The 64,281-nt window shown below is 55.8% G+C and overlaps 2 protein-coding genes across 3 annotated transcripts; one reads left to right on the top strand and one right to left on the bottom strand.

Annotated features, from left to right (window-relative positions):
- Positions 1-31,898: 31,898 nt before the first annotated feature.
- On the bottom strand, positions 31,899-36,685 carry LOC113882590 (the record flags this gene model as incomplete). The annotated part of the gene is made up of 1 exon (XM_027525507.1): positions 31,899-36,685. A coding segment is annotated over one exon (852 nt), but the record flags the coding sequence as incomplete, so codon positions are not given.
- On the top strand, positions 36,660-62,534 carry CTDP1 (CTD phosphatase subunit 1). Of its 2 annotated transcripts, XM_027525760.1 has the most exons (14): positions 37,022-37,096; positions 39,194-39,282; positions 42,011-42,094; positions 42,599-42,692; positions 43,890-44,018; positions 45,428-45,578; positions 46,457-46,547; positions 48,086-48,252; positions 49,018-49,995; positions 50,233-50,374; positions 50,953-51,153; positions 55,891-56,053; positions 57,247-57,398; positions 61,734-62,534. In XM_027525760.1, exons 2-14 carry the CDS (start codon positions 39,248-39,250, stop codon positions 61,873-61,875), a joined length of 2,529 nt encoding a protein of 842 aa, XP_027381561.1. In that variant the 5' UTR covers positions 37,022-37,096; positions 39,194-39,247; the 3' UTR covers positions 61,876-62,534. The 2 variants fall into 2 exon arrangements, with proteins under 2 accessions (XP_027381560.1, XP_027381561.1); XM_027525759.1 differs by lacking the exon at positions 39,194-39,282 and having other exon boundaries at positions 36,660-37,096.
- The last annotated feature ends 1,747 nt before the right edge of the window (positions 62,535-64,281 follow it).

Genomic DNA, 64,281 nt, shown 5'->3' with positions numbered 1-64,281 from the left:
GAACCGGCTTCACCCTTCCCGCCTCCTATGTGATGCCCGTGTCCATCCCATCCTGGTGAATCAGGACTAAAGCCTATCTCCACACTCACTTGTTAAAGGCCCTGGACTAAAGCAACTTTGAAATTTGTTTGCTGAAGGTCAGGACAGAGGAAGACGGTCCGACTTTATGACGTCACAGCCTGGGGCGGGGTCACAGCCTGGGGGCGGGGCCACAGCCTGGGGGCGGGCTTGCTGCCCAAAGCAGTTGGGGTGCTGTCCTGAGCAGACCCTTGCTGACAAGTGCAAGGGCCACTCCAGGCGGCCAGGCTCCGAGGCAGGTCCTCGTTCAGCCATCACCTTCCCTGGGCTCGGGGGTGGGAGCCCTGCAACACCTCCCCTGGCGGGTGCCCGTGCCCCACGTCCACAGGGCCCCACCTGCCTGTCCTCATCCTTGGCCGAACTGAGGGCTCAGGCTCCACGACAGAGCTGGGCATCTGTTGAGCGACCCAGGTTCTCATCTCAAACCATTTCATGAGAAACCGGCCTGGGTCGGGGAGGATGTACAGCAGGAGAAGCCAGTGCGGCTGACCACCCCACCCCCAGGGCCCTCCCTCATCCCTGTGCCCCTCGGGCGGGCACGAGGTCAGCTCCAGGCAAGCCACCAACAGCCCCCGAGGCCCCGCCCCGCAGCCACACAAAGGCAGCTCTGTGGGCCCCGCTGGCATGGTGGGGTTAGCCTGGCAGCTGGGCTCCAGGAGGCTGCCCCCTGCCCCGCAGACACCCTCTGAGAGGTCTGGGGTGGAGCGAGCCTGGGTGGGGCCTGCCTTGCCTTGGAAGCCCTGCCTGCCCGGCACCTCTGCAGGGCCCGGCTGGGTGGCTTCCCTCGAGTCCGTGGTTCCGGCGGGCCTGGCCGCCCCCAGAGCATGAGACCCTGCCTGCTTGCCTGCATTCATGCCCCCTCAGGTACCTCTGCCAGGAGAAGCGAGGAGCCCCTACCCTGTCGCCTCTGAAAGGGAGCACTGAGGGGCTCGGGCCCCTCAAGACCAGGGTGGGCAGGTGGGAACCAGCCCGGGATGGGACGCAGCCCTCAGATGTGTAACCAGGGCCCAGAAATGCCGGGGAGCCCGCACCTGGCGGGGAACAAGGGAGGTGGGAGGCACATCTGAGCGGTACCGGCGGGGCCTCCGGCGAGCTGTCCAATTACTGTCCGTGTGGGAGGCAGGTGTCGTAATGGAACACCGCAGGCGCACTCAGCCGCTAATTAGCTGTGACCTTGGGCAACTTCCCCAGGCCTCAGTTCCCCACTAAGGGGGTGGGTGACGGGGTGGCCGGCTCAGAGCAGCCAGGTGTAGGGGTCGGGGGCTAGCCCCCAGGACCCTGGGCCCAGGAGGATGGGGACATGCTGACGGACACCAGACACATCTCACAGAGCTGCTCATGCAAATGGTGGCCCCAAGCCAGCCACTGGGGGCCAGTGAGGCCTGCAGACCCCTGGCCAGACTCAGACCTGAGGCCCCAGAAGCTGTGTTCAGATAGGACCCACTGCTCCCAGCTCCAGACTCACCTGCCTGTCCCGCCCACAGACCCCGATACACCTTCGTGGGGACCTTGACACCGCTTCTTTGCCTCAAGTTGGTCCTCGAAGAAGTGGTGCCTCTGCCCTGGCCTCAGGCTGCCAAAATCAGTGCCCCAGACCCTCAGCGGACAGCAGGCTGGGGATGGGGGTGGGGGGTCACGTCGCCTGCCGTCCTGGCCCCAGTGCCCCAGTGCCACACGTGTGGAGTCCACCCTGCTCCCAAGATGTCCTTCGGAATTGATGTTTGGGGTCTGGCACAGCCCGTGGACGTGGCATCCCGGGGCATCAAGGTCAGCGTGGACAAGGGCTGAGGGCCTTGTGTGCAGTGTGTCCACCACATCCAGAGCCTGGGCAGGCAGCCCTCAGGGATGCACCCCACGCCCACCAGGTCCTTTCACGGAGCACAGAGCAGGGGGCCTCCTTGTTCACAGGTGGGAACTTTTCAGAAGCATATTGGCCAGGTCAGTGATCCCGGGTTCTCCCAGGAAGAGTCCTGCTCCATCATCAGTGAGTGGACTGTGCACCTGGCCCTCCCTGCCTCCCCGCCCCACCTCGGGCCAGTGTCCAGGGTCCAGTGAGGACCAGCGAGGCCTGGCTTCCTAAGATGGAAAAACTTGTATGGACAACATGTCCACAGCGTGATGGACTAAACACTAGTAACCACACTTCTCACCCGTGAACTTGACATTCTTCCTATGGAACATCAGATAACTCATGGGGTGGACACGGCCATTGCTCCAACCCCAGAACCTGCCTCGGATGCCACCATTACCTCTTGCAGAGCCAGGACTGCCCAGGTGGGCCCTGTCCACAGGCTTCCAGCTGCCCAGGGACAGATGGAGGGTCATGAATTGAGCTACGAGGATGAGGGTGGCCAGGGGACACGTGGTCCACACCCATCAGCAGGAGCAGGGCAGGGATCTCCAGAGGAGGGCGGTCCATTCATCTGCCAACCATTAGAGTCAGATTTTTAGAACTGGGACCCCAGCAAAGGTAATCAACTGCTCAGACCGGCAGTGGCCAAGGCCGACAGACACACAGGGCAGCATGTTGTGGCCCCTTTTTACAGATGGGGAGACTGAGTCCCAGAGGAACCCAGTGCCTGCTTGAAGCGGAGAAGAAAAGAGGGCTTTGTCAGGGGTGAAAGGTCTGTGCTGTAACCGCACCCAGCTGTTTTATCCACTTATTTCTTTGCCCTAAAGGCCATGCTGATGAGAGAGGTGGCTGCTCTCCAGCCCTAACGTCCACAACGCCCGCAGCTGCAAGCGGGGAGGAGAGCGTCCGGCTTCTTTAGGCCGGGGGTCAGGGCGCAGCCGGCCCTGGGAACTTGCGGTTCAGAGGCCTCCCTTCTCCACCCTGACCCCCAGGAGAGCCCCTGCCTACCAAGGATGCCAGAGAGCGGGTAGGGTTTGCATAGTTTTGCAGATTTTTTGTGTTTTTTTTTGTGTTTTTTTTTGTGTTTTTTTTTTAAACCACTGGGCAGATTCTATGGTCAGACTGAAGGGTTCAAACCAGCAGAGTGAGCCCAGCACAGTTCCTGGAATGTTCCCTCTGTGAATTCACCAGGAGGAACACCTAGAGATTCCATAGTCATGTCTATAATTGGCCAGGAAAATCAACCCCTATAAAGCCAATGTTTTGTTTGAACTGTGCCTTATTCCATAAGAATTTCATTAAAGCAATTACACGTTAATCAGTGTGGCCAGGGTTATGGATGGCACCTCACCTCACAACAGACCCTGTGTACCACAGCAATTAGCAGGCAGCAAACGAGCAGGACACGGCCAACTGCAAGACCTGCGTAATGTTTTCATTACAGGAGTCGCTAATAATCTATTAATCTCCCTCTAAACACCCAGCAACATGCACACATTCCTCACCTCCAAGTCGGTTCTGTGAAATGGCTTTAGGTAAACAAAACGGGATGCAGGAGGTGGCATGTCAGTGGATGATTTATGGCGTGAATTGAACACCTTTGTGAGAATAAAGCCATAACTAACCCCCAGGAGCAAATTGTCATATCATCAAACAGCTTCCCGCGAAGCGGGCCCTGCAGCGCCTGTCCATGGCCAACGCTGCCTGCCCAGATCCGTCCCTGTGTCAGGAAGGTCCACGCTCCCAGGGACGTCCACCCATCCAGGCCTGTCTTTCTTGAGAAGCCTTAGCCCTTAGTCCCAGCGGACAGGAACTTGTCTCCTCAGCGCCTAGATGACCCCCAACTGCAAGTGAATCCCCAGCTGGGTGCCCACAGAGCTCAGGAAGACACACACGAGGGGTTCATTGTCCAACATCCTTGAGGGTGGGAAGTCCTATGGTCAAACCTGTCAACATCTCTGCAATGAAGCAGTTTTGTTACAAGCAGGACATGAATAAAGACTCAACAGGCCACACTCATCTCTGGATGCTTGTTCCACCTGGACCAGTCACGGCCACTGACTTCTAGGCAAGCTCCCTGCGCCTCTGTGGCAGGTGGGCTTTTGGGCCAGGAGCTGCCCCATCGGATGACAGCAAATTAATATCATCTGTGGGACGGCCCTCTTCCTCTGTGAGGTCTGAGGCCTTCTGGTCCTTGTTCTGCAACAGCCTGTACTGTCCACATCCCAGCCTGGCCCTGGGTCTGTACGGAAACCAGGACCCCAAGAGCATGGGCAGCCTAGCTCTAAAAGGTCCTGGCCACTCCAGATGCTTCAGGGAAGCCAAGGTGGCCCATGAACAGTGAGAACCCCCCGCCCCTTCCCCTATGACCCCTCATGTCCTCGCTCAGTCCCAGGTCCTGACCAGCTCACTGCAGGACGCTAAGCCCTCACATGTCCTCGGCTCATCTGGGCCGAGACGATTTCTGAGACGTCCTGTGTTCGATGACCCATTGACCTCAGGGAGAGTCGGCCAGCTGTCTGGCACAATGTCCCTCTCTTGGGACCTCACTGTTGTTTTCCTTGCAATGATGCTGGGCTGATGGGTTTGGCGACGAGTTCTGGTCAGACTGTATCAAAGGTGAGGATCCCTGGGTCACCTGACTGCGGCGTTTGTCAGGCATCTCCAGGAGCAGTGACCAGGTGGGAGTAACACTCTCCCTCCTGAGAGGGGGTGGGGAGAATCCACGGAAATTCTTTGGCATTCTTCTGCACAGGAGATGTGTCTGTTCTCTCCCTAAATTTACTTTTTGGCTTAATAATAAGTTTTTAAGAAAGTCATTGTGTAGTCTTCATTAGAAACATAAAGGTAATTTATTTTTTTCTACCAGAAAATGCAGAAAAAGGAGTTCTCCTTAGGTGTCCTGCTTGCTGAAGTGGGGTCACCGGTCACCGCATGCTCCGCCCCAGGCACCCTCGCCAGGACTCCCAGGACTCAGAGCCTCGGAGTGAGGAGCCTGTCCTACAAGGGACGTGGGTGACCGCAGGGAGCCATGCCTTCACTCCCCACGGGGACAGGAGCTACAACCTGTGATGGGGCCACCCGCTGAGTACACCCTGAGGGAAGGGGGCCCCACCAGGACCCAGATGTCGGAGGGCGGGGCCTCCCCGGGCTCTGCCCGCTCCCTCAGGGCCTCTCCCCAGAAGCCCTGATGGGAGAACCGCTGGAGGCCCCAGCAGGTCCAGAGTGGAGGCTGGGGGCCTGCTCACCCCAGGGCCTCAGCCCAGGGACACCCCTCATGCCCGCCTACAAGGGAGTTCCCACTCAGATAAGCAGGCCCCAGGGCTGACACAGGGAAGGCAAGCAAGCCTCCCCCATCCCTGCCCAGACTCAGGCTTCCCAGCCGGGAGGCCCAGCTCCCAGCAACCCTCCAAGTGAGATGGGCTCAGGCAGAGGGAGGGAGCCTACCCAGTGGTGCCCGGTGGACACTGGCCTCGGGACCTCTGGCGCACAGAGCCCAGAAAGGGGTCACTCGGGGTCGATGCTCGGCCTCACGGGGTCCAGGAGCAGCTGTGGGCGGGAGCGAGCGGACACCGTAATCTAATATTTCCCTTCTGGCTGCAACCATCGCACGCTAAGAGCCGCTCTCTCTTAATTAAGCTCAGCTCCCAAATCCTTTTAACCACGCAACTTTAAAAGAAGAATGCATCTTTCCAAATTAGCCTTGTATCTACGAATAATAAGACAGCAAGAGTGTGTTAACGAACTTAGACGAGCTCCAAGGGCCCATCTGCAGGGGGTTTATTTGCTTCAAAGGAAACCAGCATCCATTACACAGAGAGGAGCTCCGGGGCCGCTGGCCACGCCTCCCACATCCTCACCGACTCTGCAGCTCAGACAGAGGTTCAGAGAGCTGGCCGCAGGCTATGGCAGCCTGGGGTCTAGGTTGCCTGTCGGTGTTCAGTTGCTCAGTCACGTCCAACTCTTTGTGAGCCCATGGACTGCAGCACACCAGGCTTCCCTGTCCTTCACTATCTCTCGGAGCTTGCTCAAACTCATGTATATCGAGTCGGTGATGTCATCCAACCATCTCATCCTCTGTCGTCCCCTTCTCTTCCTGTCTTCAGTCTTTCCCAGCATCAGGGTCTTTTCCAAAGAGTTGGCTTTTCACATCAGGTGGCCTGAGTCTGCCCTAAATAGCCTCCAGTATATTCCAAATGACATGAAGGTTTTTCTCCCAACATGTGCTAAGGTCACATGCAGACTCTGTCTAAAATAAGTGCCTTTAATTGAAAAAGTCAGGAGAGAATCTTGTTCCAAGAGTGGGATTTTCAAGGTACAGGAACTGGACTCTGGGCCTTTCAAGGGCCACTCCTGGCTCCCGCCTCGGACCTGAGACCCAAAGCCTGTGTCTTGCCTGTGCCGGGGGCAGGCCTGGGACCAGCAGGTTTCCTGAAACAGGTGGCAGGTTGTGTCCCAGACCACCGGGCACAGGGGTGTTTGGAGCGCCCGCTCCCCACCCCGCCCCCGCAGTGAGCACCACCACCCAGCTCCTCCTCTTTCTGTCCATAGAGCTGAGCGGGTCAGCCACCTCATTCTGAGAATCTGAGCGCCGTGAACGGACTAGAATCAAAGTGGGAAACTTGGAAGAGGAAGAGGCCATGAGCCGAGCACAGTCAGAAGTCACCACCCGTCTCCCCAGCGACGCCAAGTAACCATGACACTGGTCTCAGTCTCGAGAGAAAACTCTAGATTCTCCTTACAATCCACCAGTGGAGGAAACACACAGACACCCCCTCCCCCCACCTCCTGGAGGCCAGGGCTGTCTTAGGTCCTCAGTCGTGCCCAGGTCGGGGGGAGCCAGGCAGCCCTCTGGAGGAGCACCAGGCTGCCAGGCGGGCGCACGAAGGACCAGGCTTGCAGGCCACTGGTGCCGACCACCAGGGCAACCTGACAGACAGACTGAGAAAGTGAGAAGAGCAGCCTCAACCCTGCGTCTGGACACCGTGGGCTCTGGGTGTTTGCACCCTGGGCTGCAGGTTCCACCGCTCAGCTCCTGAGCGGGCAGTGCCCCCAGGAGGGGCTGTGTGTCCTGCGGCCTCCAGGCCCAGCAGACGGGCCCCTCCTCAGGCACAGGAGACGGACGCGGCCGCCGGAATGAAAGGAAAGAGAGGATGCTGAAGGGAGGAAGATGCAAGATCAGCCAGGAGATGGGCCGGCCGGGGTGGTGGGGTGCGGGGGGCACAGCTGGGCCAGGAGGAGCAGGCAGACAGTGAGCTGACCGGAGCCGGGAGGCAGATGACAGGAGAACAGCCCCTGAGCAGGGAGCGGCCTTGGACTGACATGGATAAACACAGCGGCCCGGGGAGCAGACGGGACCCTCTCCTGAAGATCTCAACCTCTTGAGAGCGAAGGGCGTTTGCAGCGCTTCACACCCAGCTCTGACAATGCCCCTGGTTCTCAGTGCCTGCTGTCCCAGAAAGGTGGGGGTGTGGGGCCTGGGCCATCGACAGAAAGGGGGTCAACCCTGAGACAGCCCAGGGTTTCTACACAGCATGGGGTTTTGGGGCTCCCCCCGCACTGACCTGGGGTGTCGTGTTTCATGAACAAGGAACGAGGGTCCAGGGATGCTAAGCCACTTGCCCAAATGGCCACAGGGGTCGCTACCAGGGCCAGGCCCTGTGACCCTTGACCCCTGACCCCAGGGCCCTGGCCTGTCCTCCGTTCCGCTCTGATTTTTTTAGACCACCGACAGCAGAGCAGCAGGGGCTGGGCACGGTCAGGGGTCTGGGGGCAGGGCCGTCTGCACAGAGCAGCACTGCTTGCACCAGCTCCAGGGGTCGCCGTCCTTCCTGAGAGGGCGAGGAAGCCACACCCGCAAAGCGGCGGGGCCAGGGTCCCAACCAGGGTCTCAGATGCCAGGGGAAAGGCCGGCCGGGGCGTTTGCACTTGGCTTTGATGGAGGAGAGGCTGCGGGGTGTGGCTGGTCTTCCTGAGAGAGGAGTTATTCATATTTCCCAAATGGGTCAAAGTAAATAATCTATTGTTGCTCCCTCTGTGAACAAAGACGAGTCTGCTCACCACCCAGGCCTTCCCTTTGGGGCCACGTGTCAGCGGGGACGTTACATGCTGGCACCTCGGGGACCAGGGTGCGAGCATCAGGGCTCGAGGCCATGGAGCAGGCCCATCTGGGGGACCCGGAGCCCTTGCGGCCCAGCATCCAGCCTCCAGCCGCACTGTCACCGCATGGGGTCAAGCGTGCCCTTTAAAAGGGGGCCTGCAGTCAGCGAGGGGGGCACAGGGGGCAAGCCGGCGAGAGCCTTGTCCCCTGTTACCTCCACGACGGGACTTGGCTGTGGCGTCACCGGCGTTGGAGGAGGACCCGCGTAATGTGGAAAATCTTATGTGGATCAATGCGAGTGCGGCCCTCTCCACTCCGGCTGCCAGCGACTTTCTGATGACACCGCAGCTGACGGGACTCGTCTGGAACATGAATCCTCTGGCTGTACGGCAGAGTGCTTTCCATAACCTGGAAAAAAATTTTAAGTTGACAAGTAGATGGGACCCCATCTTGCAGCAGAATGCAATGCCAACGAGAATCCGAAAGCTGCACCGTTATCAGAACTTCAGCAGGGTGGATGCCGACAGGAGCCCCACTGCTGGTCTTAAACACTCTCGTAACTGGAAGGGCTGCTTTCATAACCAGAAGACAGACTCCCACCTGGTGACACCAGTTAAATTTAACATCAGTTGAATTTGGCTTTCGTTGCCTGATGAGACTTCATTTTAAGGAAATCTCATATTCAAACATCTCGGTGAACAGAACATAGAAATTAGAGAATTTCATTGTTTTCCTAACACGTCCATCCTTCCTCCCAGAGTCTCTGGTGTAATTAGACTGTAACTAAACGAGACAATCTAGCAACCTTATACTTCCGAACTGCTTTTAAAAGACACTGCTACAGTGTAAATTCAGGAACATTTTTATTTATTTTAAGCAAAGGTTGATAACCACAATTGTTATTGCAATGACAGATATGCTTGATTTCATGATTTTTTAGCAGCGGGAGGGGAGGGGAGGCAGGGCTGACAGGGGTGCTGGTCCAGGAGCCCCGTCTCTCCTCGTGGGGGCTTCTCAGTGACCTTCAGGCAGCACCAAGTGCCCCCAACACATCCACGTGCAGATGAACCCAGCCCTGGGGGTGGGCAGACGCTGGCTTCTGGAATTTTCCAGAATCACCTGTGTGCAGAGGATAAAGGTGTCCTGTTCCTGGCCTGTGTCCCTGTCAGCCTATTGGCTCTGAGGGCAGACCCCTGCCTGGGGCTGAGAATGAGAACTGGGCGTGAAGGACCCCGAGGGAGCAGTGAGTCCAGCAGCATCACCTTCCACAGTAGGAGATGAGGAGGAATCGGTCCAGACTCTGTGCCCACGGGATAGGTTGGCCTGGCCTGGCCCAGCCCCTGGGCAGGGAGGCAGCCCGGTGCACAAGCTCCCCTTCCATCAGTGAGGCTGAACATGGAACCTCTTCCAGAAGAGTGCCTACTAGATCTCTGCACTACCGGGAGACCCGCACTCTCAAGGCCAGGTGCTGTCAGAAACCCCCTCATGATTGCAAGTGAAATCAGCCTCAGAATGAAGTAGAATCCGGAGGCTTGAAAAAAGCAAATGTTTGCTGTCATCATTGAGCTGCTGGATCAAGCCATCCCTGAAGTCTGATCCCCTGGACCTGTCAGCTGTAGGGGCTGATCAAACTCCTTAACGATATCATTATAAAAATGAACTTGAATTGACAGCAACCTAACTGACGCAGTGGGTATACATTGGAAGGTAGAGCTCAGTTTCACAGAGCGTTGAAGAGCCTGCCCAGCCAAGTGACGCCTAGGTGAAGTCGAGTCAGGGAAGCCCTCCCCCAGAGCCCCGCAAAGATGTGCAGCTCCACAGCCATGGGAGGATGGCTTTTACGGGGCGGCTGCGGCAGCACCACCTTCCTTCTCCACGGTAGAGATTATGGACTTCAGGACAACAGATCCGCCATGGGAAACCCCGTTTTTATGAGATTCCTATCAACAGCCTCAGTCTTAGTATTACAGAGAATATTTAGGATATTAAAAGCAACAACATCATGCTTTGGGGAGCAAATAGCTGCCAGAGGCCAACAGCGTGTTTGGTAAATGTTGAATCTGCACACTTGTGAAGGAGCTTTTAATTAAAATGTGGAACTCCAGGAGGCCTGGGGTCCCAGGGGACTTTCCAGGGTGAGTATCTACGCTGCTAACATGTCTCATCAGCGGAGAGCTGCTTCTGGGGAAAGAACAAACAATAAACCAACCAAAAGTACTCATGATTGATCCAAGCTTCCCCTTTCAGAGAAAAACCGGAAGTCCCCCTTCCGCATTCCTGTGGAAACCCTGGCAGGTGGGGGGCATGGGGTCGGGATCTGGGGAGCAGATGCCCCGCGGAGGCCCTGCTGCCCTTGACTCACAGCCGGGCCCCCACGAGGAACCTGCACATGCACCCTGGGGAGGTGGTGATTAAACCCTGACTCAGCCCATCCCTCTGTGCTGGAACTTGAGAACGTTCGTTTTTCCTCTTGGAAAAGTACAAGAAAGGCAAAGCGAGATCAAGAAAAAACCCGTGTTTATAGGCATGCTTGGTTCTGCCAACACATTTGGAGATTTACACAGATGCAGCCCTTGAAGGGGACTTCCCAGGTGGTGCTAGTTGTAAAGAACCTGCCTGCCGATGCAGGAGACACAGGAAACATAGGTTTGATCCCTGGGTCAGGAAGATCCCCTGGAGGAGGGCATGGCAACCCACTTCAGTGTTCTTGCCTGGAGAATCCCGTGGACAGAGGAGCCTGGTGGGCTACAGTCCATGGGGTCTCACAGAGTCGGACATGACCGAGCCCGCACGCAGCCCACGATGGAGTGAGGGCCCAGCCCAGGCCTGGACTGGGATTAGGCAGGATTTAAATCAGTCAACAAGCCTCTTTAAAATCTGGTCCCTTTCACCTTCTGAAAGGCCTCTTCAGGTGGACGGAGCTCCCGGCCACAGAGGCCTGGGGACAGACTCCAGAGAGTTCTCGGAGCTCTTTCATCTCATGACACAGCCTCTGAGGCACACCAGCCCCCCAGGGGCTCCGCTGTGGCAGCTGGTCCACATTAGCACTCACACGACCCCCGGGGAGGGAGCTGTCAGCCCTCAGCTAAGTATAACTGCCCCGCGGCCTGGGGCCACAGGCATCAGAAAATCACTGTAGTTTTCCACCCACTTTCGGGATCTGCATTTGAGAGAAGCCTGTGTTTAAAGGCCCCTAACAGACAGCTGGCAGCGTGGACGTCCCCGGGCCGGCCTGATGTGAAGCCAGCTTGACAGGCTCGTTGGGTCCAGCACTGGCCATTTGGCCGTGCAGACCGGCTCCACCACTCGGGGTGACAGCCGATTTGTGAGGAGCCAGTGCAGTGACCAGTCAGTGAAGCTGCTGTTTCTAACACCCAAATAAGCAGGTGTCAGGCATCCACTGGAATTCTAAACCGGAGATTTGACCTACTCTCTTATAAAGAAGTCTGAGTAATGAAGAATTGATGCTTTCAAACCGTGGTGCTGGCGAAGACTCTTGAGAGTCCCTTGGACAGCAGGAAAATCAAACCAGTCAATCCTAAAGGAAATCAACCCTGAATATTCATTGGAAGGACTGATGCTAAAGCTGAAGCTCCAATACTTTGGCCACCTGATACGAAGAGCCAACTCATTGGAAAAGACCCTGATACTGGGAAAGATTGAGGGCAGGAGGAGAAGGGGATGACAGAGCATGAGAAGTTTGGATGGCATCACCAACTCAATGGACGTGAGTTTGAGTAAACTCCAGAAGATGGTGAAGGACGGGGAAGCCTGGCGTGCTGCAGTCCCTGGATTCGCAAAGAGTCGGACACTACTGAGCGACTGAACAACAACAACTTCTGCATGCAATCAGCTCCCAGGGATGCAGAGCCAGGCTGGGGTTCAGAGGAGGTCAGGTGACTGGGACCTCAGAGGGTGAAAGCCCAGCAGTGACGGGAGAGGCCGAGCCAGCAGAACACCCTCCAGGGAAACTGGTGAGTCCATCCAGCAGGAGGCATCCAGACGGGAGAAGCAGGTGGCGGCCGGGGCCTCTGCGCTGGGACGGTGCTCACAGGGGACGCTCCGATGGCCCTGGGCCTTGAGAACGGCTCCCTGGACAGACAGACAGTGGCTACCCCTGCGGACCTTGGGGGTTCCAGCAGAGCCTGTCCACATAGTCCTGGCCTCATCCTCACTGTATCACTGGGCTTCAGACAAAGTGAGGCAAAGGGGAGCATTCTTTCCTGCCGGGGCCCCTCAATGTGGTGAGGGCCCTGGTAACTGCCCCATCACTTCCCACTGGATGGTGCTGTCCTGCGGGTCTTGTGTCCATCCACCCAGTGCTCCGGCCTGCACTCTGGACCGAGGTCAGAGAGGTGGAGCCAGAGGAGCCACTTGGTCCTCCCTGACCCTGATTCCCCACCTTATCCTGGCACCTCTACTCAGGAGCACTTGGCAGTCAGTCTGGAAATCTCGGCTTAACAAGTGGGACACAAGACACCCATGAGGGACCCGTGTCTCAAGGCCCGGCCACCCTGACTTTCACCAACAAGGAAGTTCACAGCACGCACACCCCCCATCACGCCTCCAGATTCCTCCTCTTCAACAGAATCAGACAAACATCAGAGCAAACGCTGTAATATGAGAAACAAACTTCCAGCAACAGCTTGTGCAGATAAATGGACACCGTGCAGAAAGGAAAGCTTAACATCATTTCCTCAAAAGGCAGGAAATGTAACCAAAACAGTGTTTACAACAGAAGACACACAGCAAAGACAAGGAGGCCTTGAAATGAGAAATATGGTGACGAATGTCAAGAAAGTCTACTAGAAATTACAGCTGAAAGAAGACAAGATCAAAACTGGGAAAGGGAGGATCAGAAAGCCACAGCGCTCGTCCGGAGGGCCGACACTGGTCACCCGGAGCCCGGAACGAGGAGCAGTTCAGATGGAAAGAAATCAGCGAATAGTGGAGAAAGCTTCCCAGACCTGACGGCACGAGTTTCCAGGCAGAGACCTTGAGGGTCCTGCATAGACCGTCCCTGCAGATCCCCCATGAACTCTGCACTCAGCCAGAAGGAACGGACCCGGGGACCAGGAGGAAGCAGGGGGCTCTCGGGACCCAGAGCAACCACAGGGCTGGAAGTCAATGCAGCACCCCAGGATTGGGCCTCAGGGGGTCCAGCAATAAGCATCGATTCTCAAGGTATGGACACTGAGGGCAAGCGGTCAGTTTGCTCAGGCTGAGGTGTCGTGATGCTGTTCACGTGACCAGTAGGGAGCATGCCACGCGGTGAGGGCCCAGGGCTGAACAGAGGGGCCAACAATTAGTACCTAAAAGACAGTGATAGTAGCCAGTGGCTGAGAGGCCAGGGGGCCACTGAAGGTCAGCTCAGAGATCAGGGAGCAAGTGCCCCGGAGAGGAGGAGGGTGGGGGGCGCGTTCAGGGGCTGCTGCTCCAGAACACACTTAATAAAACTAGGCAAACGCTGACCTGGGGGCGTTGCCTCGGACAGAGTCTTCCCTTGAAGTTCACGGAGCTGGAACGGTGGTGCCGTCACGTAACTCAATAAACGCGCCCTTTGTTATCATTACTGTTATCATCAGGGAGCCTTCGCCACAAATTAGTATATTAATAATTAATATCAAATTGTCTTTCTGTGCGTCTCCCAGGGACGAGAAGATGCTGGTGAGGATGTGGAAAGTTCATCTGTCACTGCAAGTCTAATCGCCTCCCACATCTTGGTCCAGGAAAACACCATCCATCTGCTGCATCTCTGAGCTCTGTGTCCCGGGAACCCGGGGACTGTAGGGTGTGCAGACGTCCAGGGCACGCAGGCTGCCCACCGTCGGCTGGGTCTGTGGGCAGAGCAGCTCGGGTCCCACGGGAGACACGCGGCAGAGGGGTGTTGACACCTGTGCACAGTCAGCATGCCCCGCGCACACCGGCTGGGGCCTGTCCAGGCCGGCCCAGGTCCCGGTGCCACGGCAGCCCCTCAGTGAGCCGCAGGACCCCTGATCCCTTGTCCTCCTGAGGACAGGCAGCTAAGGTGATGGAATAAAAAGTGCCCAGAAGAGGGGAGTGTGGCCTGTGAGCCCACCCCGAGAGGTCAGTCCTGTGACTACACGGGCTCCCGACACACGGCTGGGAGTCACACAACTGCTACCCGTGTGTGTGCGTGTGCACGTGTGTGTCGCGTCATGGTGACACACAGACAGCTAGAGTGAAAGCTGACTAGCTCGGGCCATAGTCTGAGGCCGGGCCTGGACTGCTGTGGACACCAGAGGCGCTCGGGGGTCTCCCCTGCACGGTCATCACCGTGGGGCTGGACCGAGGCAGAACTGCCAAGTGGGGTGGGACCTGGAGGGGCCTCAGGTGGAGGGCCAGCTCCTCCTGCTCACCTCCCTCAGCACGTCGGCGCTCTGTGAGTGCGTCCCAGGAATGCGGTCCTGCAGGTGCACTGCTCCTGGAAACGCCTGACTTACCGGAGGAGAGCCGAGGAAGGAGAAGGAACAAGAGTCCACCAGCAGTGACCATGGGCCGGGTAGGGGACGTGAGGCCGCAGCCTCCACGCCCAGCTCACGTCCTCCCCAGGCAGCTTCCTCAGCCTGAGAGCAGCAGGGGACAGTCACATTGAGCTGGGCGTCCTCATCTTCGGGGACTTCACGAGGCATCTGCTGGAGCCTTGGTAGCCCGTCGCTACCCTTCGGGGGGCCTGTGATCTCAGCCTGGAAGCCATTCGGAAAGGAAGACTGGGAACACAGGGACCCCTGGTGACCTGACGGTGACCAGGTCCCTGCCTGGCCTCGCCTGGAAGGACGCAAGCCGGGGGGCAGGAGGCTTGACCAGACGAGGCCCGAGGTCGCGGCCCACCTGGCCAGGGTGGTGGGGGACCCTCGGGCCTTGTCCAAGGGCCGTCCTCGCTGTGAGAGACGAGAACCGCACACACATCCACCAGCACAGCTGGCACCTCCAGACCAACAGAGGGGTGAGGGGCCGCGTGACCGCAAGGCCAGCTGGGCCAGGGCCACGGGCGCTCCTCCCGCTGCCGCCCCCACTGCCCGGGCTCGGCTATCCCAGCTGCTCGGTGCAACCCTTGGTTGTTGGCTTCGTGCAAGAGAATACTGAGTTACAGTCATTTAGGGAGAAAAAGAATTAGCTTTTTTGAATGTCCACGTCCTCAAACACTGAGCACAAAATTAAGAAACAAAAGCTGAGGACCACAGACCATCCCAGCTTGAGAACAAGGTCACGTTAGTGACAAACCACAGCCTCCGGAGCCTTCCCGTCCAGTGGCCCAGTGGTTTCCCGGGCCTGAGGGGCCCCGGTTGCTAGCTGGGGACGTGGCTGACGGAGAGGCTGTGGGGTGCTGGGGGTGGGCCAGGCCCCTGTGCCTTGGGAAACCTTCGTGGTGACCCACTGATCACTCCAACCCGAGTGCTGACCCCAAAAGCTTAGCTGAACCAGAAGCCGCTGGCGAGACGTCCCCAGGGCCGAGTGCCCAGACGTGAGGTCAAGAGACCTCTCAATGTCCAGCCCAAGTGCTCGCTGAAGCTTTTGTTAAAATACTGGGGTTTTTTCTCAGAAAAAAAGAAGGCAAACTCATTATAGAAACACGGGAAAGTATAGAAAAATGGAAGGAACTGGGGATCACCAAGAGCCTCACTTCGGAGAGGACCGGGGTTAATGCCCCTGCATGATTCCTCTCAATTGTGTGTGTGTATGCGTGTGTGCATGTACATGCATGTGTGTGCAGGTATGTGTGTACATGTGTGCATCTATATGTACGATTGTGTGTGTGTGCATGTGCGTGCACGCAGGCAGGCATATATGTGTGTGTGTGTGGAGGCAGGACAACCGCTCAGTGCAGCCCGGGCCAAAATCCAGCCCCAGACATGGGGGCGTCCGTCGCGGGTCTGGAGTGCTGGCTCCCAGAGCCCTTGCAGGGGCACTCTTTCCCACAGCAGGCCCATTCTCCGAAACTGTGCTTCTTATGAGCTTAAGGACGCCACTGCCGACAACACCTCATGGGCTCAATGTGAGGGTGGCTGACCTTTCCTGGGAGTCAGTCCTGGATGCAGAATTATTGACCAGAGGGCAAAGATGTTTCAGGGCTTGTGGCACACAGGCCAGAGGAGCGACCTCCCTTAGAATACGACTGTAGGGCTGCACCCTCTCATCACGAGGGGCCCCTGAGCATCTCAGGCACCCTGGACCCCCAGGGACCTAAACAGCCCCCCAGACCACTGAGTTGGCTTTTGACCCTGCCCAAGGTGCCAGGACACAGGACGCAACCCTAAGACGGCCAGCACACTGACCCTTGACCCGAGCCTTCCCGGGGCCTGGACTGCAGTGGGGGTGGGCGAGGCGCACCTCTGCCAGAGGAGGAGGGTCAGCCTTGGGCCTTTGCCGGGTTCCAAGGACTCTGAGTGCCTCCTGGGCCCGCTTGCAGCATCGCCCCCTACAGCCCTCAAGCATCTCCCACCCATGGCTCATCCTCATGGGGCCCCCCACCCTGTACCCACCCCTCCCCATGGCCCCCTCTTGACCCACCCCTCCCCATGACTCCCTGCACCCACCCTTCCCCAAGACCCCTTGCACCCACCCCTCCCCATAGCCCCCTGCACCCACCCCTCCCCAAGACCCCTCACACCCACCCCTGCCTAAGACCCCCTGCACCCACCCCTTCCCATGACCCCTTGCACCCACCCCTCCCCAAGGCCCCCTGCACCTGCCCTTCCCCATGACCCCCTGCACCCATCCCTCCCCATGACCCCCTGCACCCACCCCTCCCCAAGCCCCCCTGCACCCACCCCTCCCCGTGACCCCCTGCACCCGCCCCTCCCTAAGAACCCCTGCACCCCCTCCATGCCCCCCTGCACCCGCCGCTCCCCCAGCTGCTCCAAGGGCACCGGACATCCTGGGAAGGCCCTCTCGCTCACATGCTTTCCCCACTTTCCAGGTTACCTTTGCCCTGTTGTCCTACTTAAACCCGCATTCCTGACCCCAGCACTTCACTCTCCTGGTTTCCTTCCTCTGTAGCTCTCTTCCCACCTGACAAACATCTTCTTTGCCCCAGGCCCGTCTCCTGGACCCGAGGTCCCCATGGTGTCCTCTGGTGTGGCTGCTGCTGCAGACAGAGCCTCGCACACATGGGCCTGGATTGCTCACCCAGGCGCCATGGGCCCCCAGGGCTGTGCCCTGCCGGGGGCAGAGCCTTCAAGGCCCTGGGATGGGGGTCCTGCCTTCGGTGGTCTCGCACTGGGCCAGTCTCCCCTCCTAGACACCACCTCTCTCTGGCCCCTAGGTGACACTGGTTGGCAGGGGACAGCGGCAGAGGCCTCGGGTGGCTGGGACAGAAACTCTGCTGTCTCTAACCCTTCAGGAGGGGATAGGATGGTCCCCCAGGGCCCCAGGGCCAGCACGGGCCTCCACTCACGTTTAGTCCTACATGAACCAGGCAGCAAAGCCAGCTCCTCCTCGAACCTGAAGCCAACAGAGCAGTGACAGGGCCCCGGGGGTGAAGAGGAAGAAGGCAGGGAGACTGGAAGCTGGGCAGGGCACACCCCTCTCTCAGTGGCCCCTCTGCGGCGGGCCCCTGCATGGACCCTCAGGGGAGAGCTCCAATCTGGGACCCTGGGACCCTCCTGAGCTGCCAGAGCACAGCTCTGCTTCAGGCCCCAGCACCCACGCTCAGACCTGAAACCAGTGTCCGAAGTCAGGGATGTAGAATCGCGCCTTGAATTAATTTTTGTTAATGTTGAATTTCAATCATGTTTGTCTTTTTATGTGTGTATTTGGTGTTTCGAGCTTTTAATCCCTTTGGGGTTGAAAATTTTCAAGACAGAATGGAACAGAGGATGAGGAGAATGTCTTGTGCTGGGACTGACCCTCGGAGGGCCCCGAGGCCCAGGCACTCGCCCCCACCAGGGGTGAGTCACCTCCCCGGACCCCAGCCCGCAGCCCCTCACACCCTTTATTCCCGAGGGTGGTACAGTCGGGCCCGAAGAGCAGTGTGTGCCACACTCGTCCGCCAGGCTTCACGGCATTTTCCTTACACTGAAGCTCGAGAGAAGGTTTCCACAGGCTGGGGGAAAGACCAAGTCCACTCAATGCTCACTTATACTGGTATTTGTAAACACCTTTATTAGCACCGTGTGGTCCTAAGAGTGTGTAGGACACTCTAGGGATTGTAAACGTCTAGGGGACATCAGATCAACGAACGATCCGAAGCAAAAGAACAAAAGTATGTCAAATAAACTACGTGAGAATTCTGACACTGAAAAAATTCCAAAACCTAAAGGAAGATGCGAATGTGGGACAAACACGAAGGCGGGGCAGGGCCACATCCTGCCTCTGTGGTGGGTCTGCACCGGCGGGGGCTGGGCGGGGGAGCCTCCCCGGGACACCACAGCGGCAGGAGACGCAGAGCGACTTGTATTTAGGGCAAAACTCTTAGGTACAAGGCTCAGGCCAATCGCAGCAGAATTCTGCCTTCAGGGAAAGTGACTTCCGTGCCGTTCCAGTATCTAATGCACGTGAAACAATCTTCAAGAGCACAATGTCACACTGGTTTTCAAAGTTTCTATTGGCGTCCAGTTGCTTTAGAATGCCGTGTGGCTTCCACTGCGCGGTGCCGCGGGCCGCCTCTCCCTTCACATCTCCCCTTGCCATGGACTTCCTTCCCGCTCGGTCACCACAAGCACCGAGTAGGCTTCCCAGTGCTCACAAGTCACCTCTTCAATACCTACTAGTGTGTATGTGTTGATCCCAATCTCCCAGCTTCACTCAGCCTCTTAAAAATTCTGCCTCCTCCCCCAAAAAAGCCACAGGGTGAATGGTCATTTAACTCTACCCCTTGCTTGCATTTCTGAGAAGCCAAAGGCCCGAGGGGCCCTGGTAGGCCATGGGCCCCTGCTCCCGCCCCAGCCAGGGCTGCCTCCCAGAGGAGCACCTCCATGCGGGGCTCAGGAGAGTGGGCAGGGGCGTTCCTGGAGGTGTGTGAGCTGTCACAGGCCAGGGCTGGGACAGGAGTCAGGGTGCCAGGGCCGGGGACAGGGGTCAGGGTGCCTGGGCCAGGACCATGGGTCAGGGTGCTGGGGCCGGGACAGGGGTCAGAGTGCTGGACCAGGGGTCAGGGTGCCGGGGCTGGACAGGGGTCAGGGTGCTGGACAAGGGGTCAGGGTGCCGGACCAGGGGTCAGGGTGCTGGGGCTGCACCAGGGGTCAGGGTGCCGGGGCTGGACAGGGGTCAGGGTGCTGGACAAGGGGTCAGGGTGCCGGACCAGGGGTCAGGGTGCTGGGGCTGCACCAGGGGTCAAGGTGCTGGGGCTGGGACAGGGGTCGGGTTGCTGCGGCTGGGATAGGAGCCGCCGCACTCTGAGGTGGGATGCAGCCCCTCCTTTGTGGCCCCGGCCCCCCGGGTGGAGCCCCTGAAGGCACAGCACTCCCACCAGGCATTGCTTGGTTTATATGACTCCATACCTGGCCTGGGGTCACCCAGTGCCACGCTGGGCCCACCTTCCAGTTGCAGCCCATGGGGTAAAAGCGCAGCAGCTGAAGGCATGACCGCAGACCCTGTTCCCGGGAGGGGGCCAGCTTCTGGCCTCCTGAGCTGTGAAGCTGCGTCTGCAGGCTCTTGCCACTCAGAGGAACTGCTCCTGGATGACATCCGTGTGCACAGGAGAGATGGAGCCTACACGGGGCGGGCTTGTGGCTGCCCGTGGCCTCTGGCAGGAAAGTGCCCTCCAACTGCTGTGATGTGGGCAGAGGCTAGGGAGGCCCTCAGAGAGTGTCCCCCACCCCCTAAGAAGACAGCAGGGCCCCCAGGCTCCCATCCGCACCAGCATCACAGCAGAGTGTGCAGAGGAGCTCCATGGAAAGCTCGCCGGTGCCTCTCTAGTCTCTGACTCTGGGCGGACTCCAGGCCTTTTTTTCAAGGCTCTGCAGCCCCCTCTCCAAGCCTCCTGCTGGCGGCCTAGCCGCTCTGCTTCCCCCCAAGCCAGAATCAGAGAGAAGGTGGAATGTGCGTCCACCTGGGGTTGTCACCAACCTTGTGCACAAGGCTATCGGCTCTGAGTGTCTCTGTTCTGAAGTGAGGTGGTTCTGTCCGGCTCTAATCTCCCCTGGCAGCCATCTGGACTGAGGCAAACTCTGCCAGCGTTTGGACTCTGTACATAAGAAACTCCGACCTGAAATGTTTTTATAGGCTTAAAAGTTTCGGTGAAAACATTTCTTGAGAAGTTTCTGTAAGAAAAGAGCATTTATTTTGGTTCCGTGTCTGCTGGCAGGTTGCCTGGCTCTGCACCCCCCAACCCCCGCGCCGCCCCCCCCACCCCCGGCTCTTTGTTCTAACTGGGCTTCCCAGCCTCTGATCAGCAACTTGGGCTGAGAAGTGGGAAGGCCCTCAGAACGCTTCCCTCCGCCGCAGCACCGCGTGTCCCCAAGACTAGGCAGCCCTCTGTTGGTGGGGGCAGGCCCCAGCCCAAGTCGGGCCAGGACAGGGGCCTCAGCCGGCGGGGGCTCCTGCCAGCGGAGACACTCCCACTGGGAGTCTGAGTGGGAGGAGAGGGCAGGTTTTATGGGACTTGGAAAAAAAGAATGACAACCACTTAAAATATGTCACAAATTCCTTTCATGAGATGGACGGATTGTGGCCAGCCACACTCTCGGAGTGAAAGGGTGGGGAGAGGGTGAGGGCGAGGACGCGGCCTCGTCGCACGTCCAGGACAGGCGGCTGTGCCGGGCGCTCGGCTTCTCCCCGGGGCCTGCAGTCCACGTCCTGGCGGGTCCTCAAACACCCGCTGCGAGTGCTGGTCTGGGAACCTCACTGTGAAGCTGGAAAGATGCATCTTTGCTGCCTGAAGATCGAGCCTTCCGAGCAGCCCTATCAGAATACAATGACACCCAGCTGTATTTTAATGTGTGACTCCATCTCTCTCTAAGCTACTTGTGACACAGGTTTGTAAAACAACTTATTTAATACAGTGTACTGTCCCCTCAGTCGTGTCTGACTCTTTCAACCCCATGGACTGTAGCCCGCCAGGCTCCTCTGTCCACAGGATTCTCTAGATAAGAACACTGGAATGGGTTGCAGTGCCCTCCTCCAGGGATCTTCCCAACCCAGGGATCGAATCCGCATCTCTTGTGTCTCCTATATTTGCAGGTGGTTTCTTTACTATTAGTGGCACCAGATACACCTGTAATGACTGTTTTTGACATTGATGACCAATGTCATCTTCAAATAAGTTTTCTGCTAATAAAACTCTGTGATGAGAGAGAGACCTGAAGGGGGAGAAGGGGGCTTTGGAGCCCTTGTCAGCTCCCAGCCCAGGCCGCATCCCTGGCTGTCCCAGTGTGTAAGCGCCTCTCACCTGCTCCTGCGGGCATGGTCCCCTACTCCTCTGCAGCGCCCACATCCTGGACCCCACCCCCAGCTCACACAGATCCTGCTCTTGAGTCTCGGGTACCGCCTGACCTGGGTTCCAGGTTTTTCATCTCAATGACTGGTGAAGACTATCAGACCCCTGTCTAGATTCAGCGGAGGGTAATGCAGAGAGCCTTCAAAGGCCCCAGGTGGCCACAACCCCCAGGCACCTTCTAACATCCTCACCCCAAGCCTTCCAGCCCTGCCGCCCCATGGCACCAACCACCACCCTCAGGTTTTGATGGTTTGATGCGGCAGCCCTCACAAGGCCACCAAGACACTCACCTGAAGACCCCCTCCCCCGCCGTCCTGCTGTGTTACAAGCAGGGCACTCCTGCGTTCTCTGTAACCTAGAGACAGTCGCCTTGCGCAGGGGGCACTGGCCGGGGCCGAGCACAGGAGTCAGCGCCTGAGGTCCGTGCATCTGGCGCAGGCTCTGCTTTCTGCCCGCACTGGGCCCTTCACACGCTCAGCCCTCCGTGCCTTCCTGGTCCTCCCAAAGCCCTCTCACTCGCTCTCCGGCCAGACAAGAGCACGGCTCTCCTCAGCCCCAGCCTTTCCTCCCCTTGTCGAGCAGATGGGGCTTTGCCATTTTCACCTGGAGGATACTGACTACAGAAGTAGAGATCCCCTCTTGCACACGTCCTTCTAAAGGCAAATTGTGCCCCACTGTGGTGACAGGAAAGAATGCAAACCAGGGAGCCTCACTGCCACGTGCCTGTGCCACTGGCTCGAGGTCTGACGGCAGCTGCAGGAGGGGAACTCACGGGAGATGGGCAGCCGCCTGGCTTCTCTGCAGAACCCTGCATTTTGCAACACTGATAGATTTTGTTAGCTTGTTAATTCCTTCAGACCAGGTACTGTGTTTATTATCTAATTTATTGATTCATTCATTTGCTCTTTATGCATGTATAGCACACTCTCCAGCATGGTAGGCAGACACTTTACTAGCACGAGAATAACCCCTTTATGGAATATGATCACCCAGTTCAACATTTCATTCTCACAAAGGCAATTACTGCATGAATCCCCCTCTTCAAACTTGCAACACTTTATGATGAGAAGAAATGCTTCTTCATTCCAAGTGTTTTCCCCACAAAAAAGCTGGCAGTTGCCACGACAGACGAGTGATGTAGGTACTTGTATAAGTGCACTATTGTGCTGCGGTGGAAACAAACCTAAGAAAGAACAATACAGCAAAAGAAAGCCTGGAGTCAGAAGACCAAAATTCAAACGCTGTTTCTCCAGGGACCAGTTAAGTTGCTAGCTTCTCTGGAAGTCAGTTTCCTCGTCTAGGAAACAAGGATGATGAAACCTCCTGCCTCTCACGATGTCATGGAAATGAAATCAGAAAGGGGGTGAGCACACCTTGAGGACAACTTGAGGGCAGGAAGCTCACTGCAAGGAGGTGAAACCTGGACGGAGAGCTGCTGCAGAGCACTGAGCTGCTCAGCCACTCCGTATCACTGCTCAGGGTATTTCCAAATCTTGGTTTGCAGCTGAGCCTGGATAACTGCTGTCCTGCCCGGTTCCAGCGTGTGCCGGCCACAGTCAGGACCCCGAGCACACACAAGTGGCCTCTCGTTCTACAAGGGTCGACTTCCAACTGGCTGTCCAAATGACTGAGGGCAGCTCTCCCCATCTAGGGCCATCCCAGAGCACAGAGGAAACCCAAGGCCTCTTACTGCCAGGCCTGGGAGGACGAGGCAAATAACCTGGGATTACTCTCCCTGACCAGCACGGGGAGGACGCCCCTCCAGACATAAGAGGATCTTTCATTTCTGGAAATGAAATTTCCCCTTCTCATGGTGGATAGGGGTTCTTCCTGAATCCTCCCAAACCTCAGCACCCTGAGTGCTCACACAACTTTGCCATATTTACACAACACTTGTGCTATTTAGTTACTTAATAATTTTCTTTGAATTAATTTTAAATGTAATCCTTTAAAAAAAAAAAAACTTGTCCTTATCTTAAGTAAAATGCGACCCCATGGACTGCAGCCTACCAGGCTCCTCCGTCCATGGGATTTTCCAGGCAAGAGTACTGGAGTGGGTTGCCATTGCCTTCTCCGGAATAACATCATAGGCTTAATGTATTTGTTGTATTTTTTCTATTACACATTCAGACAAATACATAATAACTATGTAATGAGTAAATTAAAACATGTCTGTCCCTCAGTTCAGTTCAGTTCAGTCGTGTTCGACTCTGCAACCCCATGGACTGCAGCACGCCAGGCCTCCCTGTCCATCACCAACTCCCGGAGTTTACTCAAACTCATGTCCATTGAGTCCATGATGCCATCCAACTATCTCATCCTTTGTCATCCCCTTTTCCTCCTGCCTTCAATCTTTCCCAGCATCAGGGTCTTTTCAAATGAATCAGTTCTTCGCATCAGGTGCCCAAAGTATTGGAGTTTCAGCTTCAGCATCAGTCCTTCCAATGAATATCCAGGACTGATTTCCTTTAAGACTGACTGTCCCTACGCTACCTAAAAAGTCTCAGCGGTTCAGTCTGGGAAAACCTCTTGAAAGAACCCGGTTTGCCTTTGGGTAAGGGCGAGAGGGCGTGGCAGGGCCCTGACACCCAGCGCGGGAGCGCCTCCGTCCCCACCCCCATCCCGGCACAGCGCGGGACCGGACTTCGCAGAGAAATTCGCTGAAGGAACGTCTCCATCTAGTGGCAGAGACCTCTCATTACAGCCGGAAGGCAGCTCTGGCTAAAAGGCGCCAGGGGGTTCCTTTCGGGGTGACGAAAAAGTTTAGGAATGAGAGTGCGGGTGGCTGCTTACCTCACTGAATATACTAAAACCCTCTGAATTGTACACTTTAGAGGGATGAATTGCCTGGTAAAAATTACATCTCAATTTTCAAAAAAAGAACAATTATGGGAGGATTCGATATGAACAGAAGGAGAAAACACCGCCTGTGCCTTCTTCTGGTGAAATTACATTATCTGAAGCGTGGCAGCGAGGGCGTCTTTTTCTTCGCTCTGTGTCGGGATGTGAAGTTTACATCCAGGGGCCACAAGTCTTATCAGAAATCGATTCTTTCATTCGTTTGTAAACCACGGCTATAGCTCCTATTAAACACAATTTTTCCATGATTCCTTTAGCTGATATTCTAAAAAGTTGTCTCTGTTTAAGGCCGTTTCACCCTAAAAAGTGCTTTCAAGCGGCAATTACACAGATCTGAAATGTGCAGCCTGTGCCTTCACAGTCACTTCACAGAGGAGTTGGTGGGTGTGGTTAAATTATGATGTTTTATTCTAAGGGGAGGCTGAGAAACATCTGCTCCTTGATGGAAACCATGTGTTGCTGCAAGACACTACGTCAGGCAGTTTAACACGATGTATCCCTTACAATTACAAGTGCTAAACAGAACACATTACAGAATTCCCACTCATGTTCTCCTCACACACCAACTCAAGAATGTTGCCCTGTAACTCGTAGGGGATTGATCAGTGCAATTATTTTGTAAAGGTCTTTGTCAGTGGATTCAAAATAACCAGAAACAGTAATTATTATTATTTAGGATTCAAGTGTTGATTTTCCAGCTGAGATGCAGCCTCAGCCTCACGCGGCTACAGGTGTGGATGAAGCAGATAGCAAACCCTTCTGTGTGCAGCACGTTTTCTGGGAGGGCCTCTCACCCTGCCGGGCACATGCTCCCACTGCAGTGCGTAGGAAGGTGGTCCCAAGACCTCCAGACAAGCCAGCGTGAGCTCAGTTCCGCCCCAGCCACAGCTCACGTCCTCACGCCCTAAGCAGGTCTCCCTCACTGGGAGGCTTGAGAGAAGGTGCTTCCCCAGCCCACCTGCTCAGAGGGCTTTGTCCCCAGCCCACCCCCACTCCCCCTCAGAGGGCTTTGTCCCCAGCCCCCACCCCCAGAGGGCTTTGCTTGCCCCACTGCTGCAGGAGCAAGGCAGCCCCTCCAACCTCAGTGCCTCAGCCAGAGCTGTCGGGACAGGGGAAGAAGCCGGGGCAGCGTCTGGCAACAGCTCTGACAGCCCCAACTCCAATTCCCCACCCCAGTCCTGCTTCCCCTCCTCTCCTCTCACATCTCATACCCTGAGGCCCATGTGCACAGTCTAGAATGTGCAGGATGAATTATTTAGCCCCAAATGTCGTTAGTTCTCAAGTTGAGAGATCCTGAGCTAGACTGGCCACGGAAAAAGAGAGGAGACAGTGAGCAAAACTGGTAATGAAAGGGGCTTTCACGAGAAACCATGCCTGAAATAAAGAAACGTTAAGATGAAATGGACAAATCCTTAGAAAGACACAAATGACCACAACTGACTCAAGAAGAAACAGAAAACTGGAACGAACCTACAACAAGTAAAGAAATTCAACTGGTGATTTTAAGTCTTTCAACAAAGAAAAACTCAGTCCTATGTGGTTTCAATGGTGAATTCCATCATACATTAATATTTTAGAGAAAAGCCATGAAATTAAAAGATGCTTGCTCCTAAGAAGAAAAGCTATAACAAACCTAGACATACGTTATTAAAAAGCAAAGACATCACTTTGCTGACAAAGGTCATTAGAGTCAAAGCTATGGTCTTTCCAGTAGTCATGTGTGGATGTGAGAGTTGGACTGTAAAGAAGGTTGAGCACCGAAGAATTGATGCTTTCAAACTGTGATGCTGGAGAAGACTCTTTAGAACCCTTGGACTGCAAGGAGATCAAGCCAGTCCATCCTAAAGGAAATCAACCCTGAATATTCTTTGGAAGGACTGATGCTGAAGCTAAAGCTCCAGTATTTTGGCCACCTGTTGAGAAGAGCCGACTCATTGGAAAAGACCCTGATGCTGGGAAAGATTGAGGGCAGGAGGAGAAGGGGACGACAGAGGATGAGATGGTTGGATGGCATTACTGACTCAGTGGACATGAACTTGAGGAAACTCTGGGAGAGAGTGAAGCCTGGTGTGCTGCAGTCCATGGAGTTGCAAAGAGTCGGACACGACTTAGTGACTGAACAACAACTGTTGGGGAAGTCGTATTAGGAATTTATATTTGACTGTGACTCTTCGGGCTGTTGTGTACAGTGTCCTCTTGCATGAGGGCCAGTGTCAGTTTAAGGACCCCACAAGCCACTTGGCCAAACAAGATGGGTGCTGAGATAGTAATAGCATGGAGTAGCTTCTACTTTATAAGAAGACAGTATATAATACTTACAACGTACAAAATATGCATTAATCGACCAGTCGTGTTATCAGTAAAGTTTCCAATCAACATTAGGCTTTCAGCAGTTAAGTTTGGGGAGTCAATAGTTATACACAGATTTTTGACTGCACAGAGGGGTCAGCGTCCAGTCCTTAAAAAGTCAAGTGTACTATCATCAAATAACCTGAAATGAAATTAAGAAAATAATTCCGAGTACAATAGCATCAAAAAGAAATAAAGCACCTAGCAATGAATGTAAAAAAAAAAAAAAAGTTCAAGATTTATTCACTGAAAACTATAAAATACCACTGAGAGAAATTATAGAAAATTTAAATGGAGAAACATCTCACGCTCACAAATTGAAAGATTCGATATTATTTATATGTCAGTTCCCTACAAATTATAGAGGAACAGAGCAATCATTATCAAAATCCCATCATGTTTTTGTAGAAATTGACAAACTGATCCTAGTAAATATGTGGACATGAAAAGGACCTAGACAGCCAAAACAATTTTGACAGAGAACAAAGTTGGAGAACTTACGCTATTGGATCTCAAACTCACTATAAAGCTACAGAAATCAAGATCAGCTGGTGTTAACATAAGGACGGACATAAAGATCAATGGAACAGAACTTGAAATTCTAGGATGTTCATGGTCTGTACCGTAAAATTTAACACAAAATAACATTTTAAAGAGTCATTGGAGAGAGATTTCTTCCTATTAAGGAGTCTCTCAACCCCATAGCTTACTCTCACGTCTGTCTTGTGCTGGATTCAGAGCAGGGACCGGCGGGAGAGGACTCCAACCCATTCTCTGCTGTGAATTACATGAACATGATTGTCTTGGGACCTGCTTTTTAGAAACTCTCTCTCCAGCAGCTGTAATGGAAATTTGGTCATGAGATGAGAAGCAAATTAAGAGGTAATTTGTACATAAAATCATGTGGAATTCATGCAGGAACATTACTTCCTATCACACAACATCGTACTTTTATTAGGAAAGTTTTCAGATACGCAAAAATACCAACGTTCCTGATATCCCTCTCATCAGGACAGAACCTACCTTGTTCAATCACACTTCCCATTCAGTAGGCCTGATTGTTTAGAAATAAATCCCAGGTATCCTATGATTTCATCTGTAAATATTTCATCACACATCTTTAAATGATAAAGGTTGCCCTTAAACTGATACTCAAATCACCAGTAATCTCCTATAGGTGGAGAAGGAAATGACAACCCACTCCAGTATTGTTGCTGGAGAATCCCATGGAAGAGGAGCCTGGTGGGCTATAGTCCATGGGATCGCAGAAGAGTTGGATACGACTTAGCGACTGAACAACAATAGTCTCCTACAGGAATTGAAACAGTAAAAGGAAGCCATCCTCTGTAAGCTGCACAGACTCTGCCTATAAAGTCTCGCTCTCTTTAAACAGCCTTTTTACACCCATCTGATGATGTAAAATCAAATGAGTCTCATGTTCATTTCTCCAAAAATAGTAGACTTTCCCGAGCAGCACAGTCAACAGCAGAGCATGCCATGGCCAGGAGCCTGCTGTCCCAGGGGGACACAGCAGAGCCCGCCGACGCACCCCCTTCCATGGAGCACACTGGGTCCAGCTCGGACCTAGGAAAGCGGACCCTCAGTCCAGAACAAGGGCAGACTCCCTAGCTCTAAACCTGATAGAGAAATTTCAAGTGAAAACCTCTGGCTTTGAGATGTGAATCAGAGTCACTCATCTTTTCTCAACATCTGACTTGAAATAATAATTAAAAAAATTAAACCCAAGCCATGTGGGAAGGGATTCCCAGGTGGCTCAGTGGTAAAGAATCCACCTGTCCATGCAGGAGATGTGGGTTTGACCCCTGGGTCCAGAAGATCCCCTGGAGTAGGAAATGGTAACCCACTCTGTATTCTTGCCTGGAAAATTCCGTAGACAGAGGGCTGGTGGGCTACAGTCTATGCGGTCGCCAAGAGTCAGACACGACTGAGCAGCTGAGCACGCCTGCACTCGAAGGCTCGAGTGTAACTGCCTCCAGGCCGCCTCTCCCCACTGTAACAGACAGTGTGCCAGAAAGATGCCGGGAGACCAGTGCTGCTGACCCTGCCACTAGAGTCGTCCCCTCATGTAGGTGGTGAGTGCTACACTACTGTGGCTTAACCAAGGGAGCACTGACTCTCCGCTCCCACAGGCTTGGCTGCACAGACAGCATTTTACTGTGGCTGGTCCAGGAGACCCAAGGGGATGCCACAACATCCCCCTTTACTGGGGAGTAAGACCACAGAGAGAGCAGGGAGACTCTCCTGATCACCCAGCTGCCCTGAAGAAAGTCGCTCCTGGGAAAGTCACTGTTCCCTTCCCCCTCCCTCCCCTTTCCCTCTGGTTTTCTCCCTTTTCTGTATTTCAAGGCACTGGTCTTAGAGGAGTCCTGTGCTCACTGCCCCTTCTGTTTTGGTGAGTGGGGCAGAGGGAAAGCTGCAGATGGAGAAAGCTCATGTTAGTGGGAGAGCACTGTTGACATGTCCAGGGGCGGGGGCGGAGGAAGAGATTCCTGGGAGGAGTGGGGGGAGGGGAGGAGGAGGGGGGAGAGTAGGGGAAGGGGGGAGGGGAGGGGAGAGAAGGGAGAGGGGAGTGGGGGGAGGGGAGGAGGGATCACTTCTGCCATGTGATCCAGTTAGAAACAGAGAAGAAAATCTAAGAGTTTTCCACTTTGGGTGGGACAGCAGTCTGGAGACTTTAGGGGCCCCACACTAAGAACACTTAGATTTCTTCTAGGACATGAATTTCCATGACAGCACGAGGTTTGAAGGAAGCAAAGGACATCCTGAAAGTGAAAGTTGCTCAGTCATGTCCGACTCTGCAACACACAGACTATACAGTCCACTGAATTCTCCAGGCCAGAATACTGGAGTGGGTAGCCTTTCCCTTCTCCAGGGGATCTTCCCAACCCAGGGATCGAACCCAGGTCTCTAGCATTGCAGGCATATTCTTTACCAGGGACATCCTGAAGTCTCTCAAACCAAGGAAATCCTAATGAGCTTGACCCAGGGAGGGAAGTCCAGTTAGAAAATACAAGAAGCAGAGTGGCCCTCAGGGGATTTGCCAATATCACAATTACTGATTATGTATTATGCAAATATTTCATATATCCACCATATGGGTGGACCAGTTTCTTTTCATTGGAATGCAGCTCTTACATAATAATTACCCCAAAAAGTAAGCTGCTGCTGCTGCTAAGTCACTTCAGTCGTGCCCGACTCTGTGTGACCCCATAGACGGCAGCCCACCAGGCTCCCCTGTCCCTGGGATTCTCCAGGCAAGAACACTGGAGTGGGTTGCCATTTCCTTCTCCAATGCATGAAAGTGAAAAGTGAAACGGAAGTCGCTCAGTCGTGTAGGACTCTTAGCGACCCCATGGACTGCAGCCTACCAGGCTCCTCCATCCATGGGATTTTCCAGGCAAGAGTACTGGAGTGGGGTGCCTTTGCCTTCTCTGAAAGTAAGCTATGAAATCTAAAAAAAATGGTGAGAAACAAATTGGTTAATATGGTGGTAGTTTAGTCACTAAGTCGGGTCCAACTCTTGTGACCCCATGGACTGTAGCCCCCCAGGCTCCTATGTCCATGGGATTTCCCAGGCAAGAATACTGGGGTGGGTTGCCATTTCCTTCTCCAGAAGATTTTCTTGACCCAGGGATTGAACCTGCATCTCCTGCATTGCAGGCAGATTTTCTACTGACTGAACCATCAATTGGTAAACATAGGTTAAAGAAAAACAGTCTATAAAACAATGACTAATTTGGGAGTTGTAAAAAATGCAGAATTAAAATATTAGATAATTATAGTGTGTACATCTGAAGAAGAAGAGAGGTATAGTGTTTTGAGATCTATATGTTGTTTGGAAGGAAAGTGGAAAATTGACTTTACATTTATTAAGTAAGGAATGCAGGTTCTTTGGGTTCCTGAACCCAGTTGCAATGTGTGTGTGTGCAGGCCTCCCTACATCAACAAGCAATTCTTGGATGCCAGCAGGATATCCAGGAATCCAACTCAGTCCTGATCCTGTCTCCCTAGAGACAAAATCAGACTCTACAGCTTAAAGGGCTCAGTCCCACAAGACAGCCCTCCACTTCAGAATCCAGTCGAAAGCCCTGGTTCTGTCCTCCTTACAGACTCAAGATCCCGAGGACCCCTCCAACTCAGGATGTCAATCACAAGTCCAGTTTTCGCATGCACTTCCGACCAGCTGGCTAGAATCAGAGGTTCCCACAGCCCCCTCCTCGGGTTGGATTAATTTGCTACAACAGCTCACAGCACCTGGGAAAACCTGTTTTCTTACTGGATTACCAGTTTATTTTAGAAGGATGTGGCATTGGATGGAAGAGAGACACAGGGTGACACATGGCAGGGAAGCGGGGGCGGGGCGGGGGGAGGGTGGCGTGAAGCTTGCATGTGCCCTGCAGGTATTAATATAAAACTTGGAAAGGAAGTAATTAAACAATTATTTGTAAATGATATGAAAACTCCAAAGACTCTACTGATATACTACCTTATTAAAGTAAATGGATCATTGCACAAAAACCCACTGCATTTTTATATACCACCAGCAGTCAATTAGAAAGTATCAATTTTTAAAAGTATCATGCATGAAGTATCAACAATGAAAAATAATGGACAAAAGTGTCAACAACAAAAAATAAAGTAACCAGAAATAAATGTAAAGTGAAAGAAAGAAAGAAAGTGAAGTCACTCAGTCGTGTCCGACTCTTTGCGACCCCGTGGACTATAGCCTGCCAGGTTCCTCTGTCCATGGGATTCTCCAGGCAAGAATACTGGAGTGGGTTGCCATTTCCTTCTTCAGGGGATCTTCCCAACCCAGGGATCGAACCCAGGTCTCCTGCATTGTAGGCAGACGCTTTGTCCTCTGAGCCACCAGGGAAGCCCTGGAATAAATGTAACCGATATACAAATCCTACATGCAGAAAATCATAAACTCTTATTGGAAGATTTTAAAGGGGGCCTAAATAACTAGAGTGATATACTGTTTACAGATGGAGAGATTCAAATCACAAAGATGTCTCTTCTCCCCAACCTGAATTATAGATTCCATGTAGTTCTGAGCAAAACTCTTAACAGGTATAATCAATAAATTTGACATATTAATTAAAAAATTTATGAAGCAATGACCAAGAATAGCCACAAAACTTCTTCCTAAATAAGTAAACTACTATGAGCAATTGCCCTCACAAATAATACGCCTTATTATGATGCTATAGCAATGAAGACAAGGCAAGAACCCAAAATAGAAAGTCCAAAATAAGCCCATGTATTTATAGAGACTTACTGAGTATCCGAGGTGGCACTGCAGCTCAGTGGGAACAAGATAAGCCTTTCAACGGCAGTAAGCTAGTAGTAATAACCAGGAGAGCTAGGATAACTGGTAACCCATATGGGAAAGAAGTCCTATCCCTGCCTTACACCATGTACAGAACATCCATTTCTTATTAAAGACTGAGCTGTGAAAGGCAAACTCTTATAAAATTAAGGAGTAAAAAAGGAAGCTATCTTTATACTCTCGGGTTAGGGGATACATTCTTAAAATTAAAGACTTCTGTTCTCAAATGACCATGAAAAATACAAGTCAAAAACTGGTGGATGATATGGGTCACATAAACAATAAAAGATCTGTTTCAGGAACCACAAGGAACTACCACTGCTGAACAAGAGAAAGACAAACAACCCAACAGAAAAATGAGCAACAAACTTGAATAGACATTTTGCAGAAAACACAAAAGGCAAATTTAAAAAAGAAAAAATAGGAAAAGATACTAAGTCAAAATGGCTAGCAGACAAATACAAATTAAAATCACAACTTGATTTTAACAATTTTCATTTAGATTGGCAAAGATTAAGTAGGATAATAGCAATTCATTGAGAATGTGGTGAGAATATAAGCTGAGACAACAATTTTGACATATCTCATAAATCTGAACACTTGCATATCCTGATTCAGCAATTCCACATTTATGTACATATCCTCAGATTTCAACTCATTATACTAAGAAACATGCAGAAATATGTTCATTGTAGCAATTTCCATATTACCAAAAAGGGAAAACAATCTAAATGTCCTTCTATAAAATAATGGATAAATAAATCCTGTCATATTCCCCCAATGAGCTATTATATAGAAGTCACAATAAACTGTACCCATATAAAATAATACAAATAAAATTTGGATATATAGTGATGAATGAAAAAACCATTTACAGATTTAAAAACATATGATGCATTTTAATAAACATCAAAAACAAGCATGACTAAACAGTATCTTTGTGCATACATTTATACAAATGCAGCAAAACGTCATACAACAGGAAAAAGACAAACATGAATTTGAGGATGGCTGATACCTCTGGTGGGGAATCAAGGGGATGAGATGGGATTGTAAGGAGCACAGATGTAGCTATAACGATATTGGTCATGTTCAACATTTTGAGACCATGGATAGGTTCATTTTAGGATTACACTGTCTTTGGTATGTACATAATTTACAGTTTTTAAATGAGGGGAGGGAAGAACAAAGGGTGAGAGAAATCCAATTGAAGACCATGACAGGTCTATCCTGGAGATATAGAGGGTTTGGTTCCAGACCACTGCAGTAAAAATGAATATTGCCAAGTCTCACAATTTTTGGCTTCCCAATGCATATAAACATTATTTCTACATTATACTGTAGTCCTTTACAAGTGTCTATTTAAAGAAAAAGTGTAAATACCTTAACTTAAAAATGCTTTATTGTTAAAAAATGCTAACCATCATCTGAGCCTTCAGTGAGTCGTAATCTTTTTGCTGGTGGAGGGTCTTGCCTGGATGTTGATGGCTGCTGACTGATGAGGGTGGTGGTTGCTGAAGGCTGGAGTTGGTGTGGCAATTTCTTAAAATAAGACAACAAGGATGTTTGCCACATCAATTGACTCTTCCTTTCATGAACAATTTCTCTGTAGCATGCAATGCTGTTTGATAGCATTTTACCCACAGTAGAACTTCTTTCAAAATTGGAGTCAATCCTCTCAAATCCTGCTGCTGCTTTATCAACTAAGCTTATGTAATATTCTAAGTCTTTAGTGGTCATTTCAACAATCTTCACAGCTTCCTCACCAGTGGCTTCTGTCTCAAGAAACCACTTTCTTTGCTCATCCATAAGAAGCAATTCCTCATCTGTTAAAGTTTTATCATGTGATTGCAGCAACTCAGTCACATCTTCAGGCTCCACTTCTAATTCTAGTTCTCTTGCTATTTCCACCACATCTGCAGTTACTTCCTCCACTGAAGTCTTGAACCCCTCACAGTCATCTATGAGGGTTGGAATCAACTTCTTCCAAACTCCTATCAACGTTGATATTTGGACCTCTTCCCACGAGTCACGAATGTTCTTAATGGCATCTAGAATGGTGAATCCTTTCCAGAAGGTTTTTAGTTTACTGTGCCCAGATCCATCCGAGGAATCACTATCTATGGCAGCTAGAGCCTTTCGAAACGTATTTCTTAAATAATATGACTTGAAAGTTGAAATTACTCCTTGATCCATGGGCTGCAGAATGGACATTGTGTTAGAAGGTAGGAAAACAACATGAATCTCATTGTACATCTCCATTAGAGCTCTTGGGTGACCAGGTGAATTGTCAATAAGCAGCAATATTTTGAAAGGAATCTTTTTTTCTAAGCAGTAGTTCTCAACAGTGGGCTTAAAATATTCAGTAAACCATGTGGTAAAAAGATGTGCTGTCATCCAGGCTTTGTGGTTCCATTTATACAGCACAGGCAGAGTAGATTTTGCATAATTCTTAAGGGCTCTAGGATTTTCGGAATGGTAAATGAGCATTGGCTTCAACTTCAAGTCACCAGCTGCATTAGCCCCTAACAACAGAGTCAGCCTGTCCTTTGAAGCTTTGAAGCCAAGCATTGACTTCTCCTCTCTAGCTATGAAAGTCCTAGATGGCATTTTCTTCCAATATAAGGCTGTTTCATCAACATTGAAAATCTGTTGTGTAGTGTAGCCACCTTCCTTAATCATCTTAGCTAGATCTGGGTAACTTGTAGCTTCTGCATTGGCACCCACTGCTTCACCTTGCACTTTCACATTATGGAGACGGCTTCTTTCCTTAAACCTCATAAACCAACCTCTACTAGCTTCAAACTTTTCTTCTGCAGCTTCCGCACCTCTCTCAGCCTTCATAGAGTTGAAGAGAGTCAGGGCCTTGCTCCGGATCAGGCTTTGGCTTAAGGGCATGTTGTGACTGGTCTGATCTTCTATCCAGACCACCAAAACTTTCTCCATATCAGCAATAAGGCTATTTCGCTTCCTTATCATTCGTGTGTTCACTGGAGTAGCACTTTTAATCTCCTGCAAGAACTTCTCCTTTGCGTTCACAACTTGGCTAACTGTTTGGCGCAAGAGGCCTAGCTTTCGGCCTATCTCAGCTTTCGACATGCCTTCTTCACTCAGCTTAATCATTTCTAGCTTTTGATTTAAAGTGAGAGATGTGCGACTCTTCCTTTCACCTGAACACTTAGAGGCCATTGTAAAGTTATTAATTGGCCTAATATCAATACTGTTGTGGCTTAGGGAACAGGGAGGCCAGAGCAACAGAGACAGGGTACACAGGTTGGTAGAGCAGTCAGAACACACACAACCGTTTATCAGTTAAGTTCCCTGCACCCCAAAACAATTACAATTGCAACATCAAAGGCCATGAATCACAGATCATTGTAATAAATAAAACAAATGTTTCAAATGTTGTGAGAATTTACCAAAATGTGACATTCAGACACAAAGTGAGCAAATGCTGTTGCAAATATTGGTGCTGTTAGACTTGCTCCATGCAGGCTTGCCACAAACCTCCAAGTGGTAAAATAAACAAACAAACAAAAAACACGATCTGGGAAGCATAATAAAATGAAGCAAAAGTATGCGGATACTGAGTTGTCTCCCTTCCTTAATTGTGTCAGTTTGTGCTTCATGCACCTGGGGTGGGGGGTGGGGGGCTCTTGCTGTTGGGACAGGTGCTTCTGTCCAAATCTCATCAGAGAAAAAGCAGCTCTTCAGAAATCGTATCAAGAAAGACCTTGAAGGCCTTCGCAGACGACCTCGCCCACTGCTCCCGGACTGGATCAGCTCGTCTCCGCGGCGGCTCCCGCTGTCTGCGGGCAGTGCACCAGGTCTCCCAAGGCGGGGTCAAGGCGAGGCGGACAGTATGGTGAAGGTCCAGCCAGAAGAGACCCCAGAACACGCACTCCAGGGCGAGGAGGGGACCTGGCAACCAAGCCCCAACCCTGCGCCGCACGGGATACGCTGGGCCAGCGGTTCACGACGCCCGCTCCGCACGCCGAGGTTCACAACGCAGCCCGGAATTCCCGGGGCAGCGGCACGCCGGGCCTCGCAGTCCAGGACGACCGGCCTCAGAGGGTGATGGGAGGGGTCGTGGGATGACGGCCGCTGCGGCGTGCCGGTACTCGCGGCGCCAGACCGGGCGAGAGCCGACTGCCGGGTCTTCGGCCCCGCCGTCCTGAGACGCCAGCCAGCCCTCGGCGCGGAAAGGGCGGCGGGGCGCGCTGCATACTGGTACTTGTAGTTCTCCTGGCACCGGCCACGAGCCGGCGCTGGGAGCTGCGGGACAGACACCCCTGTTGCATGCCGGGACTCCCGGAGCCAGACGGGGACTCGTGATCCCGCGGGGCGCGCTGGACGCCGGGACTCGTAGTCCCAGGACGTCCAGCTGCAGTGCCTGACGCGATTTGCGGCCCGGGGGGCCCGATTTGCCTGCCGTCGCCAGTCCTGGATGCTGGTGCTCACGGGGTGGACGCGGCGAAGGGGCCCCGTTCCTAGCAGGCCCAGCCCCGCCCGCGCCGTCCAGGCAGCGGCCGGTTCCGGGGACCGGCCTGGCCTCTCAGGTCCCGCGTGGCGTGCGTCCGCCACGGCCCTCGGCGCATGCGCGCGCGCGGCGACACGTGACTCCGCACGCTGTCCCGGAAGTCGGCGCGGGACGGGCGGCGGGTGGAAGCCGGTGCGGGGCTGAGGATCGCAGCGTTACCGCCGTTGTCCCCTCCTGGGCCGGGGTCGCCCGCCCGCGGCGAGGGACGCCGGGCCCTGATCGTCTGCCGGCGCCCTTCCGCAGCGTCTCCGCGTGGCTAGGATGGAGGCGCCGCCCGGCGGCCGCCTTCCCTCCGAGGGCTCCCAGCCGCCGGCCGTAGCCGAGGTGCGCTGCCCCGGCCCCGGGCCGCTGCGCCTGCTCCAGTGGAGGGTAGCGGCTGGCGCTGCCGTCCGCATCGGCTCCGTGCTGGCTGTGTGCGAGGCCGCCGCCTCCACGCAGCCCCCCGGTCCCGCCCCTGTCCGCACCGGCTCCGGAGGCTGCGTGCGCGCGGAGCGCAGGCTGAGGTCGGAGCGCGCGGGCGTGGTGCGAGAGCTGTGCGCGCAGCCGGGCCAGGTGGTGGCCCCCGGGTGAGTGGTAACGGGGAAGGAAGCCAGGTCTGGAGGGAGCTCTGGGCCTGGGCCGGGAGCGGGTCCTGGGCTGGGCACTGGGTGGGAGAGGGTCTCTCGAGCTGCCGCTGAAGGGGCTGCGCTCGGGGAGAAGTTTGGAAGGTAGGGCGCACAGCTGCGCCTCTGCCTGTTTTTCTAAGGCTGGATGACAGTCCCTGCTAGTCATCTACTGATCGGAGGCAGCAAACTTAAAAAAAAAGCCATGTGTCACCGAGATTGCACTCTTTGAAAGACAGTTGCGTTCTTTTCTCTCTGTGACAGGTGTCTCCACCCAAGACGTTACGTTTGTAAGTTAGGAAAACTAGGGGTCATAGCGCGTACAGGAAGAAGCAGGCGTGTTTCATGCTTGTTGTCACAGCGTTAATTGTTGAGAGGCATGCAATTGTTCAGGTCATAGTAAACCTTGTGAAGCGCGGTTGTAAAACCTGGCAGTTCTGCTGCATAGCTCAGGAAGGGGGTGCGGCTCTGGCATAGGTAGGTCAGGGCAAGCAGTAGTGTATCCTTCTACCATCGGCTCTTGCTGTTGTACCCAATGTTTTAAACTTGTGAAGGGATTTTTTGTTTGTTTGTTTATAAGTTGACCAGTGTTGTGCGCAAAGTTGTGTACACATGACTGGTGTGGTTGTTTCCATTGCAGGAACGGAAACCTGGGGCAGGTGAGCATCCCTGCCTCCTGTTCAGTGGCTGGGGTGCCGTTTCCCTCTGTGGGGGCGCCAGTGCCCTGGGCGCTCAGTTCCCTTTCTCCCCACCCTGGCCCTCCCCTGGAGAGGTGGGCACCGGCCCCTGCTCCTCTCCTGGTGGCGCAAGTTCATCCTCTGGCTGTTGAACATTTTCCACATGGTTCCACATGGCTAGAGCCTGCCTGCCTTGCAGTCCTGGGCACCTCATCCCGCATCCATTTCTCTTCTCTCATCTTTGGAGGCAGAGCCAGGTCTTCAGCCTTCTGTACCTGCCGCAGAGTGCAGGGGAGGTGGCTGGGCTGCACTCTCACTGGCCACCGCCAGAGCCATCCGCCTGGCCTTACGAGGGAGAGGCTCGCTGTGTGTGACACCCCGGTGTGCTTTCAGCATTGCTTTGAAGTCAGATCTTCCTTGACCATTGCCTGGGCCCTAAGGAGCCTGTAAACCCACCACCTGAACGATGGACATGCTGCTTGATGCTGCCGTTTGACTGGGTAGAAAACCCCTGAGGGAAAGACCTCTGCTCCATGTTGTTCTGTTACTCTGACTGCACGGAAATGACCCCAAGGCCCAGGCAGGCCGGTTACTGGTCACAGCAGCTAGCGAGCCTTCACGTGCAGCCGTCCTGCAAAGCAAGGGGAGCCCAGGCAGGTAATGCCGCCAGTCAGCCCAGCAGCTGGCCTAGTGATGAGTTCCCAGCTGTGGGTAATTTTCTGTGTGTTTTTGGTGTTTCAGGTCTTGGGGTATCTTACTGCAGTGGTTTGTCCCGGGGCCTTTTGAGACTCTGACCAGTGGTAGCATTTCTCCTGGAACTCAGGTCTGAGAGGGTGTGTAAAGCACCAGCCCAGAGCCAGGCTCTGTGGCCAGAGTTGTCCTTGGGTCCATCATCGCTGTCATCAGCTGGCCTCATCCTGACCACACCAGAGGTGGTTCTCCGGCAAGAACAGTTCCAGGAACTTAGAGAACTTGTCTCTGGATGTAGTGGAAATGGCAGACACTCTTGTGACATGCGATGGGATTGCGTGTTTTTGTAGCGCTCACACTGTCAGGGAGAGCGAGGATTGTTCTGACCTTTTAGACAGAGGAGGAGACGAGGTCCTAGCAGGTTCTGACACACCAGCCCTGTCCCTGCTGGGCTTCCCCGGGTTTTCTCCACACTGTTGTCTGCTTAGGCCGCATTTCACCCGGAGCATCCCTGTGGGGGAAGTAGACGAAGGAAGAGTCTGTTTCTGTCCTCGTAACGCATATGTGGATTGAAATTATTTTGATTTGGAAATATTCTGACAAGGCACTGTTAGCAGAAAGTATTTCTGTTAATTATTTGTCCTTTCTTTTCACTTGTCTACTTTTTTTTTCAATTCATGTGGATACATTGAAGTCTCCAAAGGAAAGGAAAATATACACATAAAATAATCAGAAAACAAGCCTGGTGATGGATAAGGACCGGCACAGGAGGAGGCTGTGTAGGTGCGTGCTTGCGTCTTTTCTTGACGTCCAACTAGCATTATCTGTGCCTGGTAGCTTGTCTGTCTGAATCTGCTGTTTGTATCAGGATTGTACAGTGGTGATGTTTTTAATTCCTTCATTTCTTCTTCCTTTCTTGGTTGGCTTTCTACTGTAAGAAAAACTAACTTATTGGCGTGGACTCATGGGTTCTTATTCAGTGGATTATAGTCCATTCCAGTCACTTTCTCAACACTCAGATTATCCTGGACTAGGCAGCAGGCACCCTTCCAGGTCCTGTTCCCTGACACAGCCCTGGAATCAGCCTTTCTCACAGAAGTCCTGCTTCCTTTCAGTGCAGCCCTGGTCTGGACGCCTCGCCCCCCAGTGCTCTTCAGTAGCCAGACGTTTACCGCTCTGAAGAGGCCCCTTCGCCCCTCACCCGTCCGACCTGCCCAGATCCAGCACCTGGCAGGACCCCGGGACCCGCTCCCTGACACAGCCGGTGCGCTCTGAGCTCCCCGTTAGAGCAGACACAGAAGCCTGAGCACAGAAGCCTCCGAAGAGCTTGGTCCTTGTGTGTTGAGGGGAATACCTTGTGTGGGGACCACACTGACACCTGTCCCGTGGCCTCTCTTCACCCACCGGGGAGGTGGGCCTGTGTTGGTGGCTGGCTTGCCATTCTGAGGCTCGTCTCCTTGGTTGAAGTGTTTCTAGAGTTCACAGCACATCAGTCCCTTGACTGTGCAGTGGGTTGAGGGTAGAACGACCCTGCCCATGGCAAGGTCTGCAGAGCTGAAGAGGGAGGGCATCTCGTGCCAAAAGGCCGTGGCTGTTGCTCCTGTCTGACCCCCTTTCCCTCTCTGGGGACTGCATCTCTTTGGGGGGATATTTTTTAAGCCCAAGCAGAGATGCCCAAGTCAGCTGGACAGACAGTGTCACACCCAGCTCTGACCCTGGGGGGCAGATCTGGTCCTGTAACTTACAGAAAATGCAGTCGGCCCTCCCTGTCCACGAGTTTCCCCACCTGTGTGTTCAGCTGACTTTGGGTCAGAACATCTGAGCAGTGAGAATAGGGATTCAGAAAGTTCCAAAAAGCAGAGCTTGAATTTGCCGCATACCAGCAACTGTGATAGTGCTGACCTTGTGGTGGGTGTCCCCAGTGACCGGGAGACAGCCAGTGTATACAGGAGGACGTGTGCACACACCAGGCCGTTTTCCGTAAGGGACTAGAGCATCCCCCGACTCTGGTACCTGTGGGTCCTGGGAGCAGCCTCCCGCGGATACACACAGGTGACTGTCAGGTCGGCTTCCCTCTAATGTGGGCTGGGCGTTCCTGCAACTTACCCGGCAAGTGTCAGCCCGAGCCGCACCTGCTGAGAGGAGTGGCGTGTGGGGGCCCCCTGGCCCGGGAGCCCACCGGCCGCTGTGTCCCTGTGGCCTCATGGGCAGCAGGTCTGCGGGGCCTGTGACCGCAGCGTGAGTGGCGTCAGTGAGATGGTGGATGAGCAGTCACTGTTTCTCCCCCGCCCGCCACCTGTGGGTGTCCCAGGAGGCAGGCGGCAGGCTGTGTGCAGGTGCCACAGGGCCCACAGCGCCCCGACCCGTGAGCAGATGCTGGAGGGCACCCTCAACTTGGAGCGGAGCGCCTCCGTCTGCCTGCCAGCTCCACTGCGCGGTCTCAGGCGCATCCTGGGCCCGTTCCCCCCTTGCGCGCAGGAGGGTCCCTGGCAGGAAGGGATCCTCCCCATCCGCCCTCCCTGTCATGCAGTTGGGTCCCAGGTGGGGGGCGGGGGCCGTGGCAGCAGTGGCCTCCCCCCAGAACCGAGGACTGAAGCAGGCGGGACCCCACGCCGGCGCTGCTGACGGGCACGGTCACCTGGAGGAGCTGTGTGTGCTCAGGAAAGGGGCTCATCCACTCCCCCAGCCTGTCTAGGGTCAGGGAGAGGGGGCAGTTTCGGGGAGGGGTTGAGATGGCGCTGATGGTGGCCCCTCAGGGAAGGGGCCGTGCCGCCAGCCCAGCACAGGCCTTGGGGGGGACATGGCTGGGGGCACGGGGAGCCGGGTCATGAACAGCAGGGATGGGGCGCTGCCCGGGAGGCGGGAGAGGCCTCAGAGAGTCTGTGAGGATCAACCCGAGGGCCCCCCATGCTGGGCGCCCGGGCCCACACCCGCCGGGTTGGGAGGTGGGACCACGCTGGCCTGCCTGGCACGCTGACCCACAGCCATCAGGTTGCGGAGCTGAAAGCCCCGCTTCAGAGACCGCTGCCAGGCCACCAGGGTTTGAGGTGAATGTACAAAGAAAATAGCAATTTCTGTGTTTATGAAAACTAGGAATGTTAGTCCTGTCAGAAAAATTTAGATTAATCACAGCCTTTTCCTAGACTGGGAATGACTACGGGAGACAAGAATCATTTATTATCTGTCTGTATTTTAACGAGTTGTTTCTTGTCATATTAACGTTTCGGTTTTTCTAAGCTGTTTATCAGAAACCATAGGAGAATCCCATGTAAGCTTCTCATGCGTTTTGAGACAGTTTTCTGTTATCTGACAGGACATCCTGAGTCCTTTCTGTTGTTCCGTAGGTAGTTTTGCTGTGTTTCACGTGAAGGACCCACGGAGGGGAAAGCCGTTCACTTTATCGCCAGAGAGATGGCTCGGGGGCGGCGTGACCCCCTGCAGTCCTGGGGCATCCAATAAGCCCAGGGGTTGCAGCTCTTGCTGATGTGTGCTTGTTCTCCCCTGTTTCCAGGGCAGTCCTGGTGCGCTTAGAAGGATGTAGTCACCCCGTCGTCATGAAGGGCCTGTGCGCCGAGTGTGGCCAGGACCTGACCCAGTAAGTGCTGGCGGCTTGGGAGCAGCGGGGCCTGTGGGGGCGAGGGCCAAGGGCTGGGTGCAGGCGGCGGCCCCGCTGTCCCCCACACGCCACGGGCTGGGCTGCCTCCTCGGGAGGCGCATACCCCGGTGTGGTGGGAGGAGCTGCGACGAGCCCTCCTCCTTGTCCCTGTGGGACTGCCGTCCTGGACCTGGCCTGGACTTCTCGCCTGGGCGTGTCTCAGCCTGGGCACGTCTGCCCCCGTGGTCGAGGGTGTCCCTGGTTCGTGCGTCTGGAGCCGTGTGGACCCTTCTGTTTCTCACACTGTGGGCCTCTGGGACCGTCTTTATTTTCAAAGGAAACTTTGTGAGTGTGACTTAGTCTTCCTCAGTGCTCCTGTGTTTCCAGATGGGGAGGACACTTCAGCACTAGGCCCGTGGTGCACGTCTACTAGAATTAGGCCAAGCTGAAGTCCCCGTGAGTTAGCGAGCTAGAGCCCTAGCCTCAGCGCCCCTCTCCCCGCAGGCTGCAGAGCGAGAACGGGCGGCCGCAGGTGCCGCTGTCCACGGCCACCGTGTCCATGGTGCACAGCGTCCCCGAGCTCATGGTGAGCTCCGAGGTAGGTGTCCTGGGGGGCCGGGGCTGGGAGGGTGGTCCTGGGGGCACTCCTCAGTCAGGGTGGGGGTGGGGGCGGAGGGGGCAGGCCTGTTCTTGTCACTATCCCAAGTGACCACAGTGCACGGATGGTCCGTGTGAAGCAAGCGGCCTGTCCGCGGGACGGGGGCTGTGCCTCTCCTGTTATCTCCCTGCCTTTGGGGTGGGAGCTCTCCGGGATGCTTCCCCCAGAGCCTGGGCTCAGAGGGGAAGACAGCCTTGGGCGGGGAGCCCTGGCCGCCGGGCGGGGTCGTGAGCTGGGGGCACCGGAAGGCCCCTGCCTGGGAGCAGGGCTGTGCAGGAAGTAAGCGGTGTCGGCTAAGTGGTGCTGGCAACGTGGGCGTGGGGGCCCAGTGCATGCTTTCACGAGCAGACGTGCGCGTGCTGCAGGGAGGTCTGGGAACAGAAAGCTTGCTCTTCTACGTTGTGAGAGTCACGTGGCTGTGCTGGCCAGAGGCCTCCTGATGCTGGGTCAGGGCCCCCACGTGTGCGAGCCTCACCAGGACAGGGCACTGGCTTCTTGTCTTGTTGAGGGAGCCCTGGAGCTCTGCGTCTCTGTAAGCTGTCAGTCGAAGCACTGTGCTTGTAAACGACACAGGCCTACTTTGTGTTTTGTGGAAAAGACAATGCCAGAGACGTGATTCTGACTTCTCTGAATTACTGAAATCTAAGCATAAGTACGTAAGCGTATGTTTAAGACAAAACAAGGAAGTCTGAGGTAGAAAAGAGAAGGAAGTGTTCCCGCTGTTTCTGCTGTAACAGAGTAGCTCTTGGCCTTTCTGCATAAACTCTTTCGGGAGCACAAGGTGGGATTCCTGTCGCTCATCAGGACGGCCGCAGCCGCCCCGCGGCTTACAGAGTCTCAGTCCTCCAGCACCCCGCCCTGAGCGAGTCCGTATAGACTCAGCCTCTTGCCTCTCCCCCCCGCCCCCGCCCCGATCACTGGTCCACATGTAACCAGATGCGGTCACGGTCAGACTGGCTTGAGGACATTCGAGCAAATGGAACGGGCTTCAGGCACCAGGGCATCGGCTCCGGGCTGCTGGGCGCGTGGGTGCAGCGGGCACCCCCAGCTTCCTGTTCTGTTTCCTGAGAAGACGGAGCGTCACCTTGTCGCCACACAGCCTTCCTCAGTCATTTCTCTTTGCCTCCCTGGCTGTAGCAAGCAGAAAAGCTGGGGAGGGAAGACCAGCAGCGACTGCACCGCAACAGGAAGCTGGTGCTCATGGTGGACTTGGACCAGACGCTGATCCACACCACGGAGCAGCACTGCCAGCAGATGTCCAACAAGGTGAGCGCGGACGGCACTGCTGTCCTGGGAAGGAGCCTGGTGTTCCGCTTAGGAAGTGAACAGGCTCTGCCCCTGAGCTCACGGCCACGCTGGGGGACAGTGGAGAGCTGGTGGGGGCTGGAGTGGACCCTCTCTCCCACAGAGCAGTGCAGGTGTTCGGATGGCTAGTGTTTCTGTGTCGTGGAATCTTCTGTCCTGTGACAGCTCTCCATGCCATCTGTGCCATCGCCTGTGGACATGTCTCAGGGTTTCCTTATCACGACCACCGCATTCATGGGCGGCAGAGCTGGGTGGCAGGGGTGGGGTGCCGGGGTGGCAACTGCAGCCACTCGGGGCTTGTCTGCTGCGGAGCCGGACATTTCGTTTCATAAGAGTTTGAACGGTTGCATCACACCCACTTGCATGTGTGGTAGCAAGGTGTCCTTGGGGCCGCGTGGACCATGCCCACTGCCGGGGGCTTTCCTGTGCCCTCCCGATTCCCCACCACCACAGCTCCCAGACCTGCGGGCAGCACTTAGAGAGGTGGGTTGAACCCTTAACCTCAGATACCCTGACTTGGGATTTGAGGATTTTTCTGTTGCAGTGTCCAGACGATTTACCGCTGAGTGTGGGGCTGGTGGGGGGGGGGGGCGGTGGTGGTTGTACCATCTTGACTCCCAAGTGTTTTACCAGAGTAGCCCTGTCGTGAACAGTGTGACAGATTTATAGCCAGTGAAAACTTAACAATGCCTCGGGTCATTTCCTTTTCTTTTTGAGTTTATTATTACTGGGAAAATGAATGATAAACAATTAAAAGGATCAGAGTTTAACTTTCTAAGGAGAGTAGACTTACGTGCATGTTGATCATGTGTGAGCAGGTTGGAGTTACTGATCTCATCTGTCTCCTAAAGATGGACCTGTTTTTGTGCTGTAAGTCAGTGGAGTTGCATTTTATAACCGTAAGGAAGTTAGGCTGAGTTGTGTGGGGCTCTTAGCTTACCTTCCTCTCTGGCCCCGGGAGGCACTGTGGATAGACCCTGGAATCTGCGGTGGTTGGCTGCCTGCCCTGCGTGAAGTGACCCACCCAGGGTGCTCGTGAAATGGTTGGGACGTGAGTGTCCACCGGAATCCTGAGACACTTAGTGAGGCCTCCGGTGCCCGGTCCTCAGACAACTAAGGCGCCATAGTTGTCACAGGAAGCTATCACAGGTCACCTGGCTATTGTGGGCAGTCGCTGTGATTATCCGGAGTACTCACCCAGGCGGTTAATGCAGGAAAAGGCTGAGCCCCCTTACAGAGTGTGAGAGAGGAAGGCGTTTGTGTGGCGCGGCAGGCTGTGCTGCCGTGACTTCCCCCCCATAGCCCCCAGCCTGGCGGCTGTCACCTGCCACATGTCAGCGCTGCCCTCTGACTGGGCCTGCTCTCTGCAGGGCATCTTCCACTTCCAGCTAGGCCGGGGAGAGCCCATGCTGCACACACGCCTGCGTCCCCACTGCAAGGAGTTCCTGGAGAAGGTGGCCCGGCTGTACGAGCTGCACGTGTTCACATTCGGCAGCCGGCTGTACGCGCACACCATCGCAGGTGAGCAGCCCATGGGGTTTTGTCCCACTCTGGATACTCAACGGCCAGCGTGTGGGTTTGGCTCCTCTCCTTCTCAAAGGTGGGTCCTGCAGATGGAGGGAAGGTCAGAGGCTCTGCCTGACTCGGCCTCGGCCCCGTGGTAGTGGGTGGGGCGCGGGCAGGCCAGTCCTCCAGAATCTCTGCTCTGCTCGGCCAGCAGTCACGCTCCAGTCCCAAGTGCAAGCCCCTGTCCCTCTGTCAGCTGCACGCCGCCGGCCCCTGGAGAGGCTGGTCAGGATCACAGACGCTCGGGGAAGTAGGAGCTCTCTATAAGAGCTTTCTTATACAGGTAGAGACCCTCGGGGCTGCCAGCCTGGTCACCGGGGACATGTCTGTCTCAGTAGACAGCAGTCGGCGTGGGTGTCAAGTCTGTGACCTTGGGGTCCTGTCACAGAGGGCGGGGGCTCTGCTGGGCACTCAGTGAGCCTGGGAACAGCTGAGCACTGGTGCCGTGCGTGGCTGGGCAGGTGCTTCCTCGTCCATGTCCATGCAGTCCTGCTGTCAGGGGCGAGTTTCAAAGCACTGCCTGGATGCCCTGCTCTCCCCTCTGCTGTACGAACACGACGGCCCAGGACATGCACAGGCCACGGGCCCCTCTCGGGAGCCGTGGCATGTGTGGGGTCCCCGTGCTGGTTACTGGCAGGCCCTGGGCTCCTGGGGCAGCACTGAGCTGTGTTCACCCCACCTGCTGAGCCAGCAGCATCTGGGTGGGGGCTCTGTCAGCATCTGGACCGATCCCCTTCCCCTAAGGGGGGTGGGCTCCGTGTCTCCCCATCTCACACGCAGTGGGACGGCAGCGCGTCTCAGACACGTGACCGTGTCCTGTTTGCTTTTCAAAGGCTTTTTAGATCCTGAGAAGAAGCTGTTTTCTCATCGAATATTATCGAGGGATGAATGTATTGACCCGTTTTCCAAAACAGGGAACCTTAGGTAGGTACCTGGCTGTGCACTTCCGGTTGTAAAGTCTGCATCTGGAGCATTAGGCTGCGGGTTCCGTATCTCCTCTCCCTGTCCCCAGCGTTCACTCTGGCGTGTGGATAGCCACTGTCTTCTAACTAGACCCTTCCCTTCCCTGCTTTCCCTGAATGTCCAGGCAGCAGTGGCTCCTGGGGGGCTCAGGCTGGAGCCTGGGATCGCACATGTGGGAGTGAGCACGGGGTGAGGGCGCGAGCGCCTGGGGCGGAGCGCCTGCAGCCCCCTGGCCGCCCCTGGGGCCTTGTTCCTTCAGGGCCTTGCGTATGCTGACCCTGCCGTCAGCATCCTGCCTCCTTCCACCCCACGGGCCCCTCCGGTCCTGGCCCCTGACCCCTCACTGAAGGCCTGTTTTATATTGCGAATTTCTTGCTCAGCCTGTATAAGGAATTTCCCTGTTTTCTACCTAGAGAGAGGCAGCCTCCCCCCGATAAGGGGGTACATACCCCTATCTCGGGTGTGGTCTTTTGGCCGGTGTTGGTGACCCTTAGCTGACATTTCGAGTTTCAGGTTTAGGATGTCCTATTCACGTCTGTAGTACATAAGAGAGCCTGGGAGTACTTGTCCGGAGACAGCGCTCGTATTTACAGGTTGAGCATCTGGATGAGCAGATACAGGCACAAGGGAAGGTGTGATGCTTGTCAGGGGAGAAGCTGCCTGAGGATGGGGTGTCCCGGACAGGGCTCCTGGCAGCTCCAGGTGGGGGTGCTTGGTGAGGCAGGTTTCTGGCCGCAAGCTGTTCCCTGGTCTTGCTGGAGTTAGATGTGCTGAAAGCATCACCAGCGTAAGTCACTGTAGGCACCTTGTGCCGTGGAAACAGACGCACGGAAAGTCATTCCGGACATGTGAGCCTTCTTCCTGCCTTTAGTGGTAGCTGGAAAACCTGAGCAGTGGCAGGCGCTTCTGCTGGGTTTGTTCCTCAGGCCTGGAAGATGGGCAGGAAGCACCATCTTCTGACTCTCTGTCTTCGCACTTGCTTGTCTGAATGTCGGCCTTGGGGGCAGAAACAAGGTGACGAGACCCCAGAGTGGGCCTGTGTCCCTCGGGCTTTCTGGACCCTTGCTCCCCTGGCACCCCAGCATCACTGTTCTGTCCTGACGTCACGTATGTGCCCAGCTGAGACGCGAGTGGGGCTCTGTCTCCCGCCTGGAGCCGGTAGCTCTCACATGGCGCGGGCCGATGGCCTGCTGGGTCAGGCCGCGGCCGGGCCTGTCGGTCCACGCCAGCTCCCCCAGGCAGGGCTCTCCCCAGCCCTGACGCCTCACTCTGTCCTGCTCCTGCCCGGAGGAGCGCCAAACACGGGAGGAGTGTTAGCAATCTCAGTGTCACTTTCTCTGGAAATCTTGAAAGTCTTGTTTTTTAAACAAGCCTTTCCGTGCAGCTCATGCCTGGTTCTGGTTAGCCTGCTCTCCCTTGGTTCCACGTGAGAGACAATGTAGATGTTCGGCGGGTGGTGACTTCCATAAAGGGTACTAGTGATGCATATTTACTTCCAGAAATCTCTTTCCCTGTGGAGACTCCATGGTTTGCATCATCGACGACCGAGAAGACGTCTGGAAGTTCGCCCCCAACCTGATAACCGTGAAGAAATACGTCTACTTCCAGGGCATTGGGGACATCCATGCCCCGTCTGCGCCCCGGGAGCCCCCAGCGAGGAAGAGAGGTGGGTGGGCCCCTGCTGTCCCTTCTCAACTGTGGCTACTGCTCCTTCCCAGTTGTTTTTGGTTTTGTTCCTTTATTTGTGTTTCAGCCTCAGAGAGGTCCTGTGGGTTTGTTTGTTACACTGATACTATGTGGTTTCAATGTAACAGTGTTAGCCTGAGCGTCTTTCCTGTTGAGTTGAGTGAAGAATGCTACTTGACTTAATGCATCTGAACTTGCCCCTCTTCCTGGTTCTCCCTGGAAAGAACAGCGGGGCCCAGGGGTGTGGTGTGGGGGCTCCCGCAGAGGCAGGGCCATTGCACCCTGCCCAGACCTACACGGAGCCCCTCCGGCCAGTCGAGCCCAAAGTCTGGAGAAAGTTTGAAGTTTCGGTTTAAAGTGTTTCTGATAATCTTTAGCTTTTAAATTATTTTGAGAATACAGTTAACTGCTGCACTGGCTGAAGCAGAACTTTGAGGCCAGGCAGAGGGGAGGGAGGCCCCAGGGCGACCCGCACGGCTGAGGCACGGGCCTTCTGACCGTAGCCTGGGAGCCAAGAGCGGGCCACACGTCTCGGACCCTGTGGAGCCCCTAACCCAGTGACCAACGAGGCGGCCAGCCTGGAGCAGTCACCCGCTGGCCGCCTCCTGGTGTGTGCCACCGTCCAGAGGTGACTGGAACCGCAGGCACGGGCTGGCGGGCAGTGTGTCCACAGGAGGCTTCCTGTTGCTCGCTGAGTAACGGTGGCCTTGTCTTCTGTGTCCTCACCTGGTCGATCGTCCTGAAGGTGCAGACGCCGCAGAGCAGCCTCTGTCCATCAGGGACCCCGAGGAAGGAAGGCCAGCGTCCACGGTGGAGAGTAACGGCCTTGGGAGGCCCGCCCGGGAGCTCAACGGGGGCCCGGGCCCTCGGGGGTGCTGGCCCTGCCAGGAGGAGGAGAGGGGCCCCCGGCCCACTGCCCGCACCCCCTCCGCTGACGGCCGCGGGACTTCGGCAGGTAACCTGCCGCGCGGAAAGACCCCACCAGAAAAGAGGCCTGTGCGGGGTCCAGCCGGCCCCGACGCGGACCCGGACGTGCCCAGCGACAGCGGGAGCAGCAGCGAGTCCGAGGGCCAGCCCTCGCCTGCCCCCTCCGACGGGGAGAGCGGGGAGAGGCGGACCCGGAGGAAGCCCCAGGCCGCCCGCGACGCTGGGAAGGCCATGCTGCAGGGAGGCCCCCCAGGTCCGGCCGGGGAGCGGCTCGCGGGCGCCAACCACTGCGGGGAGCCCAGCCCCGGCGTGCCGGCGGACGCGCAGGAGGACGGAGAGCGGGATGGGCTGTGCGCGCTGGGCGGTGGCTGCGCCGACCGCAAGGAGGCCGAGACCGAGTCCCAGAACAGCGAGCAGTCGGGCATCACGGTGGGTGAGTCCCTGGACCAGAGTATGGAGGAGGAGGAGGAGGAGGACGCGGACGACGACGACCACCTGGTGCACCTGGAGGAAATCCTCTCCCGCGTGCACTCGGACTACTATGCCAAGTATGACCGCTTCCTCAGCGGCGAGAGCCCCGAGGCCCCCGACATCCGCAAGATCGTCCCTGAGCTGCGCAGCAAGGTGCTGGCGGATGTGGCCATCATCTTCAGCGGGCTGCACCCCACCAACTTCCCCGTGGAGCGCACGCGGGAGCACTACCATGCCCGGGCGCTGGGCGCGCGCATCCTCACCCAGCTCGTGCTCGACCCCGATGACCCGGCCCGGCCTACCCACCTCATCGCCGCGCGGGCCGGTGAGTCACCCCCAGCCCGCCCGCTGGTGAGCGGGGGGTCCAGGTGTCCCCGAGGCCTGAAGCGCCCGGCCCTGCCCTTCCATGTCCCCCACCCTGAACCCCAGCAGCCCTGAGCCCCAGCAGCCCCGCCCCTCTGTGCCCCTGCCCCCAGCCCCAGCTTCTCCCCTCTGTCCCTGCCGCCCCCGAGGCGCCCTGCCCCCCATCCCGTGGCTCTGAGTGGATTGAGTTTGCCTGCAGGCACGGAGAAGGTGCGCCAGGCCCAGGAGTGCGGGCAGCTGCACGTGGTCAACCCCGACTGGCTGTGGAGCTGCCTGGAGCGCTGGGACAGGGTGGAGGAGCAGCTGTTCCCGCTGCGCGATGACCAGGGCAGGACACAGAGGTGAGCTCCAGGCGGCCCGGTCCCCGACGAGCAGGTGCGGGCGGTGGGCCTGCTCAGCGCTTGCAGCCCGCGGCTTCCCATCTGCGGAGACACCTGCCTGTCTCTCCCCTGTCCCTGCTGAGCGGGGTGTCACCGATAGCCCGTCTCCCTGGTGCCACCTGGAGAAGGAGCAGAATCGCTGCTTCTAAGACACCAGACAGCATTCTGCCATGATTCCTGGTTTACAGGTGTTTTGAGGCTGGGAATGCTCTGTCAAGTCCCGGGGTGTCTGCAGAGTCCAACATGGAGGGAGGTGGTGGCTGGGGGAGGGCAGGTGCGGAGGTGTGTGGGCCGCGGTGTTGGGGGAGAGGGCTCACGGGCACCCCTCTCCATGAGAGCAGGTGCTGGGTTTACAGGCAGGGCTGCAAACAGCCTGAGAGACAGCAGTGCCGAGAGTGCCGGCCTGTGTCCAAGGCTGTGGCAGAGCCCCAGGCCTGACCAGGAACCACATGCCCCCTGCAGAGTCATGTCCCGGTGGGAGGGGTTGCCGGGGTCCCATGGGTTCCAGCCCCTTACACGGCCCTCCTTCTCACCCGTAGGGAGGACAGCCCCGCGTCCTTCCCAGACAGGCAGAGCCTGGTCCCCACCGCCCTGTTCCACCCGACGCCTGTGCACCCGAAGGCTCCGCCTGGTCCTGAAGTCCGGATCTACGATGCCAGCACGGGCAAGCTCATCCGCACAGCCACCTCGGGCCCCGGGCCGCCTGGCGCCCTGCCCCACGCAGGGCTTTCCTCCTTCAGGTACTCCATCTGCTCGCAGGGAGCCACCCCTGAGCCATGGCCGGCCGCGAGGAGCAGGCTGCGTGTGGGGCAGGCCTGGTGCACAGTCTCCCGTCTGGTGTGGGGCTGGGCCGGACAAGGTGTGGTTCCGCCTGGATGGACACGTGGCCCTCCTCTGCCCAGGATCAGTGAGGGAGCAGGAGGCAGCCCTGGCCCTCCTGTCTTGCCCTGCCGGCTGCATCCCTGAGACACAGGGCTGCCCTGTCGGGAGCAGTTCCCGCCCTGCACAGACACACGGGCCTTGGAGACTGTAGGCTGTGTGTCTGTCCTGCTGCTGGGCTCCAGCTGTGGACAGACGGATGCACTCACTGGTTGAGGCCAGTTTCAGTTAGGTGTTGGTTGGTGGTTTTTTTTTTATTTGAAACTAAGAGCATGGTCCGGAGAAGGCAATGGCACCCCACTCCAGTTCTCTTGCCTGGAAAATCCCATGGATGGAGGAGCCTGGTAGGCTGCAGTCCATGGGATCGCTAAGAGTCAGACATGACTGAGCGACTTCACTTTCACGCATTGGAGAAGGAAATGGCAACCCACTCCAGTGTCCTTGCTTGGAGAATCCCAGGGACAGGGGAGCCTGATGGGCTGATGTCTATGGGGTCACACAGAGTCGGACACGACTGAAGCGACTTAGCAGCAGCAGCAAGAGCATGGTCACTGATAGAGCTTTGATTTTTTTTTCATGACGACGTGACATTTAATCATTTAAGTAGATGCGTTGTGAGCCTGTGTGCTGCTTTTGTTCCTGTGGAGTTGCTTTCCGGCTGGGTTAAAGGTCGTGGACATCTGTGACTCTGATAAATGGGGGAGTTAGTTGTTGTTTCGCCCAAGGCTTGTTGAGCTCCGTGGTCCCGCCCGGCAGCCTCCCGGCCCTGGCCCATCTCGGGTGCACGGCTACGCTATGACGCGTCTCTGGCCTCTGCAGCCCTGTGGACCCGCCTCCACCTCACTGGCTGTCGTCTTACACCCTGAGTTGATGCTTCTTCCTGGCTGGCTTTTGGGAGTTCTGCCCTGGTCCTCCTGGGTGGCGGTCGCTGTGAGAGGGCTGCATCACTGCCTGGGTTCAGGAGACGCTGGTCCCGTGCTGCCAGCCAAACGGTGCTATCTCCTCGTCCGTGTGGACACGTGGCCTGCTGGGGTTTTCTTTGCGGTGATCGTTGTGTTCTCTGTCAGGTCCTTCCTGACGGAGAGCAGGTGTTCGGGTGCTGGGTTGAGGGCCCTGGAGCTGCGCTGGCCTCAGTGCATGTCTATGGAGGGTGCGCCGTCTGGACAAAAGCAGCCCAGTGTTTCTATAGTAACTCGTGCAGCTTATCCTAAACAGCGTTTGGGTTTTGGGGTGCAGCTCTGTATTCTGTCATCCCAGAAGCTTCACGGGGCTCTTGTTCTGTGAAGCTGGTCTTGTCGCTCCTCGCTCTCCGCGCGTGTGTGGCATGTCCTGCTTGTCGCCGCGTGGCGCGTGCTTGCTATGCACTCATCCTTACACCGAGCTGTTCTCCGAAGTGTTGCAGTGAGCTCCATCTCTGAGGTTCCTCCTTGTGAGGGTGAGCCCAACAGGGTGCTGGGCTCACCTCCAAGCGCCCAGCTAGGCCACCCCCTGGGCCATCCACCCTTTCCGGTCCTGTTTCCTGGAGGTAGCGGCGTGTAGCCCACGGGTGTGCAAAGGGCAGGGTGGGCTACACTCCCGGGGGCGGCATGCCGGCCACGTTCTGATCCGGAACCCCAGGGCAGACCCGATTGTGACCGGACACCACAGCCGTTGGGCAGTTGCTTCCGTCTGATACTTGTTTGGGAGTCTTAAGTCTCAGACCTCCTGCTTTGATGTTCTGTTTCTGGGCTAAGGTGCCAGCCCGCAAGGGGCCTGGAGTCAGAGGTCCTTGGGGAATATGGACGGAGTGCCTCTCACACAGGATCTCCATGTGCAGGTCACTGCTGGGATCGTGGAGGGGAGAGCAGCTGCTGTTCAGAGCCACCGGGCTGGGGCACGGGTCCAGGCTGCCTGTGTGGCAGGCACGGCTCCATGGGGTCACTGGGCTGGGGCCATGAGCAGGGTGCGAGGTCGGGGCCACGGCAGCATGCCTCATATGCGTCTCCCAGTGGGTCAGCCACTGAAACAGCTTCTTCTATGCCCTTTGTTAGCTGTATGCTGCAGGTTGTGAATGTCTTGTTTTTTATAGTATAGGTTTTCTTTGGAGATGATTGTAGGGGAACAGGCAGTTAACAGAAATGACAGAGAGCCCAAGGACCCTTTAACCATCTCCCCCCAGTGGCCACATCTCCAGACCTGCAGCCCACATAGAGCCGAGATGCCTGCCCTGACGGTCCAGACCTGGAGCGGCCACCCCTAGCCTCCCTGCCCACCCCCACCGGCCCCCTGCCCCGCTCAGCCTCCCGTGCACAGCCCCCCTGGTCTGTGTCCGTCCCTGTCCTGTCGTGCGAGAGCGCAGGTTGGCGGGCTGGCGCCGCGTAGCTCTGCCCGGCTCAGCTTCCTGGAGACTCTGCCCCAGCGTCACTGTGTCGACTGCTCAGAGGGCGTCGTGGTGTAAGGTGCGGCAGTTTCTGTGACTGTCCACACGCTGAGGACATCAGGGGCATGTCCAGCTCTAGACTCTGAGCGACAGGGCCGCTGTAAACGTGTGCATATCTCTGTTTCTCCTGGGTTGGCCATGGGGGCTGCTGTGGGCTTGCTAACACCAGGGCGGGGAGTGGTCTGTGGCCGTCTGACCCCCCCAGTCTCTGTAGGTGGCGCAGGTGTTCCCACCTGGGGAGTCGTGCAGGCAGCGTGGGATGCCGAGAGCCTGTGGGAGCGGCGGGGCTTAGGCAACTGGTGGTCGCCATGTTAGGAGACAGAGTAGAGACGTCTTTAAAATACTTACTTCTCATTCTTTTTAAGACAGCAAACCTCTGTATGCTAACACCTTTTTAATGAAGAGCAACTATTTTCCAGTTCCTTGGTGCTTCAGATAGTAAAGAATATGCCTGCAGTGTTGGAGACGCAGGTTCTATCCCTGGGTCGGGAAGATCCCCTGGAGAAGGAAATGGCTACCCACTTCAGTGTTCTTGCCCGGAGAATCCCGTGGACAGAGGAGCCTGGAGGGAGGGCTACAGTCCATGGGGTCACACACGACTGTTTTCCAAGTAGAAAAGAAACGTATGGAGAACCGTGGCTTGTTTGCGTTATGGGGAATCTCTGGCTGATGGAGGGCAGGTGCCCTCCTGCTGTTCGCCCACCCGGTGTGACTGCCATCTGGCAGGGGCACCTAAGGCGGGAGTCGTGGCCAAGCTCGTCCTGTCCCTGGAGGAGGGAGCGTCTTGGCGGTGCCTGTAGGGTCCTGGGAGCCCCGGGCCTCCGCCTCCCGCGGAGGACACTCGTGTTCCTCCTCTCCCGTTCTGGACCTGGAGGGAGGCTGTGACGGGCGTGTCTTTAGTAAAAGGATACCGTTGCCGTTTTTCCACGCTCATGAGAGCTGTGGTTATTGATGTGACCTGATGTGGGACCGTACGGAGATCTTGTGGCTGCTTGACCTCACACGGAGGGCATATCCCCCCGCGCTGGCTTCTGGGCAAGTGTTCACCCTCCCTGTCCACCCCGCCAGACCGGCGCTGAGTGGTGTGGTTTGTTGGTGAGAGAGGAGGTCAGTGTCTGCTTTCAGCCCGAGGACAGGAGAGCCTGACCTGCCGCATTCTGGCTGGACCTGCTGGGCTTTAGTTTCGTAAATACAGACTGATGAAAGCTGAGTAGGCACCACCCACAAGGCAGTGTGTGTCTTCACAGCTGTGTGTGTGTGCTCTGTATGTGTACCCCGGGTGTGTATGCTGTGTGGGTGGGGGTGTGTGTACCTCAGGTATGTTTATATACTGTGTGTGTGTGTATACCCCGAGGGGGGGTTGTGTGTATACCCCGGGTATATGTATATTCTCTGTGTATGTGCACCCCAGGTGTGTGTATGCCCTGTGTGTGTACCCCGGGTGTGTGTGTGTACTCTGGGAATATATATACTGTGTGTGTGTGTGTGTGTGTGTGTGTGCACTCCCTGGGGGGGTGTGTGGGTTTACCCTGGGTATGTTTATAACCTGTGTGTGTATTTGTACCTTGTATGTGTGTGTGCCCTGGGTGTGTGTGTCCTGTGTGTGTGTGTACCCCAGGTGGGTGTGTCTGTGCGCCCTGTGTGTGTGTACCCCAGGTGTGTGCATACCCTGTGTGTGTGTACCCAAGTGGGTGTGTGTACCCTGGGTGTATGTATACCCTCTGTGTGTGTGTGTGTGTGTACCCTAGGTGTGTGTGTGTGTGTGTGTGCCCTGGGTGTGTGTACCCCAGGTGTGTGCATACCCTGTGTGTGTGTACCCCAGGTGGGTGTGTGTGCATTCTGGGTGTATGTATACTGTGTGTGTGTGTGTGTGTGTGTGTGTGTGTGTGTGTATGTACTCCAGGTAGGTGTGTGTACCCTGGGTGTATATATACCCTGTGTGTGTGTGTGTACCCCAGGTGGGTGTGTGCACCCTGGGTGTATGTATACCCTGTGTGTGTGTGTGGGTGTGTGCACCCTGGGTGTATGTATACCCTGTGTGGGTGGGTGGGTGGGTGTGTGTGTGTGTACCCGAGGTGGGTGTGTGTACCCTGGGTGTATGTATACCGTGTGTGTGTGTACCTGTCCTGAGAGTCAGGCTCGGGCCGGCTGTCCTCATGGGCTGTGACTTCCCTTTCAGGGCGGTGCAGCCACGCCCCCAGCAGGTGTTTGGTGATGACCTGCCAGACAGACAGGATGGGGAGCAGCCTGGTCCTTCACGGAGGAAGCGCCAGCCCAGCATGTCGGAAACCATGCCGCTGTACACGCTGTGCAAGGAGGACTTAGAGAGCATGGACAAGGAGGTGAGCCCACGCTGCCCTCTGGCCGCGGGGGCGGCTCGGTGGGGCGAGACTGGCCAGTGTGCGGGCAGTGCAGGAGGCAGCTTTCTGACCCCGCCTGGGGACCATGGCGCCTCGCCTGCGGGCTGTGGGCAGCTTCTCAGAGGAGACTGCAGGCTCTCTTACAGTCCGGGTGCTTTGTGTCTGTGGACGTGTGGTTCTGTTTGGAGCAGTGAGCGCTGTCTGTGAGCACAGGAGTCCTGCCTTGCCTCCCTTCGTGGGCATTCTCGCGTTTCACGGGAGAAATGGAGGCCTTCAGCTTAACAAAGAGGGTGTATTACGTGTCGAGGCCTTGTGAAAGCGGTAGTCCCTCAGTCGTGTCTGACTTCTCGTGACCCGTGGACTGTAGCCCACCAGGCTCCTCTGTCCCTGGAATCCTCCAGGCAAGCATACTGGAGTGGGTAGCCATTGCCTTCTCCAGGGGGTCTTCCTGACCCAGGGATCAAACCCAGGTCTCCTGCGTTGAGGCAGATTCTTTACCATCTGTGCTACCAGGGACGCCTGGAAGACCCTGTGGGCCCAACAGCAAAGCCAGCCCTTGAACTGTCGGCGCAGCGTGTGTGTGCTTGAACTCGTGGGTGCGTGTGCCTTGTCCCTTCTCAGCTGCATGTGTAGGTTTGCAACTGGAGATGTCGCTGGTCTGAGCCCTCCGCCGTGGCTGTGGTCCCTGCTCAGAGCTGCTCTATTTGGGGGCGGGGATGTCCTCCTTCACCCCCATTGCCCAAATTTCATCAGAGGGTTTTTAATCCTGGCCGGGCCAGGTTCCAGGGCCTTCCTCCAAGGCGTCCCCACCGTCCACTGTGTGTCCACGACTTCTGCAGGGAAGTGGGCCCCTTAGAGCCGTGGGGTGCACAGGTGTGCAGGGCACACACCCAGGACGGGGCTCCGAGGGCACTGGCCGTCATCCTGGGCGCTGGGCCTCCCTGACTCGGGGCTCCAGCAGAAATGGTGACTTGTTGTGTGTTGGAGTTCTTGGTGGGGGAGGGAACACAGCCCGGGCCGCCCCTTCCCTCCCGGGCAGACCCCACATCGGAGCTGCAGGAGCTGCTGCATGTCCTCCTGGAGCGGGCAGCACTGAGACCCGCCCTGGGGAGGGGCCGCCGGGCGGGTTCCTTGGGATAGTGCTCCATTTGTGCTGACGCTCGGCCCCTTGTCAGGTGGACGACATCCTGGGCGAGGGCAGCGACGACAGTGACAGTGAGAAGAAACCGCCGGAGGAGGAGGAGCCGGGGCGTGGCCCGCCCGAGGCCCTGGGGGTGCCAAGGGGGCGCCGGCTGGAGAGGAGCGCCGGGGACAACCGGGGGCTCAGGTGAGTGCGGGCCGGGCGCCTCCCACGTGGTGAGCGCACGCCATCCTGTTGGGTCTTCCCGGCATCGGGGACCCTGATAGGAGGGCTGGGAACCCTGAGGGGGTCCCCAGAGGGCAGAGGCCTCCCTGCTTTCTGAGCAGGAGGCCGGGTCCGGCTTCGCTGTTTGAGCACCGGTGGGTGTCTGCATCTGTGTTTTCCTGGCCGTCTGGTCTGACTCCCAGGCCGTCCTGTAGGTGAACTGACCTGAGGAAAAAGTGCGGCCCCTTCAGGCAGGCACAGGCCAGTGCCCCACAGCAGGCGGAGGTGGCACCACGCCCTCCGCTGCAGAAGCCCGCTTGGCACACTGTGCTTCCCCGTTTTCTGGGAACGCTGTTCCGTGAGTCAAGGAGAGAACTGTGAACTCTGTTCTGGGTGATCGGCTACACACGATGGTTTGACTCCGTGTTCTCGCACGTGGGGAGTCCCGCCGTCAGGGCGGAGGGTATGAGGGGTGCAGGCGTCGTGGGCCCCGCGTCTACACCGGGCGTGAAGGCTGGGGAAGCCCTGTGCTCCATCCCTCAAGGGCTCAGAAAGCTGCTTTTGTCATGAAACACACTCAGGCTTTTCAGAAACGGTCGAGCACATGAGGTCTGGATAAGCTTTTCTTGGAGCGTGCCCTCTCACCCTGTGGTCCTGACCCGGATTGCATGCCCCGGGACCCTGGTGCCAAGGTACGCTCCCCACATGTGCATCTCTGAAGACGCTCAGAGCCTCCATTGTGGCTGGGCCGGGCGGGAGCCCACCCGGGAGGTGGCATTCGCTCAGCTTCGGGGCCCCAACTGCCTTCCACACCACAGAGCAGGTGCTCCTGGGTTGCTCAGCTCAGGGTTTGCCAATACTGCTGGATCAGATCAGGTGTTTCCTCATTTCTGTACTAATGGCCCATGTTTCCAAATGAGACATTCTTTTCAGGTCCTTTTGTGTCCTGGTAGCAGCAGGCCGCTGTTCCCTCCTGATGCCCTGTTCCTGGCACACTGCCCTGTCCTCCCACCCCCCCGTCATAACCTCCACTTAATGCCCACGTGCACGGAAATAACCATCTCCTCCACTGTGAGTGCAGCTGGGACAGCGGCGGAATACAGACCTGTCCACACAGACACACGCGTGCACACACGTGCACCCGACGTGGCCTTGATGGCGAACTAGTGACCTTACCAGGTGCAACACTGCCCTTTTATTTTTGCCAAAACACCCAGCGAGGTGTAACCAGCAGTTCAAACATACGTGCTTTATGGCTTTTGTCTGATCTGGGTTAGGTGTTGATACAAAATAACAGTTTTTTATTTAGTATTTACTAAACAGCAGACTTTAGGTGTGGGTCTACATGCTTTTCCACAGCAAAGTGCTCAGACAGCGGACCCTGGGGGAGGAAGTTTGCATGCGTGTTTGTGTCCTGTTCACGTTGTTGCTTTATTCTACATCAAATTTGAGATGACTCTCGGGCCTTAAATTTTCTCCAAATTAAATCTGTTAGCGTTTCCCTAGGGAACTGTGCAGCTGGTTGTGGAAACAAAACACAAATATTGCTTGTTCTGCTGGGAGGAGAGGAAGCTGGTCTCAATTATAGGCCTTTATTAACCATGGCTTGCAGCTGTTTCCAGCCTTTGAGGTAATTTAAGCACTAAAACTCAATTGTGTTGGACGTGAGATTATTCCAAACAGCGTGTAACCGGGACTGAAGGCTTGCCTGTTCCACCAGCGGGCACTGCCTCTGTGGCCTGACTTTCATCCGGGGCAAGCCCGCCTACTGGACCCCACGGTCCCCGAGCCTTCCTCCTGTGGAGCCCCCAGGGCTCAGCAAGTTGGCGCTCGTCTCTGAGCGGAGGCTGCAGTAGGCTGTGGGGTCGCCCCTCCCGGCCGGCTGCTGGCGTCTCCCTGGGGCTCACGTCTTCCCGGCTCTGAGTCCATCGGGGCCGTGGCCCTGAGAGTGGAGGGGCTGGCGCCCCTGCAGCAATGTCTCCAGATGCAGTTGAGAAGGTTTTATCGACAAGTAGCCCGGAGTACCCTTGTGGGGACCTGTGCTTCGAACCCTGGCGCCCTGCCTGGCCCCATCTGCACCCCTGGGGGCTCACCGCTGATGGCCTCAGCTCCTCATTGAAACACCCTGGGATGCATGAGGGTCTCTGCACCTCGTGTTTCTTACTTCCGGGAAGGTTGCCCACCCCCCCACCCCACCCCTGGTGACTCACTGGGGGTCTCCCAGCACACAGAGTGGAAGGTGGCCGAGGAGGAGCTGGAGGGACAGTCCATGACCCCAGGGTCTCGCTGCAGCTGAGGCCATGCAGCTAGGGTGGGGCCTGGGTCACCACCTGCCTGGTGGCCAGCATCCACAGTTGAACAGGACCCGCCTGGGGCTGTGTGTTCACTGCACACGTGTTATTGCTGTGCACATGTGCACACACACGACCTCCAGTTCTGTCCCTGGGAGGTGGTACCCCTGTGAGGAATGTGGTTATTGGGGTTGTTTGCAGTGGTTTGAACGATAAAGAACTAAGCAGTCTTTCAAAACTGTTTCTACGTGTCATTTCTAAACATATCTGCATGTTTACCACTCGACAAAGGGTAATAATCTGGGTGCTTCAGATTAATCACACTTAGTAACACCTTCTGTTCGAGCATCTCTGCACGTCCAGAGTCAGCCTGCGGTGTGGAGGCCGGCCCGGGGCCCCCCGTCTGCTCTGATTTGGTTTGAGAGCTGCAGCCCTGCATCCACGCCTACCCCCACCCGGCGCCCGACCCCAGCTTGGCTGGCGCCTTTCCTGGAAGCATCGCAGGGACCCACTTGGCCCCATCCTTGTGTCCAGGCCCCGGCACCCTCCCCTCTTCCCAGCCTAGCCTCCTCAAGGTGCGAACGGGGCCTGAGAGAACGGGTTCTTTCCCGTTGACTTTCCCTTCCCTGGCCCCCCCTGCGGGGCCCAGCGCCCAGCTCCAGCTGTGGGCACTGACTGGAAAGGCGGCTGTGGCCTGTGGCTGTGCCCTGTCCCGAGTCAGCCTGTCTGGGGTGGGTGCAGCTGCTGCAGGGCTGTTTCTAGGGTGAGGCAGGATGCCCTAGGGGCCCGCTGCCCTCCCAGACCCGGCTGCTCCGCGAGGCCTCTGAGCTCAGGCCCCAGAGACCCACAGTTCACGTGTCTCCTCATCCCACCGCCTTACGTTTCTCTGTAAGTGACAGCATAAAACAGAGTGGTTTTTTAAACAGAGATGCGTCTCACCCCAAGGCTGTTCTGCCTGCAGCTCTTCTGCCTGCAGCTCTTCTTGTAGCCATGACAACAGAAGAGCATCCAGAGTGACGCTTTGCTTACCTGGTGCAGAGCAAAGTCCGCGACTTAGACGCGTGTGTCCGGCGCCCGCTCCTTTTCTGGGATGTGTCCCTCTGGGCGGGGCTGGAGGCGCAGGATGTGGGGGACTCTCAGCCTCTGAGCTCAGTGTGGGGGAGTGTGACCTCGCGGTGGGGGGCGGTTCTGGGTGCCAGGCTGCGGGCGTGTCGGCCGAGGAGCTGAGGGTACCGAGCTCCCATCCAGCGCCCACCCCGCAGCACCTCACTGGATGCAGCTGGGAGGTTGTCCGGGGACGTGTCTCCTCACAGGGAGACGTGCCTGCTGCACGTCCCGGCTCGGGGACTCGCTTCCCAGGGCCAGTCCCGCTCCCATGCAAGGCCCAGGGCCTCCCCCCAATCCTGCCAGCCTGAGGGGTGAGGTGCTTCCTAACTGCACCTCCGTTTCACTTTCCAATTAAGTCGCACTATTTTTTTAGTGTTTATTGTCCTTTTTGAGTTTTCTCTTTTGAGGGAGTCGGTGGTGGTTTTCTGTCTGGGGCGTGTTTCTCACGATTAGATCATTTATTGTCTGTCGTAGAAGCATTTTTGTGGTAGAGCTTGAGTAACAGACGACGTCGTCCTGTGTGTGGCTGCTGGCCGTGCCTTTTGTGGCTCAGAGAGATGCACTTTTGGTGGTTTTCTTCTTTCTGGAAGGTTTTCCCAAACCAGAGGTGTGTGTCAGGGGATGTACATACTCTTATAAAACTGAAGTTTCCTTTTCGATAAATGGTGCTCCAACAATTAGATGTCAAATGCAAGATAGTCTTGGCCACAGTCAGAAATTTATCCAGAAATTAACTCAAAATAGATTATAGGCCTAAACCATGAACCTGTCTGCTGGCGACTGTCCCCATGTCCCTTTCCAGCAGCTTGTCCCACCCTGCCCTCTCCTGTCCTCGGGCGTCACAGTCACTGTGTCACCTGCTGTGGGTCCTGGCCGTCAGGGCTGGGAGCGTCTCACGGTGCATCTGCTTCTGTTGCAGGGGCCACAAGAGGAAGCTGAACGAAGAGGACGCGGCCAGCGAGTCCAGCGGGGCGTCCAGCTGCGAGGACGAGGAGGGGGGCAGCTCGGAAGCGGACGAGATGGCGGCTGCGCTGGAGGCCGAGCTGGGTGACCTCATGTGACCTGGGACGGCCCGCAGCTCACCCATGGAAGGACGTGTCTGTTTGCAGAGCTCCACCTGCAGAAACATTATTTTGCAGAAATAGGTGTTTTTAGAAGTTTTACCACAGGAAGGCCAACTTGTTAAGGACAGTATCGTGGGGAGTACAGGCCACGCCACAGACCGTCGTTGAGCTCAGCCGGGCCACACGGCAGGACTGAGCGTGGGGTCTGTCATCAGAGGCGGGGTGTGGGCTGGAGCGTGGGGTCTGTCATCAGAGGCGGGGGCACTTGTGCCGTTAATGCCACAGCACGTCACTTAGGATGAGGCCTGGGGCCCCGACGAGACTCAGGGGATGGTGCGCAGGAGCCCGGCGTCCTGGCTCTCCTGACGGAAGCGGTGGCGCGCGGGGTTTAAGTGAGGCTGCGTGGCATGCACACACCTGCGCCGAGCGCGGATGGGCCGGGGCGCCCAGCGCACTGTGGCCCGTGGGGGCTGCTGACACCAGGTCCCGTGGCTTCGCGCCCAGGCCGCCTCCTCACTCCCATGGGCATCGGGACAAAGGCCAACGCCTTCGGCTCCTTTGTGAGATCAGATGTAAAGTTTTGTATATCTATTTCATATGTGACCCACCAAACAGATTTTTCTTTCATTTAATAAAAGTCTTTTTTGTAAGCCTTCTTCCCTGCCCCGTACCCTCCTCACAGGGTCCAGCCACCTGCCGCCCCACCCCAGTGCCGGTCAGGGAGGTCGTGGGCAGAGACGTGGGGAGGTTCATGGGTGAGTGAGCAGGGCCTTGGACATTGGGATGGAGAAGCAGGGTCCTCCCAAGCTGGCCCATGGCTGTTGCTCGTTCTGTACACACCAAAGCTTTAGAAAAGCTAAGGACCGCTGCTGTTTCTAATAGATTTATGAAAATTAGATCCAACACCGAAGGAAAGCAGAGCAATTCTGATCCTAGGAGCTCAGAGCTGACAAGGCTGTAAAATTCATCAAGTACGGCTTGTCAGCCAGCAGCATGGACAGCGTGGTCCTGTTCCCGGGATCTCGGGTCTCACCTGTAGGCCTGTGTGCTCAGATGGCTCCAGTGAGAGCCCGCCTGGCACCGCTGACCTGAGACCCCAGGTGCTTGCCTCCGGCCTCCACACGCAGGGCAGTACGAGAGCGATTTCACCTTCGTGCCTCCCCTAAGACGGCCCTCTGGCCCTTCCTGGTGACCCTGGGTTGGCCTACAGGTGGAGGCACGGAGCCCAGGAAGGCCTGAGAAACCTGCAGGCCTGTGGAGCAGTGCAGAGCCGGGGCCTGGGGCGTCAGCCAGTCTGAGGCATGGATGGGCGGCAGCACTGCTGAGCCACCAGACGCAGAAAGCGGGCCTGCTTCCACTCTAGGTCAGCAGCAGGGCAAACCTTTCTCTTCCTATTTTCTGGGGTAATCACTGGTTAAAGGTGAGGGCTGGCTATGGCCGTATCCTCACATGCAACAGTTGGAAGTAACAGTCACAGCTCCAGTGGGCTTGTCTTCCTCTGTTGACTCACTTGTCTAGGAGGTGAGGTGTGGCTTCAGGTACAGCTGGGTCCAGAAGTCCACCAGATGCTCAGGTGTCTGGGATCCTGACTGCCCCGCCATGGTTCGTCCTCTCTCCTGGATCCTGACTCCCTCCCCGCGGTTTGTCCTCACACGGATCATGTGTGCACAGACAGAGGCACAGCCTGGTCTCTAAATACAAGTGTTTCCATTTTGAAACTGCTGCCCAGGACTTCCCTGGTGATCCAGTGGTTAATAGTCCACCTGCCAGTGCAATGGACAACGGGTTCTGTCCCTGGTCTGGGATGATCCCACGTGCCTTGGGGCAACTAGTCCCATGCGCCACAACTCCTGAGCCGGTGCGTTCAGGAGCCTGTGCTCCACAACAGTGAAGCCATCGCAACGAGAAGCCCACTAAGAGCAACGAAGACCTATCACAGCCAACAATAACTAAATATTAAAAGCCCTATTTTAAAATGCAGCCCAGGTGGAAAATTTTTTAAGTAATGAAACAAAAGGCACCCAGGGTAGCAGTCAGAGCCAGCACTTGGGGCTCTTTCCTGTGGTCATGTGCCTGGCCTTTTAAGATAAATCTGATTGTGACCTTTTAACATAGACACTGAGGGCAGAAGGAGGAGAGGGCGACAGAGGATGAGATGGTTGGATGGCGTCACCAGTACAGTGGACATGAACTTGGACAACTGTGGGAGATGGTGAGGGTCTGGGACGCCACGGGGTCACAAAGAGTCAGACACACCTTGGCCCCTGAATGACAACATCAACCATCAAAGATGGAGAAGGAAAATGGCTTCAGTCCACCAAGTCCACCCACATTAACATTTCAAAGTGGTTTTTTTTTTTTTAGTTTCTTACACTGTTTTTATAGAATTAATTTTTAGAGCAG

The sequence above is a fragment of the Bos indicus x Bos taurus genome, chromosome 24, assembly GCF_003369695.1.
Source record: "Bos indicus x Bos taurus breed Angus x Brahman F1 hybrid chromosome 24, Bos_hybrid_MaternalHap_v2.0, whole genome shotgun sequence".
In the NCBI taxonomy this organism is placed as follows: domain Eukaryota; kingdom Metazoa; phylum Chordata; class Mammalia; order Artiodactyla; family Bovidae; genus Bos; species Bos indicus x Bos taurus.
The sequence above is the reverse complement of the archived record's forward strand: the minus strand, read 5'-3'. Positions and strand labels throughout refer to the sequence as shown.

Bases quoted from the DNA above. Each gene is read 5' to 3' on its own strand.
- CTDP1 (XM_027525759.1), top strand. From the start codon at position 36,792: ATGGAGGCGCCGCCCGGCGGCCGCCTTCCCTCCGAGGGCTCCCAGCCG. The intron at 49,996-50,232 runs GTGAGTCACCCC...GTTTGCCTGCAG, and splicing joins CCTCATCGCCGCGCGGGCCG to GCACGGAGAAGGTGCGCCAG. The intron at 51,154-55,890 runs GTACTCCATCTG...CTTCCCTTTCAG, and splicing joins GCAGGGCTTTCCTCCTTCAG to GGCGGTGCAGCCACGCCCCC.